The 72,089-nt window shown below is 35.1% G+C and overlaps 5 protein-coding genes across 6 annotated transcripts in view; 1 reads left to right on the plus strand and 4 right to left on the minus strand.

Annotated features, from left to right (window-relative positions):
• Nucleotides 1-10,714: 10,714 nt before the first annotated feature.
• Nucleotides 10,715-20,798, plus strand: LOC136219376 (uncharacterized). The gene is made up of 14 exons (XM_066006768.1): nucleotides 10,715-10,848; nucleotides 10,922-10,998; nucleotides 11,086-11,197; nucleotides 11,743-11,825; nucleotides 12,498-12,563; nucleotides 13,198-13,298; nucleotides 14,628-14,746; nucleotides 15,747-15,787; nucleotides 16,375-16,463; nucleotides 17,053-17,212; nucleotides 17,367-17,483; nucleotides 18,663-18,707; nucleotides 19,745-19,873; nucleotides 20,212-20,798. The coding sequence occupies exons 1-14, from the start codon at nucleotides 10,791-10,793 to the stop codon at nucleotides 20,344-20,346; spliced, it is 1,332 nt and encodes a 443-aa protein (XP_065862840.1). The 5' UTR covers nucleotides 10,715-10,790; the 3' UTR covers nucleotides 20,347-20,798.
• Nucleotides 20,799-21,635: 837 nt separating this feature from the next.
• LOC136220930 (probable pectinesterase 29) lies at nucleotides 21,636-23,522 on the minus strand. Its single transcript, XM_066008770.1, has 5 exons — nucleotides 23,330-23,522; nucleotides 23,041-23,200; nucleotides 22,525-22,731; nucleotides 22,050-22,276; nucleotides 21,636-21,959 (listed from the first exon to the last, which is right to left on the minus strand). The coding sequence occupies exons 1-5, from the start codon at nucleotides 23,512-23,514 to the stop codon at nucleotides 21,800-21,802; spliced, it is 939 nt and encodes a 312-aa protein (XP_065864842.1). The 5' UTR covers nucleotides 23,515-23,522; the 3' UTR covers nucleotides 21,636-21,799.
• Nucleotides 23,523-29,544: 6,022 nt separating this feature from the next.
• On the minus strand, nucleotides 29,545-31,534 carry LOC136219377 (large ribosomal subunit protein uL13w). The gene is made up of 4 exons (XM_066006769.1): nucleotides 31,145-31,534; nucleotides 30,546-30,662; nucleotides 30,357-30,444; nucleotides 29,545-29,833 (listed from the first exon to the last, which is right to left on the minus strand). Exons 1-4 carry the CDS (start codon nucleotides 31,414-31,416, stop codon nucleotides 29,690-29,692), a joined length of 621 nt encoding a protein of 206 aa, XP_065862841.1. The 5' UTR covers nucleotides 31,417-31,534; the 3' UTR covers nucleotides 29,545-29,689.
• A 16,028-nt stretch (nucleotides 31,535-47,562) lies between these two features.
• On the minus strand, nucleotides 47,563-49,538 carry LOC136220932 (transcription factor FAMA). Of its 2 annotated transcripts, XM_066008772.1 has the most exons (4): nucleotides 49,325-49,538; nucleotides 48,617-49,219; nucleotides 48,090-48,536; nucleotides 47,563-47,834 (listed from the first exon to the last, which is right to left on the minus strand). In XM_066008772.1, the coding sequence occupies exons 1-4, from the start codon at nucleotides 49,349-49,351 to the stop codon at nucleotides 47,745-47,747; spliced, it is 1,167 nt and encodes a 388-aa protein (XP_065864844.1). In that variant the 5' UTR covers nucleotides 49,352-49,538; the 3' UTR covers nucleotides 47,563-47,744. The 2 variants fall into 2 exon arrangements, with proteins under 2 accessions (XP_065864844.1, XP_065864843.1); XM_066008771.1 differs by lacking the exon at nucleotides 49,325-49,538 and having other exon boundaries at nucleotides 48,617-49,298.
• Nucleotides 49,539-67,521: 17,983 nt separating this feature from the next.
• Nucleotides 67,522-72,089, minus strand: part of LOC136219378 (26S proteasome non-ATPase regulatory subunit 1 homolog A) — an 8,204-nt gene continuing 3,636 nt past the window's right edge. Inside the window, exons 6-13 of the mRNA XM_066006770.1 lie at nucleotides 71,443-71,918; nucleotides 71,201-71,336; nucleotides 70,842-71,090; nucleotides 70,540-70,760; nucleotides 69,577-69,835; nucleotides 69,121-69,353; nucleotides 68,486-69,005; nucleotides 67,522-68,179 (exon numbers count right to left, since the gene is read on the minus strand). Of these exons, the coding sequence (XP_065862842.1) occupies nucleotides 67,853-68,179; nucleotides 68,486-69,005; nucleotides 69,121-69,353; nucleotides 69,577-69,835; nucleotides 70,540-70,760; nucleotides 70,842-71,090; nucleotides 71,201-71,336; nucleotides 71,443-71,918 (2,421 nt within the window). The 3' untranslated portion in view covers nucleotides 67,522-67,852. The remainder of the gene's footprint in view (nucleotides 68,180-68,485; nucleotides 69,006-69,120; nucleotides 69,354-69,576; nucleotides 69,836-70,539; nucleotides 70,761-70,841; nucleotides 71,091-71,200; nucleotides 71,337-71,442; nucleotides 71,919-72,089) is intronic.

Below are 72,089 nucleotides of genomic sequence, written 5' to 3' on the forward strand. Positions count from 1 at the left end.
CTTAGTATAATTTTAGTATATTTTAGTATAATTTTAGTATATTTTAGTATTTTAGTATAATTTTAGTATAATTTTATAACTTTCAGGGACAAGCAAACGCCCCAAAGCTAGTGAGGACGAGAGCTGGCTAGTTTACTACACCGGTGGATGGTGGCCCCGTTGATGGTTCCGTGATTCCTAGTTTTCTAGGACATGTTGCCTCACGGATGTTGGGAGGAGAGATTCGGTCGTTTCTAACATGCTACAACAGATCATCAACATGCCGAGATTTGTGTCAGTGGTTTTCTGGTGCGTCGCCCGAGGTAAGAATAATATAGTGTGTCAACATTTATTGTAATTTGTATTTTTAACTATAAACATAAAAAACATTCAGTAATTGTATAAATTGTATATGTGTCATTTTACAGCTGAGAGAGATGATCGAGAAGACTGGTTTGTCTCACCTTCCACATGCCATGTTTAAGAACCTCGACACTCCGCTGTTGACTGCGTTCGTGGAGCGGTGGCAGCCCGATACGAACTCCTTCCACATGCCGTTCAAGGAGATGACTATTGATAACTTGTGGAAAAATCCTTGATCGGAGCCCTTCCCTGTGAGGCGCCGTTGGAATCGGCCGGGGACACTCCGATGCCAAAGTCAGTATAGAGGAACAAGAGAGCAAACTGAATTGACAAAGGTTGTGAGAATGTGTACCTTGATAGCCTAGGGATGTAGGCTATATATAGCTAGGAAGTCGTAACCTTCAGCAACTAGAAGGTCTCCATTAATGCTCAATTAATGGCGGTTACTGGTTACCTTTAAGCTGGCGGTTACTGGTTACCTTTAACCTGGCGGTTAGCTAATTGATAGCTCATTAATGGTCTTTATGGCCGAGTCGGCGGCTAGCCGTTACTGTGATGAATCAGGTGAAAGAGGAGATTCGCCTCATAGGTTCGCCAGCGGATCTCACTGAGCTGAACCGTGGAGATCCGCCATCCGGTTCTTCTTGCGGCATTCTCAAGGTGAATATCCCTTTTGGTCCTTGGGATAATATTCTTTGATCCGTCAAGGCGTATGTACGCTCTCCTTGAGAGCTATGGCGGGTCTCCGCCACTCGCTCTTATCGGGCGTATCTCGTTATGGCGTATCTCGCCATGGTCCACGTGGCGTGGCATAATGCTAGAGACTCCTTCCTTTTCCTCATTATTTGCATATTCGCCCCTGCATTAATTATCATTAATTCCACATTAATCATGCATAAATATCTCTTTTAGAAGGAATAATGGTTTGCCATTATTTCTATTTATTTTCCCTTATTCCTTATTCAAGAATAATTTGGGTTGTTATCAGAAGCCCCCCCTAAAGGTATAAAAAGCTCTTTAGGGCTGTTTAAATGGTGTTTTATTTTTCTATCTTGGAGGAAAGTGGACCCGCCCTAGATGGGGGATCATATATGGAAATGATGCGCCTTTTGGGGCTTCCTTATGCGGGATCTTATGAACAAGATCCGCCCTATGTGGGATCATATATGGATATGATGCACTTTTAGGGGTTTTTGCTTCCTTGTGGATAGGTGGCCAACCGTATCCATTGTTAGCCTCTAGGGGCTTCTTGAGAGTTATATTTCCTTTAGAAAGGAATAACCTGCCCTTTATGGGACCATTTGTTCATTTTGTGGAGGCGAGACTTTGTTATTTCTATGATGAAGATGAGGATTCATTACTTTGATGAAAACGAGACTTCATTGTTTGGATAAAGATGAGGCTTCATTGATTGGATGAAGACGAGGCTTCATTGATTGGATGAAGACGAGGCTTCATTGATTGGATGAAGACGAGGCTTCATTGTTTGGAGATGAAGACGAGGCTTCATTACTTGGAGATGAAGACGAGGCTTCATTATTTGGAGATGAAGATGAGGCTTCATTGATTGGATGAAGACGAGGCTTCATTGTTTGGAGATGAAGACGAGGCTTCATTACTTGGAGATGAAGACGAGGCTTCATTACTTGGAGATAAAGACGAGGCTTCATTATTTGGAGATGAAGACGAGGCTTCATTGATTGGATGAAGACGAGGCTTCATTGTTTGGAGATGAAGACGAGGCTTTATTACTTGGAGATGAAGACGAGGCTTCATTATTTGGAGATGAAGACGAGGCTTCATTATTTGGAGATGAAGACGAGGCTTCATTATTTGGAGATGAAGACGAGGCTTCATTACTTGGAGATGAAGACGAGGCTTCATTAGTTGGATGAACCATTTGCTTTCCAGAACTATTTTTACTAATGCATTATATCTTTTAGCAAGTAATTTTCTAGAATCTGGTTTAAGATTTCTCTGATTGTTTAGGGTAGGTGGCCAGCCGTACCCCAATGTATGAACCTTTGTGAAGGTTTAGAAGCTGTTCTATTCCTTCTAGAGGAAGTAAAGCTGCCTAGGGGATCAACTTGCTACCTATCTTTGAGGTGAAGCGATCCGCCCGTAGGACTTGTGAACCCTTCTTTGGGAAGGGAGTGAGAGAGTGTAAAGTCCTTGCGTCCAAGGAATGTTTTAACTCTTTCTCGAATGGTGATCATCTAAAGATGGATCCGCCCATGAGAATGTTCTCCTATCTTTGAGGAGAAAGTTGAGGGTGTAATGATCTCATGTTTGAGACGATTTTAACCCGCTTTTAATGGTGGTCAATCCTTTTCCTGTCTTTGAGGAGAGAGTTGAGCTCATTTGAAAGCTCCTGAGGGTCTGTGCTTCTTATCTTTGTGGAAAGGGGATCCGCCCGTGATGGGATCAATTGTCCTATCTTTGAGGTAATTGATCCACCTGTGGAACTTTTCATTCGCCAGCCACTGGGCGTATATCAGCACTAAAAGCTAGGCAAATGAATATAAGAAGTATGGCGAGAAAGAATAAATTATAAAATATAGGATACTATAACAGTTTAATGGACATATAAGAATATGTAAAAATACTGATTTTTAGGCCCATGGTTCCGTCTTTTCTGAGCAACTAGAACCGCATCCTCAATGATGTTTAACTTATGAGTAATCACATCTGGGCTTACTCCTGTGGGGATCTCATTCTCCTATGTAAATACGCTTTCAAACTCAATGAGAACTTTTTTTAACATCCTCTTTGATCTCAAGTTTTAATCCTTTGGCGATCCGCACCCGCTTTCCATCAGCAATAAGGAGCGTTTTTGTGTCGCCCAAAGCTGTAGTGACAAGTTAATATTTCTCACCTTCGTCCTCTTTGGATTGTGGGCGGATTGATAGTGACGCCGAGTATAAGTCCCTTTAGCCACCTTTTGGTTCCCGCTAATCATTACTCCTCCTTTGCTGGTGGGAATGTACATTGTCAGACGACGGATGGAAATTAGGGCTGCAACCTCTGGCCCTTGGTCTGGATAGTGTGACCCGTCACTCCAATGATGTCAACAATGGTTGTTTCTATTTGGATCGGATCAACCTTTAGTTTGGCGAATGCACCTTTGGTGATGACATTGCGAGAACTGCCCGTGTCTTTACTCGCTTTATTTTATCTCCCATCCTTGAATCTCCATTGTTACTACCAATGCATCTGCATGTGGAGAGATTACTGGACCTGTTTCTGCAAAAGGAGCAATGGAGGGATGTTTTATCCAGAGCGGATATTTTTGCTTTTTCCACGGGTGGCTGATACACTGGTCCATCTGCTAAGACATTAATGACACTTTTGAATTTATTTTTGGGATCTGTCTTCTGCTTGTCATCTTGTTATTTGTTATTCTGGACAAAGCTATCTAGTTTGCCAGCTCCTAGCAAGCTTCGGTGTGGTGGCCAACCTGTAGTACGCTTTGGCGTTTCTTCCAACGGTTACATGCTCCCCTCCTTTGGGTTCGGGATATGTAATGTCCCGCTTATATTGATTCTTTTCTTTTATATTGTGGCAAGTTGGAAGCTTTAATCATTTTTTCTGCCTCGTACCCCATGATTCGCGCTGTGAATGGCGAATTCCTGTTAACTGGATGGCGTATCTTTCTGCATTGTTCTCTTGTCTATCCAGAGCGGCATGCACTCGCCTTTCAATCTCATCATTTGTATGTTCAATGTTGAATCATGATGGTGAAGCCGACTCTTGATCTTGATCTCGATCATGTTGAGGTTATGCTTGGAGCTATGGTTTAACGCGGATGGATGTTGTCACAACTGTGGGAGCTATTTTATCTAGCTTCGAATATCTTGTCTCCGCATCCTTCAACATTTTGCTAACATAATAGATGGAGAACTGCTGACCTTCTTCTTCTTGAATAACCACGGTGCACATAGCTTTATCCATTACAGATTGATACAAATGCAGGTCTCCCCTTCAGATTGGTCTGCTCATCAAGGGTGGTTCTGCTAGGAATTGTTTTATACCTTGATATGCTTGTTGACAATCTTTCTAGTACGATGATCCACTCGTTCAACCTCTCGATCTTTCTCACCCATAGTAGGGCTTTCATTTAGGCGCTCTTTTCACCTTTTTCCTCGCAGGGCTTTTTACTTTATCTGGATTTGCTCTAACTCCTTTTTTGCTAATGACATAGTCAAGGAATTTTTTTGAAGCGACTCTGAATATACACTTCTCTGGATTGAGCTTTATTTTTCATGCTAGTGTTTGGTACTGGTTGCATTATTAGCAATTCCCTTGTACCTGTGGGTTAGCACTGAAAGAACTCCAGAAGTGGGGCATACCCTGTCCATTATTAAAAGATTGTGGTAAGGCATAAAAGCTATATTCACTTACCTTGGGGATCAGTGGCTTGATCCACAGAACATACTTCATAGCAAAAGACTGTTTGCATTGACCTTGTTGGCAAATATCATGTATAATGCAATGCCTCTTTATGGAATTTTTAGTTCATCTTGGAATCAACTTAATAATTCCTTCACGTTGGTCCCTGACTCTAGAATGAACTTAGTCAAAAGATAAAACCGAGTAAATATTATATGTCAAACAAATGCATAATAGAATTTTAATTGTGCTTGTTTTAATAATAATATCACGTATAACGGTCATAACCATAAAGATTGCTACTGCACATGAATATCATAATGAATTCTTAATAAGTAACCATAATGAGAATGGTTTAAGAATAATGTCCTTTTGTATTTCAATGCGCATTAATATCCGAGATAGCATATTTATTTTAAACGTCATAAAAGTTATGACATTCTATATTGGGTAAGATATCTTACATAGTTGCTATTTACTTGCAATTAATATTGTGCATTCATACATTAATGGCATTCAGAGATCATTAAAGCCTCATTTGAATGAGGTGTAATTAAAGAAAGGTAAGTGATAATATAGTTATATATAAAATTACTCTTATATCATTTCATTTGTACGAATAAAATAAAAGAGAAAGGGTAATTTTGGAAGAAAAATACATGTACCATGATTCTCCTCCAATTTAGAGTGTAAGGAAAATTACTCAAAATCCACTCTCACCTACCTTCACATACAATCCTCAAATCTTTAAGGAATTCTCATGTATATCCTAAGAATTTTGCATAAATTAATATTCTGATTCGAAACCGACACTTGCACTATTTTGTAGTTAGCTCAGGACATGAAAGTTTTGTTTATCCAATTTGGTAATTCATCAGCCCATAATGGCCTTAATAGTTAGGGACAATTACAAGATAATTACAAATAGACTCAATATTTTCAAGTCTCTTGTGTTGGTAACAGAAATTCTAACAATGTCAAATAAACAGTTTTTATATGAATAGACACATCCTTGTAAAAAATGGAATGAAATAATTGTTTGACAAAACAATATGAAAAAATATGAATTTTTGATATTAAAAGTGCTATATAGGAGAAAAGCCATATATAGATGGTGAATTGTACAAGGAAAAACCAAATATGATTTTTTTGTAATTTCTTCTAATAGTTATATGCATGTTCATCCAAAAGACCGACCAGATCTAAATCATTTGTAATTACATGAGCCCTTTTATGATATTTTAATATCAAATGACAAAATCACATTGAATGGATGATTTTTTTTTTGTAAATCCCAAGATTACGGGTCTTATACATTCGTTTGTACTAATTCAATGATAATATCATATTACACTTGTCATGCATAAAAATATGAGGGCATAGTAAGCATGCAAGATTTAATGAAAGATTTGTGTCCATGACTTCATCTTTCATAGTTTATTAGATTTATCATAATAACATGTAACGATATTCATAACACTTTATAAGAGTGATGGATCTCAATTTTCTTTAATTAAAAATGGAATAAGAAAGGGTAGGAAACTTATCTTATTTATCATAAAACTCCAGATTTAATGTAGAAAACTCTTTCCCACCAATATATGGAGAAGCCTATCTTTGGATAGATTTGATGTATTGATTGAGCCAAAGTTTGAGATTGAGATTTCTATTCCATTGACTCCATTATTTTGTTCTTTGTGAAACTCTATACAATCAAGATTTTGTGATCTTCTGTTTGTTAGAGATCCACGCTCACCGCACCAATTGATAACTTGTGGAAAAATCCTTGATCGGAGCCCTTCCCTGTGAGGCGCCGTTGGAATCGGCCGGGGACACTCCGATGCCAAAGTCAGTATAGAGGAACAAGAGAGCAAACTAAATTGACAAAGGTTGTGAGAATGTGTACCTTGATAGCCTAGGGATGTAGGCTATATATAGCTAGGAAGTCGTAACCTTCAGCAACTAGAAGGTCTCCATTAATGCTCCATTAATGGCGGTTACTGGTTACCTTTAAGCTGGCGGTTACTGGTTACCTTTAACCCGGCGGTTAGCTAATTGATAGCTCATTAATGGTCTTTATGGCCGAGTCGGCGGCTAGCCGTTACTGTGATGAATCAGGTGAAAGAGGAGATTCGCCTCATAGGTTCGCCAGCGGATCTCACTGAGCTGAACCGTGGAGATCCGCCATCCGGTTCTTCTTGCGGCGTTCTCAAGGTGAATATCCCTTTTGGTCCTTGGGATAATATTCTTTGATCCGTCAAGGCGTATGTACGCTCTCCTTGAGAGCTATGGCGGGTCTCCGCCACTCGCTCTTATCGGGCGTATCTCGTTATGGCGTATCTCGCCATGGTCCACGTGGCGTGGCATAATGCTAGAGACTCCTTCCTTTTCCTCATTATTTGCATATTCGCCCCTGCATTAATTATCATTAATTCCACATTAATCATGCATAAATATCTCTTTTAGAAGGAATAATGGTTTGCCATTATTTCTATTTATTTTCCCTTATTCCTTATTCAAGAATAATTTGGGTTGTTATCAACTATCCAGCTACATGATGTGTGGCAGATTCTTCGGATCCCGATCGACGGTCTGATGGTGTCCGAGTCTCCCCCTACTGACGGGCTTCATGCCATGTGCATGATGATGTTTGGGGTGAGTCAGGCTGAGCTTCTGTTGTCGGACCGATATTTATGGGGTGGTGGAGGTGTATTTGTTGGGGCTGTACACAGGCTTCTCACCGAGGGTAGGGATGACGCTACTCGGGCCACAGCGTGGATGTGGCTTATGCTTGGATCCACTCTGTTTGTTCACAAGAGTGGAGATAGGATTAGGCCGACCCATCTTGCTGAGGTTTACAGCGGTGTCAGCGGGGCAGTTGGACTATCATGGGGGTCTGCTACACTTGCCATGTTGTACCGGCAGCTGGGGATAGCGAGCAGAGGAGACTATTCAGGTATATACGGATGTTTGACCCTACTGCAAGCATAGATATACGAGTATTTTCCGGTGTTCCGGCCGCATAAAGGAGCTCACTTGATCCTAGCTGACCATGCCCGTGCACTGAGATGGAAGGTCGGGGTACCAGGCAAGATGACCACCCGACTAGATACCATACGCGGGCAGCTGGACCGTATGACGGCGGCAGAGGTATTTTATAAAATTTTAGAATTAATTTAAGTATTATTTATAGTATATTATTATTTTTTATTGAGTATTATTTTTTTTGAGGTCACGTGGTTGCCTTATGGTCCTGTCCCCGATGATGATCGGCTTCGAGTGTCCTACGCCGGTTGGATACGGTGTAGAGACATCGTCGAGCCGTATATGCCCGATCGAGCGCTGCGACAGGTCGGATATACTCAGCCTATCCCAGCTGAGCGTATTAGACCTGATAAAGCAGTACGACCATGAAGATCTATAGAGTATAAGCTCACGCATTCCTTAGTCACAGTTGAGGATACTTGGCGGAGATTTCCATCGGTTCGGGGCATTGATCGGAGGAGATGCCGACCAGTTGGATACGATCCCACTGCCTGTGATCCTGCTTATATGGACTGGTATAGGCGATATTCGTATCCTCATCTCCTTCATGCACCAGAGGCTGGACCGGTACAGCATGCTCGCGCCAACAGCGAATTTGTAAGTTTATTATTATTTAATATTATTATTTAGTATTAGTTTATATGTGTTTAATTTTTAATATTTATTTATTAATTTTTTTTTGCAGTGGGTTAGCTGGTTGTGGCGTGTCACCCAACTATCGGCTACCCACCGATCTGACGAGGATGTTCCACGCATTAAGATGGAGATGGATGAGTTTATGGATGCGTGGCGTCGGGCGAGCTGAATTTTTATTGTAGAAATTCATACATTTTAACACTTTTGATATTATATTTACTCTTTTACGTTTATAAATGTTTATGTTTATTAATGTTTATTTTAATTTTTATTTTTTTAAATTTTATTTGTTAAAGGGTAATACGAGTTAAAATGCCATAATGTTTATTAATTAACTTATATTATTTTTTACTGATTTTAGGACTAAATTGTATGGTATTTTTAGGTTTTAAGTATAATTTTGTAGTTACGGGTTTAACGGACTATTTACGAGTTTAACGGCCTATTTATGGGTTTAACGAACTATTTACGGGGTTAAAAAGCTATTTTTTTGCCAATCCGACACGCGGGCGTGTGGCTATCACGCCTCACCGCGTGGTCGGACGTGATAGACACACGCCTCACCGCGTGGTCGGACGTGACAGCCAACTGCCCGACCTTGCGGTGAGGCGTGGGGCTATCACGCCCGACCACACGGTGAGGCGTGATATCTATACGCCCGACCACGCGGTGAGGCGTGATATCCACACGCCCGTGTGTCGGATTGGCAAAAAAAAATAGAAATTCCCCTCCCCAAAACCCATAAAAGGGCATTTTCGTCCTTTTACGGGGCTAGGGGTGGGAATTTGGGGCTGGGTTTAACAACACCCATATAGATTCATCGATTGATAATTGGGAAAAGTACAAAAATAAACCTTATGGTTACACTCATTTTCGAACCACACCCATGTGGTTTAAAAGTTTGCAAAGTGGTACCATGTACTTCATTCCGTTAGCAAACATAGGCATTTTTATCTAACGGTGTTAAAAAAGCTGACTTGGCAGTCAAAGTCAAAAAGTTAGAGGGGCATTTTTGTCCTTTCATTTATTTTATATTTTCTAATTTATTATATTTTTAAAAATTTAAATGTCACCCAATAGACAGCTGACATAACATTTTCCATCTCCCTCTCACGTATTTCTCCCAAGCTTCGTCTTCTACAAGCTTCTCCAGCAATGGCCATGGCTGAAATTTTGACTGTTTCCACCGTACTCTCCACTGCCATCAAGAAGGAATAAACCCAAAATAAAATGAACCTTTCAGTGTCTCCTCCGCCTCCAATCGTAATCGACCTGAAGAAACCAGGCTCCAACATTCAGCAGGAGTCCGGTTTGTGGATTCCGGGAACGAGTGATGACCAAAGATCGTAGCAGTGGTAGCATTAGCCGGAACAGGCACATGCTTACCCTTAGCAGGATAGATTGGTTGAGAGCCATCAATTGGATTAAGCATTGAATTGAGATTTTCGAGCAATGCCAAAATCCCAGGGATTTTCGAGCATCAAGCATAAATTGTTCTCTTCTATTCGGGCCGGGAGAAGCCGGGAGGGTAGGGAAAACTTCCCCATAGTTAGCGATTTCAGGTTGGGAGCAGCAAAGAGTCTTGAAAAGCGTCAACATCTTAGTTGCTGCAGAGTTTCTAGGAGTAGTACCACATTGTAAGAACTTAACAAATCCATCTGATTCCCGATCACCTGGTTTTTCAAATGAAGAATCTTTACTCTCTAAGATTCTGGTGGTGAATCTTTGGCTACTGCTTCGTGATTTAGTATAGTTGATTTTGATCTGGTGTTTGTGGTGAATCTTTGGCTTGTGTTAATGGTGGAACTAATTGAATCTTTTTCCGATCCGCTTCTGCTGCGAACAACAAAAATGGAGTTTGGTCGAGGATGAAGATGAAAGAATTAGAAAATGAGTTGGAGAGGGGAAAGATACAGGTGTCTATTATCTATTGGATAAGATTTAAAATTTTAAAAATATAATAAATTAGAAAATATAAAATAAATGAAAGGATAAAAATGCCCCTCTAACCTTTTGACTTTGACTGCCAAGTCAGCTTTTTTAACACCGTTAGATAAAAATGCCTATGTTTGCTAACGGAATGAAGTACATGGTACCACTTTGTAAACTTTTAAACCACATGAGTGTGGTTTAAAAATGAGTGTAACCACAAGGTTTATTTTTATACTTTTCCCTTGATAATTTATGGTTTATTCATTGTTGGCAGGAGAGGGTATTTTGTCATTGAGGCCCATATTGTAGCCCATAAGGCCCATTTATAGACCTGGAAACAGTGAAAGGAGTGCTATGGAAATGGAATGGAATTGGAGGGAGGGTTTAAGCATCCTACAGCAAAATGGCAAAACCCTGAACCAGAAATTTTTACTTGCTAGATTACAATGTTTTCTCGCTCTTTGAATTCTAAAAAGCTTCACTTGTTCTTTCATAGGAGCAAAGGTATCTTTCTTTTCTCTCTTCCTTTTCACATATATCAATACCTAACTGCCATTTGTTCTTATATCCTCTGCAGTGATCTCATATGATTCCAAAGTTCCTCCATTTCAAGCCTGTTACTCCACGGACATTGTCGGCGATGAACCAATTCTTGTGAGTGTTCAATTTTGGCTTCCTGTGATTCATTTCTTGTTGCCTTTCTTCAGTGTATGTGTAATATTATCATCCTCAATTCTACAGGTTAGAGATTTTATTCATTCCGTATTGTATCATCCCAAACATGGCTACTTCTCTCAACGATCGGGGTCTGTTGGAATTCTGGAAAATAGTATTAAGTTTAATAAGCTTGAAGGTGCTTATTTTCTTTTATATACCATTCTTTGCTTTTATAGTATTCTGAGTTCATATATGTGTATAATACTATAAACTGCGATGTGCTTCAGAATTATTTTTGTGTGGTTGGCTTTAGCAAATATCTAGTAATTTTTTGGGAGGAAGAAAAACAAAGATGGATTTGAAATTTCGCAACAACTTATTGAAACCTAAAGAAACTGGTTGATGATCCTTAAGGGTTTGTTAAGTGATATCCAAGTTGTAATGGTGTTTTGGTTTTTTGCTGCTTCATGAACTAGACATGGATCTAAATGGCATTTCCATTAGTAGCCTGTTGATTTAAGAATTGATGGCGTCATTTGTTTTACACTAATTGCTTAAGTTAAGGGTGATGGTTTGTATTTCCTTTAGTACTTATCTGAACTCATGCTTTAATGAGCTAAATTTACAAGCTACACCAATTAACCATATCATCCAATTACTCGCAAGATTTTATGATTTTCAAAATGCTATATCTTTTGAGAGATCTCGAACTCATGCATATTGCTTCTTTTACATGGTTAGGCAGAAAAGCTTATATCAAACACTTGGATAAAATCTATAAGCAGAGTGACACATCATGGTTTACTCCTGTGGAGCTCTTTAAGGTGACATATTCTCTCTTCTTCTTTTCCCAGAGATGAGAAATTTCTCTTTATGTGATCAAGTACTTAGAAATTTAACTTTCAAGTTTCTCATTTTATATTTTAGTTGAAAGAAGCAGATACTCATGCTAGTATGTGGATTGAAATTGCTGCAAAATCTTTTGCACTTAAAATTTTTTAATGCCCCAATTTATGATATTCTTCCAAATGTTGCTTAACTTGCCATTTTTACTCTTAGGGGAGTAGTTGAAATACAATTTCATTGTTCTAGTTTTACTTGCTGTTATTTTTCTAGATTGTTTTTGTGGCTTAAAGTTGTTATACATGCTTTTGTAATATTCCTAGTATTCATCTTTTTTTTGTTTGTTTTTGGACAGCTCTTGTTTGTAATTATGTATGTAATTACTTTAAATAAGCTGTTGAACAAAATATGTTCCTAAACTAGTTTCCAGGTTAGATGTAGTTTATGATAAGGGCTATGAAGTAGAACTGGATACATCTATAGTGTAGTGAGTGTACTGGATAATTAATAATGTATCTCCCATTTGTGCCTTATTGGTATTCAAGTTAACAATAGAAACATCCAGATCATTTATCAACATTTATAAAGTGAAGGATAAAGTAGTCCTTATTCATTTTGGTCCTTTGATATTGTGAACGGTTTCTTTGTTGTAGCCTTGGTATGCCCATGGTATTGCTGAAGCCATAATGCGTACTGCTAACCTCTCAGTCCCACTAAAGGTAACTTCTGTTCTATCTTCCTCAATCAACCATTTAAGGCATCAAGTGTAATTTATTTATATTGTGTTGTATTTGGTTTGCACTCAGTTTTTAGTTTTTCAATTTTTTTACTTGTTATTCTTCAGTTCCTTAAGAAAGCTTATTTATCACAGTGGTGCCTAAGGCATCAATATATGGTCTCTGTCTGTGTGTGCATGTGTGTGAGTGCAATTGATTGTTGATTAGGAAGTGGACAGTCGATTATGTGGACATGACATGTGCTAAATTTGTGAACGGTATTTCGTTGTTTGTTCTTTCTATGAAATTAATAGGAGTTTCTGAAAAATGTTTTATGAGTATGTCATTGACACATCTTCTATGCTATAGACTTAAATGCCGATGACCTTGCAAGGTCTTACTGTATCCTTTACTTTCAGGTCACAAGAGATTATGTTTGGCATTACTTACTTTGATCTTTCTCTCTCTCTGCTTAAAGCATCACATAGAATTTATGACCAATTCTAAAATTTATAAATTGAATATAAAAATTATCTTGCAAGCAAATTTTTGTTGTGGTGCTTATATCTGTGCATTTATGTTCACTTGGTGAAATATGAGACTGAATTTATTCTGCTGTTGTATATTGCAAACTCAGATATATGAAATTGGTGGTGGATCTGGAACTTGTGCAAAGGGCATAATGGATTACATAATGTTGAATGCACCTACAAGAGTGTACAACAGTATGACTTACACGTATGTGCATTTACAATCCCTTAATCTATTGAAAATAAACTGGACCTTGATTTTATAGGTGTTAAGCTTATACACATGTATGTGACACCCGTCTAATTTAGGTTCATTCACAGAAGTACATTGAAAACTTGTAACAAGTCTTAGACAAAAAGTGTATTTTGGATTTCCCACAACTAATTTTCTACAGCATCCTTGTGGGGTATTCTATTTTTTAGACATGATTTTGGAACCATAGTCCCACTTTCTTTCTTTTGCTTGTTCAATGTGCTTTTCTAAGTTTGAAGCAGCATGTTTGAAGTGAAAGATTTTTTATTTTTTTTCTGTTCCTTTCAAGTAATCACTGAACTAGTGACAAGAACTATAATGAGTACATCACTTTCTTGCTCTTAAATTATCTTTTTTCTAACTTATGCCTGAGTATTGGCTGATGCCTCGAGGTCGAAATCCCTTAATTGGATAAGGTTTTGTGATTTTTGCTATGCTCTTTGGAGTACATGAAATATTTTACTCCAACAGATGAGCTGAACTGTTAATCCTACTACAATTGTTAGAGGGGTTGAAGTTACATCACCTGACCCATCTAATGCATATTAATTTCCTTTTTCAATTATGTTTGATACTTCTTGTCAGATATTAATATGAATTGGACCTTAACTATAAGCTTAAGCTTTTGGTTGAACCGGTTCCATGACATGGTATCAGAGCCTCCTTGACCAAGTGATCAAGGGTTCATTCTTGGCAACCCCATTTGTTGATTTAATTTGACACATGGTAAGATGGGTCTGAGTTATACACGCTTCAAGTCTGGTGGTCATTCGCGTGCGGGGGTGTGTTAGATATTAATATGAATTGGGCCTCAACTATCAGCTTAAGCTTTTAGTTCAAGTAGTTCCATGACATGATATCAGAAACTTTAAGACCAAGTGATCAAGGGTTGGATTCCTGGCAACACCATTTGTTGATTTAATTTCAACACGTGGTAAGATGGTCCTTTGAATTGTCATGATGCTCTATCCAAGAAGGCTTGCTTGTTTTCCCATTTGGATTTGTCTAGAAATATTATTTTTCGTGGAAAAGTTGAGGTGTGAATTTATTTTATTACGGTATTGCTTACCTATTTCAGCCTTATTTCCTTTCCCCCATATTTATATTTGTTAGAAAACATTGGATAAGTGATGTCAAACAAGAAACTTGACAGCCATAACCATGGTCTATGATATAGGTTTTTTCTGAGAAAATTCATTCTAATATTTATGTTTCTGGTACAGTATGTTATATATATTTAGACTTGTATGTTTCAGTCCTTAACTTGTTTGGCATTTGGTGCAGCTCAGTTGAAATCAGTCCATCACTTGGTGAAATACAAAAAGAAACTGTTAGCCAAGTTCGTAGTCACTTGTCAAAGTTTAGAGTAGAATGTCGTGATGCTACTGATAGAAGTGGATGGGGTATGATTTCTGAAGTTCTGTACTTGTTCTATTTCTCCTCATCCTTTCTGACCATGTTTAATTAGGCACTCAAAAGTGACACCTAGTATACTTGAAATGCACATTTTGGTTAGAATGTTATTAACAACTGAAGAAACATCCAATGGTCATTAAAATGGTTAAAGTCATCGATGACTCTCAAGTATCCGTTTTTTTCTTAGTATTTTAAGTGCAGCATGGATACACCCTTCGTCCTTTACTTTTTGGAGGAATGTCTTTAAGAGAGACAATGCAACAAAGCATGCCAAAAATAACATAAAGCAGAAATCTAAGCTGTATGCACAGTATGAGAAGCCCCCTTTTTTAACATTGCTTGTTCAAATACAGCCTATGGTGCAAGAAATGAGCTTATGGATAATCCTGCTTCTCAACTACATGTATAAGAGCATCTCTAGTGGGAGTCATTTGGTTGTTACTAAATGGCTTAAGTAACAACCATCCACTAGAGAGGTTATTACTTTGATGTTGCTAAATTAAGTTTGTTACCAACAGAGATAACAAACAGTGTTTTCACTCCCTAAAATCCAAAATTGAACAGGTTGAAGGCCACGCCAGGCGCTAGAGTGCTGGATCTGGCGTGTGGGATTCACGCGCCAGATCTGGCATGTGATGTGCTAGGCGTGTCCTTCAAAAAGAGCTGCTTTTTAATGGTAAAGATTCCATTACACCCTGGTTAATTACATATTAGGTCCCTCTTCTTAATTAATAATTTTTTTTAATCTTATAATATTTTAAAAAACCACAACCCCTCTAATAGGATGTTACTTAAGTTTGTTACTAAGAGCATTTAAGTCACAATGGTTGTCACTAACCATTGTGGATGCTCTAATTCTTGACATTCATTTATTTCCAATTTCCTGTGAATATGGCTAGACAAATATCCAATTGTGCATCTGGTTTCTTTCTTGTTTATCAATTCTGAATTTCAAAACTTGGACTTAAAGCTTTTTTGCTTTCCTAGGGGATGTGGAGCAACAGCCATGTTGGGTAATTATGCTTGAGGTATGTTTTTTTGGGTGCAAATGTTACGATTGGAAAAATAACACAAAATTTTGCTGAACTTTTGGAGATTGGCATTCTGCTATTGATTTATGGGTACTTGATATTGTCGTGTTAAGGATCAATTTTTACTGTATTTGGTGCATACTAAAGCATGAGATGAGATAGTTTAAGAAGAATTGAATCAATATCTTAGCATATTATGAGTTATGACCTATAATGTTTTAGATATCATTTCTAAACTCTCTTATTGTTGGCTGGATTGGGGGTGGGTGGTGGGTGGGAGGTGTTCATGTTTTGAACTAAAGCAAGCAATGCCAAAAACAGTTATACAGATTTTTTTTTCTTTTTTTTTTTTTTTTTTTTAACCTTTCAACTTGTATGTGATGTAATAGATATAGCTTATAGCTGTGGCAATAATAATTACGTATTTTCCTATTTTTTGAATGGAACCAATGTGATACATTTCAACTAGTCACTTTCTACCACTTTTGAAATCAGCTTTTGTGCTCCTTTTATACATGCTGATAGCAAATGTGAATGCCATCTCTGCTGCCCATGAATTCATATTCGTATATTTATTTTTTCAGGTTCTTGATAACCTTCCACATGACCTTGTCTACTCTGAAAATCAAGTTCTTCCATGGAAAGAAGTGTGGGTTGAGAAGCATAATGACAGGTAAGAAGCAATGCAAAATTAACATCTATACTGTTTCTATACCTTTTTTACATATCATATTGAATTTTATTTCCTTGTTCCCCGAATCATTTCGGGACTAAGGCTTTGTTGTTGTTGTTGTTGTTGTAGCTAATTAGCATGTTGAGTAACCCCACAATCATCAGCATAACTACTGACATGATTTTGTATGCATAAACTAATTTTTAACAACTTTTCATTCATATGCATTTACTTCTTTTTGTGATGTACTTCTCATGTCTTGTATCCTCTAGAAATTCTTAATGAGATTAACTATAGATCTTAGGATCTGATCTACTTTGGATAGTAAGCATCTTATCGCTTTCTGATGGTTGATTACCACTTTAGCGGCATCATCTATTGACAGATTATTGGCTGAGTTTCTTTAAGTGAGCAGTTTAGATCTTAATATTCATCTTATGTGTATAACCCACTGGTCTCAAGAATCAATTTATTCTAATAACTACAATGTTAAAAAGTGTTTAGAATTTTAAGGTTTCACATAACGTTAGCAAGCCCTCTAGTTTAGTAACTGCCGTTAACAAAGTTTTGATCATACAAAGTTTTGCAGGGAACTCTCCGAGTTGTACAAGCCACTGCAAGATCCAACAATTAAGCGCTGTATTGAGATCATGGAATTCGGTAGTGATCAATCTATTTCAAAAGTCAAGAGCATTTGGTCTAAGGTCTTTCCAAAGCCTCGAAGATGTTGGTTACCAACAGGTTGCTTGGTAAGGAATAATTATTTTAACAAAAACTTATTGGGAGAGAGGCCACCTAAAGAGTGCATGATCAACCTTGAACCGATTAATCGGACAATTATAGAAAAAAAAGTCATTTTAACAAGAACTTTCTTCTCGCTCTAATTCTTACTTGGACATGCAGAAATTACTAGAGGTGTTGCATGAGGCGTTACCAAAGATGTCTTTAATTGCCTCAGACTTCAGTTACCTGCCTGATGTCAGCATATCTGGTGAAGGGGCTCCTTTAGTTTCCACCAAGGTAATCTCATTAATTTGTTATTATTTTGCTATTTTGAAGCTTTGCCATATCTATCTTGCATGTTGTTATAATTTTATATTCAGAACTCCATGTAAGTTTGTGCATTGTGCTTCCTTTTACAACTTCTCATTTTATATTTTCTGTTGTGACATTATTGTGGGTAATGCAGAAGGCCATAATTTTATGTTGGTTTTGGGGTTGGACGTATTTCTTATGGGTTGATGTGACCTATAGCAGTTTTATATAGATTGTATGTTGTTGAGTTGAGTCTGAACAATCTTCAGGATGCACTTTTCTACTATTTGAATGGTAGGAGAGCAACTTAAAATGGAAATGTCAAATACCATTTTGAGTGAGATTCTTCGAAGTTGGGAAAAAGAAATACGTGCTTATGCACAAAATTGTTTTTACCCCTTTATACCCCACATCAGGTAAATATCAAGTTATTTTCCATGAACCAGTTCATTTGAACCCAGTGAGCTTCATTTTTGTTCAAGATGAATAAAAAAAAAAAAAAAAAAAAGGGCGGCCCGGTCGCATTACGCGTCCCCGCTGAGCGAGGGTCCGGGGAGGGGTCCCACCACAAGGGTGTATTGGGGGCAAGCCTTCCCTTGCCAAATTAATTGGCAAGAGGCCGCTCCTAAGACTCGAACCCATGACCTCTGGTCACACGGCAACAACGTTTTACCGTTGCGCCAAGGCTCGCCCTCTTTGTTCAAGATGAATATGCAAATAAATTTCTTTCTGAGAATACTTTTTAATTCTTTTGCAAATGACTGTTTCCTGAAAGTTTTAAACTACCCACTTCTAATTGAATATCAAAGAGAAGAGAGAGAGAGAGAGAGAGAGCCTAGCATTACATAATTAAGAATAGATTATTTGGGTGAAAGTTGCTCATATTTGGAGCGCTAAACTGCCAACATTTGCATGCTTCTGTTATGACCCAATCCCATTTAGCTCAGCTCTATCTCAATGAGGATTGGGAACAAGAGTGTCAACAGAGATAAGAAGATCGGAAGAGAAGGAAATTCGAGAGGGTTTGGATAATAGAGTAGGGAGAAGGAACGAAGAACCTTTTTTTTTTCTTTTTTACTTGAGATGATTTAATAACCTTCAGTTTCTTGGGAAGTGATCAAACATGGGAAAAATAATTAACCTCATTCACTTTTTGATCCGCAGAAAGATGGTCGCAGCTCTGATTACAAAAGCTATCTGGATGCAAAGGTTTTCCCCTCTCTTTCTTTGTCAAACACAGACACAAACATGCACGCATTATTACTTGAACTTTTCTTATATGAAATGTCTTGATGACATCAAGCATGTTTACAGAATTTCCAAATATACTTGATAGAAACTCAACAAATAATTGCCATGCCTGTTATTTTGCATGACTTGACAATCCAAAAGCCCTGTAATATGACTCCTGGTTCTCTTATGCTTGAAGGTGCAGCTCACAAATCTATTGGATTTGATAATTGCCTAAACTCCACCTGATCCTTTTTTTTTACAGACTGCTGGTAGCTAAGTGCTACATAGCCACCAGTTTATTGCTTGTGAACATGACACTTAATGTTGATAACTCGTGATATTTTATTTTCTTTCTTGGTGAAATAGTTTATTTGTTATCCAAAGTACGTATATTTCTAGGCTTTCGTTGGAACTTATTTGGGAATTATGTTTGTGTATGCCCTATTGTTTTTTATCTCTAAATTTGTCTATTGAAGGAAGATCTCCATTGGCATTTTAGGATGTGATATTTCATTCTCCATAATCTTGATAAAATCTCAAAGATACCCCATTGCTGTGAGGTCCAAATTAAGTGATTTGATGGCAGTAAGTACCATATTAGCTAAAAGTCGGATCTAGAATAAGAAAATTGTGGCCTTTAACTTTTTTATCTCATTGTAGCATCAGATAATTTGTCCAACATTTATCTTGAATTGTTGCAATTTGTTGTAGCCTTAATCATTAATGAACATATTTTGCCTATGTGTTTGCTCAAGCTGTGTTTAGATTAAATGACGTAGATTTCAGGGAATTTAAGCAAGTAGAAAAACAACTCAAAATTAGAAAGGGAGGATATAAATAAATAATAAAATGAAATAATCATGTAATTTCATAAATTTATTATTTTGACTATATAATATTGTATTAGTCAGCTTAACCTTTTCTTCAGGTCATTTCCTGTACTTGCAAATTGCAATGGTTTTCTTCTAGGCTTTATTTTTGAAGTTCTTTCAAGAAGCTTGTCATGAATGTAGGGTGATGCTGATATCTTTTTCCCGACGGACTTTTTGCTTTTGGAACGTATGGACCATTACTGTTCTGGGTGGAAGAAGCTGCGCGGAGATGAGTTATCCAAGCAAGGGAAGAAGAGACGAACAATTGTTGTAAGTTCTTTCCCACACCACAGTTGTGGTCTTTTTCTTTTTCTTTTTTTTTTTTTTTTTTTTTTTTATTGGTTTCAGGATAAATTAATTTATCCCCAATAAAAGAGTATATATAATTCAACTGAAAATTAATTTAGTAATTCCACTAAGAATAAGAAAGTGTATCAACTAACTGGTGTGCTTGATGAGGTATCTCCATGAGAACACTGGTAAGAATGGAGGGAGAACTAAGAACTTTTAACTCTCTTGTTGTTGCTTCTCGGATAAAACAGAATGTGTCTTACTCTCGGAACATGTTTGTGACTTGTCTTTATCACTAATTTCTACATATAATGTAGCTGGACACATCATCCTTCATGGAAGAGTTTGGTTTGCCCACCAAGACAAGAACCAAGGACGGATACAACCCACTTCTAGATGACTTCAAGAACACTAAAATTTATCTGAGTGTTCCCACGCACAACCTAAAGTAGGCATTCTTGAGGGGAACAAACAAAGGAGTAAAAAGTCTGCAAATTGATTTCCGGGGAAAAATCGTGGACTGATTTGGTTGCAGATTAACTTTGTCTGTATGATTGGATCAATCATCCAAAGCTGTCAAAATTCTCAACAAGATGTGGCTTGTCTAGTCTTGTACAGGATTTATTAAAAGACAATGCAGCTGAATGTTTGTGCTTAGTTGGATTTCATATTTCTCCAAGGAGGAGAAGTGGCAGCTTATAGGAGCAGAATGAATATCAGTTGTTTTTTTTTTTTTTTTTTTAAATTCATTCTTGCAAAGGAATAAGATTTTGCAGCAGATACATCTCTAGAAATTTTGGTTTTTATTGTTACCAATACCTAGGATAAAGTTACACAAACAGTGTAGTTTGCACTCTATTTCATAATTAACTTCATTTTCCTTTAATAAAATTATTTAACTTCACACTTGATTTTAATAAGCTTTATTTCAGCCCTTTTGCATACAAAAATTCACCATTGATGTGGCATTGGAGAAAGTCGAATAGGATGATTAAATGATTAGTTAACCAGTTTATTAAAAAAAATATTTAAAAAAAAAGTACAGTTGATTAATCATTAGTAACACTTTTAATAGACAAATTGTTTTTTTTATCTATAATTGTTAACTTTAAATTTAATATATATTATTTAAATATTAAAATTCAAATTCAATTAAAAAGTACTTAATAAATAAATTTATAGTTTTAAATATGTTTTACTTAAAAATTAAATATAAATATCCATATAAATTTAAAGTTTTAAATATGTTTTATATATGGATTATTAAAATTCTACTTATATAAGTATATAATCGATTAATTTTTCGAATTTCAGTTTATATTGGTTTTTGAAATGAATAATAATACATTAGTCTATTATACCCCAAAAAAAAAAAAAAAAATACATTAGTCTATTTAGTTAACTTATTTTTCTGTTTAGTTTTGATTTTAGAAATTGGTTTGTGGGTTTTAAAATAAGTTTTGTGCGACCCCACAGTTCAATATGTGTCAATTAAGTGCTATTTTGGACAATGATGCAATTTTTTATTTTATTTTATATTTTCAGTTTTTCTTGTGATTTTAGGATGTATCATGTTTTGTTCTAACGAGTTAGGTCTTACATAATAACCTCATGTTTCAAGTTTGAACCTTAGAGTAGGTAGGAGATAAAAAAATATACCATTAAAAGAAGATGTGTCACGTTTCTTTCACATCAATCATAAAAGATAGACATGTTCGACATAACATTTAGTTAGTATATAGTCAATCATCGTTCGTGCCATGTCAAAAGTTGCAACGATTTTTGTATAAATTGGTTAGAATAACTAGATTGAAATCAAATTTGAAATTACCATAACAATTATAAAACAAGGTATAGCATAGATGAGTGAAAATGAGTGAAAGTGGAAGGTTGAAATGTAGGAGGCTAAAAGGGTTGTTCTCCAATCCAATTATCAGTGTTGATAAAAGACATACTAATCAACTGCTTCAATTTCCAAGGACTCAGCTTCTTCTCCCATCTAACCCTGTTTGCAAGTGAAGCTCCTGCTCCATAATTCCCATACTCTGCAAATGTTAACTTGTTCCTGTTTTTACACACATTAACATTAACTTTAACATTACCAAACTGTTATGTTGAATGAAATCTATCATATTTTTTGTAAAGAAGAACTCACTCATTCCCAACAAAATGCCAAGCATCCCATCCTTGAGGTCTTACAACATCTGAAATATTAGATCCATAGAATAACACTCTTGAATAAGGTCTCCATGGCCTTCCTAAGTAGGCTGAACCAAACCCAAAAATGTTGCATCTTTTAAACACAAATCCACTTTCCTCATTTGGGTCTTCTCTTCCTTGTGCTGTGATGTACCCATTTCCAACTACTTGTATTGCACATTCCTATCAACAATCAATTCAACTCATTAATCTACAAGTAAAACGATGTTGTTTTTACCTAGACTTTTTGAGCTACTTGTACTTATCTATATACCGAAACCATGCCCTAACGAAAAATTTGGACTTTATCCCTAAATTTCAATATCAATTTAGTTTTTTTAACTTACGATAAATTAGTCCAAAATGACATGGAAGTTGATACACAAATTTAGTTTGGATTAACAAAAAAGAGGTTATAATAGTGAAATTACCTCATAAATAGATTGACCATCACCAAAGATGAAATCAACAGCACCCTGAATGGTGCATTTCCTGAAATAATGTCTGCCTTGTTGATCCCAGAGAGTGTCTTGGAATCCAGCAAACCCACATCGATAAAATGATGTTTTATCACCCATTATCATTGCTGCTACTGCTCTTACTATTGGATTGCTCTTCTTTGGTAAGTTGTACGAGTTCTATAGGTTCTCATTAAATTAATAATTCATCAAATACTTATCAAATAGATAAAAGAAAAAATCAGGCTTAGTAACTCCAACTTCCCCCTGAACTTGTCACCTTTTAGGGCATGCAACGTTTTATTTGGTGAATTGAGGGGCTAATCAATGACATGTAGACATACAGAAGCACGAAGTGTTACATTTATTTGAGTTGAGGGGACTGATAGATTGACCACTAAATAGAAAGAGCTAAGTGACAAAATGAAACAAGTTCAGAGGCCGGTGAAGATAACCTAAGATAAGAATTAATTAGTGTTTGTTACTTACCACAAATCTGATTCGTTTAACAATAATGTTATCTGCTAAAGAAGTGAAAGTAGGACTTTGTGCTATTGTAAAATGGTCATCCCAAACTATCTGACTTCTCTTTTTTCCTTCTCCTTTTAGCATTATGTATGGCTTGTCAGCTGGAATTCTCACCTTCTCCCTTAAAGATACCGAACGGAAACATGAAACGCTATAAAATCAAAGTTTCCGTGCAACATAATAGAAAATGCTATAAAATCAAAGTTTCCGTGCAACATAATAGAAAATAGAGAAAGAGAAATAGATATACCTATAAATGCCAGCCTTGACATAGATACAAACCCATTGGTTATTATTTGATGGAACTGAATCAATTGCAGATTGTACAGTTGAAAAATTGGCATAGCCAGAATGATCTACAAGGATTGATTTATAAGAATAAGTTGAAAATACAAATTGTAGTGCTAAGAAGCATAGTAGATAGTGAAGATACATTTTTTATTTGGATTGTGCATTGCCACAACTCAATTGTGACATTGAAGTAATAGGGAGAATTCAAATTAATGTTTAGCTGATAAGGAAATAATGCACTGAAATCATGGATTTTTTTGTGGGAATTTGATTCTTTATTTTTAGTAATTGAATTGATGGAATTAATGGACTTGTGAAGTCAAATAGTGTGCTTTGCAAATTTTGGAAACATATCTTACAATTTATCTAAGGAAATTTTTTGATTTGTTTCCCATTCTTAAGGAAACTGGATTTGGTGTTTCAAAAAAAAAAAAAAAGGAAACTGGATTTGGTATATTCATTATTAGCCAAATTAATATCAACATATATGATAAAATCCAAATTTACCACTATCAATTTTATTCCTAATATTGCCAACAATATTAATTTTACTAATACCTAACATATTATTTAAAAAGACTCTTAATTTAATAATTATTTAACTGTCATATCGAATTTTTCAAATAAATTTGTGGTTAAAGCCGGCAAAAAAAAAAAACTTTTTCCGTAATGATTAGGGGAAATGGTAGAAATAGGAGACCAAAAATAAATTTAAATTAAATTCCATTGATTTATTACGAAGGTACTTCAACATGTCTAATCTTGTGAGGGTCTAAAAATATTACTAATTGCAATGTAAATCTAGGAAGGAAAATCATTAAATATTAAAAAAGAAAATATTTTATAAATTAAAATTTATAAAACTGTATAGATGTAAGATTATACTTGTTTCCTCTTATAAAAAAGCTTGATAATATAATATGCTCATTCATATAAAGACTTGATAATACCACTAATTTATATTAACTTCAGGGCCGGCCCTGGGCATAGGCCCGGGGTGCGGCCGCCCAAGGCTCAAGGCTAAAAGGGGCCCAAAAATTTTAATTTTAATGAATATATACCATTTATTTTAGTTATAATATCTGTTAGGTCTAAAAATTGACCAAAAAATATGATATTTTAGACCTAAAATGGATCTAAATTTCTATTTTTAGACTTTTAAGTACATTTTTTTTATTAAGGGCCCATCATCTCTTATTTCGTCTGGGGCCCCAAAAATATCAGGACCGGCCCTGATTAACTTAACAGTATGTTTTTTTTTTTTAATTTTATCTAAGGATGACAACAGTAGAGTAGGATACCCACTATTGGTTTGTTCCAATTTTTGAGTTGATTTCTATGGATGCTTGTTGATCTGTAGTGGGAGTGAGCTCTCTAGGTACATTCTGATACCATGATGAGTTGATTTCTATGGATGCTTGTTGATTTCTATTAGGGTGAACCCTCTAGATACACTCTCATACTAAAGTTAGAATAATAATAATAAGGGAAAATTATAAAATTAGGTCAAATGGGAGACCCATTTACATATTTAACCCATTTACTCAACCTATTACATATCTAGACTCATTTTGTGTGACTTTCCAAAAATACCCCCAATATTTACGCGCGGCTCGCCCCATCCCGTCTGACTTCGCATATTCCATACTATGCGAAGTCTGCGAAGTAAATGTTTGGGTTTGCTTGATGAATTTAGTTCGCATATGCGAAGCTTGGATGTGTTTTGAAGCTAATTCGCGAAGTAGTATATAACAAAAAAGGGCAAACAACAACGGATTATAACATTCAAATCATAACATTATCAAAATTTACAAAAAGATTGCCACAATAACAACATTCAAATCATAACATTATCAAAATTTACAACAAGATTGCCACAATAACTAATCTGGTACCAATTTTGAAACGAAGATTACTCATCCGCTTTAAAATTGGCACCGGATTAAGTTAGGTCCACTTTGAAGATTGGCACCATAGGATGGACGTGTCCCATGGTGCACCCCGAGATTGACACAATCTCTCCTAACGAATCATTTCAGGAGTGAATGTGTCAATCTTGGGGAAGTTCATCCCTATACAGGAAGGAAAATCATCTTCCCTGCAGCCCAGTACGCCGCCTTCCAGAAAGGGATGTTACGTATTCAACCATCTACAGAAAAAATTAACCGTGTTAGTTATGAAAAAGGACGATTTTGGATTCGCGAAATGAAAATTAGCGAAGCATGCGAATGTAAATGTGCATGGGAAGAGGTGATTTTACTTCGCATAACGATTCTTTCGCGAAGTCTGCGAGGTCTGAAATGTGACTATCTACGTCGCATATCGATGCTTTCGCGAAGTCTGCGAGGTCTGAAACGTAAGGATCTATTCGCAGACTTCGCGAACTAATAGATTCGCGAGGTAGATCCATACGTTTCAGACTCTTTCTCTTCGCAGAACGTCGCGAATTCATCGATTCGCGAAGTAGATCATCAAGTTTCAGGCTCGTTCTCTTCGCAGATCTCCGCGAATTCATCGACTACGCGAAGTGAATTCATGGAAAACGCAGGAAAAACTGCAGATACTTACATTTTTCACTCCTAACAGTATGATAAACTGGGAAGAACGACGGAAATAACGTAGAATAATTATTTCTGGAATGGTAACAAGAAGAAAGAAACCAATTAACGAACAGGAAGATGAAGAACCATGGCTTCGTTTTCTAGGGTGAGGAAGTTGCAGAATCAAGAGATGAAAAGAGAACTTCATTGTGATTTGGAAACATGGTGCAGATTTCATGCAATTTAAAGGCAAATAGGAAGATCAAAAGTCTTCAAATCATTAATGGAGGAGCCAAACCGTTTTCGCGCACCAAGGAGAACAGGGGAGAGAACCCGATAGAGTGAGGGGAAGTGGGAAGGGTAGGGGTATTACGGGAAAGTCACACAAAATGAGTCTAGATATGTAATAGGTTGAGTAAATGGGTTAAATATGTAAATGGGCCTCCCATTTGACCTAGTTTTGTAATTTTCCCTAATAATAATAAAAAGGTAAAATATCACATAGTGAAGACGGAGAAAGTAAACATTAGCCGTTTATAGATTACTATAATTGTCAAATATTGTTTTATATTAGGATTAGACATTGTGGTGGTTTTCGCCATTTGTTGTCTAACTTAAACTCTCTTTTTAGCATGAATTTTTTTCAAGCAAAATACTATCCATCGGGGGATTTTCTTAATGCTCCGTTGGGTAACTCCCGTGTTTTATTTGGAGAAGTATTTAGAGTTCCCATCTATTGCTAAAGGCTGACCTGAGATGGAAGATTGGAGATGGTGTATCCATTAATGTATGAAATGATCCCTAGTTACGGGATGTCCACAATTTAAAAGTAATAACACGGATTGTTGATACATTGTAGGATCTTACAGTGGTTGATCTTTATATTCCCAATAGCTCTGACTGGGCTATGGCGGGGTATTAATGAGAGGGCTGGTAGTGCTGCAAATTTTACAGATCTTTTGTTTGGTTATTCGACCGGAATTCATAAGTTTGCATCATCAACATTTCTGATGTTGTAACGACCCGGTCCGGAGAGGGTGGCGCCGGGGTAGAAGGCCTGAACAAGGAGCGGTCCTAAGGGATGGCGATGGGGGCAGGAATGAACTGAATCCCACATCGAAAATGGAGAGGGAGTGATTGAGGCTTATTAGTAAGATGTGAATCCAATACATGCAGACGCGTTTTAAAGCCGTGAGGCCCAATGTGTTGGAATTGGGCCAAAGCGGACAATATCTACATGGTATTGGACCAGGGGTGTTACAATTGGTATCAGAGCCGACTCTCCACGTACGATGTGTGGTTCGGGGACGAACCAGGCGGAAGCTGGTGGGCCTGTAACGACCCGGTCCGGAGAGGGTGGCGTCAGGGTAGAAGGCCTGAGCAAGGAGCGGCCCTAAAGGATGGCGATGGGGGCAGGAATGAACTGAATCCCACATCGGAAATGGAGAGGGAGTGATTGGGGCTTATTAGTAAGATGTGAATCCAATACATGCAGACGCGTTTTAAAGCCGTGAGGCCCAATGTGTTGGAATTGGGCCAAAGCGGACAATATCTACATGGTATTGGACCAGGGGTGTTACAGATGTTATTGTGGAGTCTGTGGCGTCAAAGAAATGCCCAGCTGTGGAATAACTTGGCTGTCACACCGATGTAGACAGTATCCACGGCTCAGGAGACTTTGAACGACTGGAAAAAGGCGCACAGGGCAGCAATACCTGTAGATAACTTCCGCAGCTCGTGGATGAAACCTCCCCAATGTTCCTCAAATGCAACACATACGCGACTCGATTTTTAGATTTGACACAGGCTGGCATGGGAGCTTTCCTCCGTGATTCCACAGGCCGATTTATAGCAGCGAGATCAACACGAATTCTTAGTTACCCACATGTTGAGGAATGTGACGTTATGACCTTCTTCAAGCTATGCAATGGCTAATTACTATGGGTTATAAACAGGCAATCTTTGAATCTGATGCAAAACTAGTTGATGCCGTCCATTCCTCTAGGATGATATTTCAGAATTTGGCATGATTATCTCCAAGGGTCGGATCTTACTTCTTCAGAATGACACTTTTTCGCAAAGTGACAAGCGAATAAGGCGGCGCATGCAGTTGTAAAGTCATCTCGTGTTTATTTTTTTCCTATGATTTTTTATATTATCCTGAGTTTTTTAATTCCGATGTTAAACGTTGATTTCCCTTTAGAGGCTTCCTAATTCCATTTTCCTTAAAAAAAAAAAAATCATAGCCAAATAAAGTTCAACTATTTGTCACATTTTAAATAACAAAAACTATTTAATTTTCTTAGAAAATATAATTTGAACGCTAAATTTATTTTATGAAACAAACTGTTAATCTTGATTTTCTCTCATCATATTTTTCAAACTCTATAAATTCTATTTAATGATAATTCACTTCATAATTGTCTTGTCCTTTTACAAGTTTGGTTTGTGTCCTCTTATAAGTTTTTTTTTTTTTAATTCTTGTAAAAAGTTCTTTTTTGTCCATCTTTTGCATCATCACATACTCTTGAATCACTGTATTAGATCACAGTGATAATCATCTTGATCTTCGCTAGTTTTTTGTTGAAATGATTGCCAGAATGGTTCAGAGTAAGAGTGCTCGCTGGCTTGTTAGTGTTAGAGGTAGTGACGATAGTTTCCCGATGGTGGTGGATAACTTTGGTCGACCGAGACAGTCAAAGTAACTGATAATTATACTAACAGTAACTGCTTATTAAAAGCATAGCTGATAATTATGATGACAGTAACTACTCACTTAAAAGTGTAATAAGTGGAGGAGTAAATATGTAAGTTACTACTAGTACCGAGGAGTCAATTAAGGAAGGGAATCAAAGGTAATTTTGCAAATAGAATGAGTAATTGCCTCTAACCCAAAACGACCAAGACTGAAGGTGTATGAAGATTACAATAACATTTTGGTTATTCCTCCATCAGACAATGAATAGACAGAGCGTTGGTAGGGGGTTTAAGGACATAATGAGGAATATTTGGTAAAAAGTGGATACAATCTTAACCTAAATCAGAGTTTGCAACAGCCAACTAATTTTGGGAGAGGCTTTAGGAGTTAAAAGTGTCGAACAAGATACGGAATCTCTTCTAACAGGCTTGTATCCACACATTTAGTAGTATTGTTGCTCTAGTTTTGTGGCAACAATACCTCTCTTATCCTGTGGACCCTTTAGCTTACATTATCAAGATGTATGCTTTTAGTTTTGGTTTAATTGTAACTGATCATACGGATCTTAGAAATTCCAAGTACAAAACCACCTGATAAAATTCCAAGAGAATGCAAGCAGTACAAAACCACCTGATAAAATTCCATTAGAATGCAAGCAGTGCAAAACCACCTAATGCAAGTACTCTACTCCAAAACCAAAACAGTTATACATAGGGCTCGAGGTATTAAATTTAGTCATCCAATCAGTACATTCTTGTTTAAAATGACAATTTCAAAATTTTCTCAGAACACCTAAAGAAGTAATATTTCCTTCAAGCCGCTGTCAAAACTTTGGGCACTCAGACATCCAAATTGTAATTCATTACTTCATAAAGATTTTTAGGAAACCAAAACAGAGATTTTTGAAAATTCTCAGAATTATCAATAATACCAAAATTGTACTACAAAAAAGAAAACTATATTAAATAAAGATTACTACGAACAAAAAGAAATCCAAGCAAATAAAACTTTAAAAACAGAAAACAGAATTTCAGGGCAACAACAGCAGTCTCAAATTTTCATTGAAAAACAACTTCCCAAATCAATATGTGATAGGAGCAAGAATTTCTAGCTGGGGACCAAGCTTCTCCTCTGCACTCTTCAAAGCTTTAACTCTAAGTTTTGTTAACTGCTTCTTTCTCTCATACACCACCTGAGATCTCTCCTTTCTCTTCTTCTCAAGTTCCTGCACGCAAATACCATAAAACTTTCAGCACACATTGCATATCCAATTAAGTAAAAGCAAAAAGAAAACAGAATCCCTAATATATCTTTGGATCTAGAACCTATCATCAGTTAACAATTATATCAGACCACAACAGCGATAAAGAAAATAAATGTTCCGAGTTGTTGATATCAGAAACTATGATAAAAGATGGATAATCCAAAGTTGCAAGTAGAAGTATAATAGAAATAGCATCATACGGGATCAACGCAGTAGCCCTACAGAAGTTAAGATTATTTAGTGCACAGTAAACCTCAAAAGGTTAAGATCATTTAGTGCACAGTAAACCTCAAAAGGTTAAGATCATTTAGTGCACAGCAAACCTCAAAAGGTTAAGATCAATTAGTGCACCGTGATTATTGATACATCAGCAACAAGAGAAAAGATTAGAAAACTGAACACAATCTAAGCAACAACTGACAATGCTCAAGGAACAAAATAGCAACACGTAAAACCTGAAAAGACTTTGTTAACAACACCATACCTTGATGGTTTCATAGTGGTTCCATCCAACCTCAGATGAAAGTCTGCCTAACAAACAGTACTTGTGACCAGCCTGAAGCCTCAACACCCTAATTTCAACCAAAATCAAACAACAAATTATAATCAATAACCAGAAGATAATCAATAACCAAGAATAAAAAGACAATTGTGCTGAATTCAAAAGACCTACTTGAGAGCATCAGGGATAACCATCCTCTTCATCTTGTCATATGGAGGTGGAACACCCTCGTAAACTTTCAAACGAGCAAGGGCGGCCTCTCCACGCTTAGTCTTGTGAGGAATCATCCTTCAAAACACAACACATACATTTAGAATACCAACAAGGACTTGTATATATCTGAACCAGCAAATCAATAGCAAGACTTCAAACTAAATGTGCATACTTTAGTTTTTGCAATAACTCATCTTCTACTACAAAATGATGCACCAAACTAGGGTTATCCCTCTATATGTTTTCCAGCTGAAATTCACATCTACTTTATTTCTAAACTCAAAGGCACAAACAATAACTATTTTTGGGATAATTCTACGGCGATAACAAACAGGCAAGCAAAGCTTGTAGATTTGAATAAAAACTATTAATCTAGAACAGTAAGATAAACTTTATCGGCTAAATTCTGAATCTCGAAAGGTCTCTGCTCTATTATTCAAACTTGTATAATATTACCCAAATCAAGAAATTGAATCTCCCATACAATGCAATTTGTAATCGAATATAAATCAAACAGTAGTGAAAAATAAATTATAAGAGGGATGAAATAATCAAACCCGCGGATGGTTCTCCAAAGGATCTTGGAAGGGGCACGGAAGTGGATGGGGCCATGAGAAGGCTTAGTGTTCATACGCTTACGCAAGAACCTCAAGTACTTCATCTTCTGCCTCACCAATCCCCCTGAGGCGCATATCTCCTCGCACCGTACAACCACAACCTTTTGGCCGTTCAAAAGCTCCTTAGCTATGATCGATGCAAGCCTACCAAGCATGTGGTGCCTTGCATCCACCACAACTCTCTTAGCGCAGATTCCTGAACCCGAGACCATTTTCGCTTTCTCTCTCTGTATCTCTCACTCCCTCTCTCTCTCACACAAGCTCAGCAGCTGATATGCCGCTGAAAATGGAACGAATAAAAAGAGAAAGGGGTGGCTCTAGGGTTTTGCGGAAATGGATTTGCGAGGGTTTATATGGGTAACGGGGTTTTGGACTTCAAGCCCAGCCTCTCACGAATTAAGTATCTTAATTTGGGCTTTTAGGGTTTTAATTGTGGTTTGGCCCATTGTTTATGGGCTTTTCAATTTTGTACTAATGAAACCACTTTTAACAAACAAAAAAAGCAAACAAAAATAAATTATTTTTTGGTCTAGACTACAACTATTTTTATTGAGATAATTTTGGTAGATTTCTTATTAGTTAAGGTTTATCATCACTTCGTGCACATTAATGAATTTAGTGAGAATTGAATCTGACATATTTACCACAAACTTAGCTCATGTTGTCAATTGTGTTACAACTAGGTAGATAACAAAAATAAATCATAAAGATAGTAAAAATATAGGAAATATCTATTCAATAATATATGTACATATAAAATATTAATTTAATATTATATAATCAAGATAGATATATAGGCTTAATACTTTTGGAAACCTTCGACTTGTCCTTTTTTTTCTTTCACTTTGTCTATTTTAGATCTAGACTGTGGGGAACTCGATCTTTAAATGCTTAAAATGTAAATAATAAATTCGACCTATATGAATTTTGCTTTTTTTTTTATAAGCAAGCAAAAATGACATTATTTTCGCGAGCATATGTGTAAAAAAGATGGATATCCATTTTTTTTACTAAGGGTATAATCAGCATGAGTGGTTTCGATGATCGAACATGCAACGACACCCCGTGCTCCCGTATCTCTGCCTCTAAAACTAGGTACGAATCATGTTTTATAAGTTCTGTTACATGAGCCCAAAATTACTTCATGTACTATTATTTATTTGAGCCAAAAATTGCTTGAAATTTTAACATTGAGGATAAAAGTTTATTTATTTTATTTTTAAAATGAGACAAGTTTGGACCTTATCCTGTAATTTTATCAATTATAGAAAAAATAGGTTTAAAATATTATTTGGTCCTTAATCTAGCAAAAATGTTTGTATTTTCCCTCTAATCTATTATTTATGATATTGGCCCCCACGTATAGCAATCAAATGGATTTAGTCTATGACGTATAACAATAAATTATATTTAGTTAAATTTAGACGAAAAATACGTAAAGAGACTCGTTAAATCACACTTGAGATGATCGCATATCGAATGGAGAAGAACTGATGTTCAAGACAAGTGATTTTTTACTGTGAAATATTATAACGAAATAAAGCAACTAACGAGATTGGTAATTGCAATAATTATGTTGCAATTAGTAATCATCAAATGTAAAACATATGAATGGGGGGTGATCAATGTCATGTAGGCATATAAAAGAGCACGCAGTGTTACATTTAGTGAGTTGGGAGGGCTAATATGTTATCCCTTAAGTTAAGGGATATAGTGATAAAAATGATAAATTGAGGGGGCTATAAAGATATTAAGCGTATATATATATTCTATGTCCGTAAAACTTCTAACCTAATTACTTTTAATTTCAAAATTATGAGAAATTGAATTTCAATATTCCAGAACGATATATAGAACTACTTGTTTAATGATGTCATCCTAGAAAAATAAATAATATATAAATATAAATATAAATATAAATATATATATATATATATATATATATATATATATATATATATATTCCATTATGAAATAGAAAATTATTGCTAAGTAAGCTTAAAATTACGATGAATGAGAAAAACATTATACATGAATTAAAAAAAAAAAAATGAATTAAGCCCCAAGAAAAAACATGTGCAAAGAACTTGTTACTCTACAAAATAATCCAAAAAGAATCTAAGTTGATATCCACAATTAATTATCATCATTTTTACATACATTAATTGATAGGATAATTAAAGAATAGCTAAAAATTCAATTGGATTGCTGTTTTGAAAGATATTTTTATTTTTATTACTAATTTTTTTAATAAAGTTAAATTTACCATAATTTTTTTTTAGAAATGCACTAATATAAGAAATAGTGAAATTTACCATATATAAAAAAGTTATGAAATTTTATCCTCAACTTTTTTTAATGTGGATTCATTTTAGATCTAGATAGTGGTGAACTCGATATTTAAATGCTTAAAATAATAATAAATTCAACCTATATGATATTGGGCTTAATTTTTTTTTTTTCTTAACTTTTAGGCAAGCAAAAACGACATTGTTTTGGCGAGCATATATGTAAAAGAAGATGGATATCCATTTGTTTATTAAGGGTGTAATCAACACAGGTGGTTCCGGTGATCGAAGGTGCACCGACACCCTGTGCTCCCATATCTCTAGCTCCAGGACCAGTGGCGGAATCAGGACTCTGAATGATCCGGGGCTCAAACATATCAATAAAAAAAAAATTCAAAGTCCAGGCCGTTAGGGCTGGGCAAAATTTTTTTAGCCTTCAACGCATTAAAACTCTAAAAATGTTACTACCTCCGTTTCATATTATTTTTTTTTTGTTTCATATTACATGTCATTTTATATGATCAGTACACGTTAAGTCATCTTTTTTTCTGCTATAAAATGCGGGTTTACGGAAATTAATTAGAATAATAGACTTATTATATAATAAATAAATATTGGAATCAATAAATAAGGGATAACTAATTGAATATTAAATATGTTTTTTTTTTAATGATAAAGACATATTAAAAATGAATTCGAAAGTGTTATGAAAATAAAAATAAAGAGTCCATTTAAAAATAAAAACTTTTTAAAAGAAAATGAGGTTTAAGGGAATTGAACACAAGACATTTCAAATAAAAGCAAGCATCCTTAATCATTCCATCTACCTTTAAGCATTGATATAATACTACATAGAGTCAATATAATTCGCTCCAAAATATTACGAGACACCATTACTAAAAATTCTTTTTTTCTCAATTCTCGGGCGGCCGGCCGGGGCTGGAGCCCCACCCAACCCCCCGGGTTCCGCCCCTGTCTAGGACTAAGTAAGAATCATGTTTTTATAAATTATTTTACTTTATCCTAAAATTACTTCTTGTACTTTTATTTCGGCTCGAAATTGTAAACATTAAGGACAAAATTTTATCATTTTTTCTAAAAAAAAATGGAGACAAATTTGGAACTTATCCTATAATTTTATCAATTAAAGAAAAAATAGGCTTAAAGTATTGTTTAGTCCTTGATATGGTAAAAATGTTTATGTTTGCAGTTAGGCGAATTCTGCAAGTGCACGGTTCCGCTTGTAGTAATAAAAAGATATCGTTCCCACAGACAACGATGATTAACTGCTATAACAGATTTAATTTATAAATTCGTTTTCTCTTGGTTATAGAGAAATAAATAGTTTGATTTAAAAATAGTTTTGTTTAGAAAGAATGAAAGTAATACTAAAATTATATTTCTTAAGTTTCTAGTCTGTGCATAGTCTGGGATACATACAAATTTTAATAAGTTTAAACTCAAAAACACTTTCCAAACTTACTGCAGTTGTATCAGATAGAAGTATTTAATCCAATCTCTCGATCCAGGATTAAATAACTTGAATGCTTTTATATAGATAACTCCAATTTCTCGACCTATCATAGTGAATTGGAATTAAGAATTAAAAACGAAACAATTAGATCATGTGATACAATTATCCTTTTATGAACTGAATCTCTTCTAACTTCATAAAATGATAATTATTCCTATGTCTTGCTTATATAAATTTCCCAAGAATATTCATAAAAGCAGTAATGGAATCAGATGATCGACATAGAATAATTTGCTTTGGATTGAATTATAATTTTGATAAACAAATGTTTGACAGAGTTGATGATTTATCAAAAGTAAAGAATACATAAAATAAAGATTGTAACAGATGAGAGTATAAGGGCTGTGAATCATTTTACTGTCTTTGTAAGGTTTGTCAGGCCTCTGGGTGTCTTCTTCTTTGTATCTTGTGTCTTGTATCTCGAGGAAGTGTATCTCTCGATCTTGCTTCTTTCAATGTTGGAAGTAGAAGCTTAGAAACTGTAGAATCTTCCTGCTATAGTATACTTCTGTAACTATATCTGTATTATTCTCTTTCTTTTCTCTCTATATCTATATATTTTGTCTATGACAGGAGTATCCTTTTATAGTGGATGAAGAATCATGTCTCTTCAAGATGATAACTCTTCAAGTGTTGTTATGGAGAGTCATAGCCTTTGGTGAAGAAGGATGATGATTCATGATGAAAGAGATGTGATTAAACTGAAGAATCGTGTCTTTTTGCAGTCTAGATGTCAGTCACGAACGAGACAGGGGTGTCACATTCGTGACTTTGCTTTGCCATGCAAAGTTGACGAATCTGTCTATCACGATCGCGACAAATGGTTTTCCGCTCTTTATTGAAATTCAGGCATGGTCACGAACGGGACTGGATGGTCACGATCGGGACAAATACTTTTGCCCTAATTCAGCACTTTTCTTCTGTTTTTGATCTGTTCCTTGCTGATATTCCTTCCTAATGAGCTTTTAAGAGTTTCAAACCTATCTCTGGAGAAATCATGAACAAACAAGTGAAATCTTTCTAAAACCTAACCTAATCTAAGCTAAATGCATTAATATAAATATGAATATGCATGCAAAAATACGTAAATAATGGACTTATCATTTGCCCTTTGGCCTATTATTTGTGATATTGACCCTACGTATAGTAATCTATCAAATTTAGTCTATGACGCATAACAATAAATCATAGTTACTATTGAACTATATTTTTAATTTTTCAAAATCATCATTTTTGGAGTTTTCTCTCTCTAAACATTATCTTTCTCTTTTATAAAAAAACAATACCTAAATGACCTCAAACCTAAAAAGTTGAAGAATTAAAGTTGCTTAAAATATCATTTAACTTATGAAAATTTTCATTTTGAGATCGTTAGCGACCAAATTCTGACAAAGTGAACTCAAATGCAAAATTTTGCAAACCACATAATTGTGTTTGCAAAAAAAATTACCACAGGTACCGGTCTGCAAGTCGACAAAATCAAATGGTAGTTATTTGTAATTAACCCAAATTCAATTGGATTACTCTTTTGTAAGATATATTTGCTTTCATTATTAGTTTTTGAGATAAAGTTAAATTTGCCATATTTTTTTTCCAGAAGTGCACTAATATAAGAAATAGTGAAATTTACTATATATAAAAAAAATTATGAAACTTTATCCTAAATATTTTTAATGTCAAGTCATTTTAGATCTAGATAGTGATGAACTCGATCTTTAGAACAACTCTAATGGGTGTTGCAAGCTTGTTGCTTGCAACACCCAACCATTAGAGTGCAAGTGACATCATTGTTCCTAATTTATGAAAGTTACATACAGTAGCAATTTTGAAATCTTGAACTTTGTAACCTTTGTCTGTCACCATGAGTTTTTTAATATTTTTTATTCTTTAATTTCAGTATTTGTGAGTGTACGAAGGAATAAGGCCAAAGCCTCCACTACCATGCTTTTACTAGCTAATTACTAATTTAATCATTCTTTATTTATTTTTAAATTTGTTTTGGCCCCAAAAAATACTAAAGTTACATAGCCTCTACTGGCTTGTTACTTTTGGGCCTGATTTATGTCTAGGTAGCACCACTTTCATTAGACATGCTCTTAAATGCTTAAAATATAAATAATAAATTCAATATATATGGATTGCGCTTTTTTGTATTGTTTTTAGGCAAGCAAAAATGACATTGTGTTGCGAGCATATGTCTAAAAAAGATGGATATCTAATTGTCTACTAGGGGTGTAATTAGCACGGGTGGTTCTAATGACCGAAGATGCACTCACACCCCGTGGTCCCGTATCTCTGCCTCTAAGACTATGTAAGAATCATGTTTTTATAAGTTCTATTACTTGATCACAAAATTACTTCGTGTACTATTATCTGAGCCCAAAATTGCTCCAAACTGTAAATGTTAAGGATAAAAGTTTATCATTTTTTTTATGTTAATGTTGGAGATTATATATTATAATAGGACTGTGTCTATTTAGGAATATATTATTCTGTGTATATTTTCTTATTCTAGAATCATTGGATAGGGAGGAGCCTTTGTATTTAGATGTTTCCTGGTTGGGGTAGGTCTAGAAAATGTCTGATCCTATATATGTTGCAATTGTGAATGATAGAATGGAAAGAGATTACAGAGAAAACTATCATTGTATTAGAGCCGAGGCTGAAACTATAGGAAGATAAAATTTTATTGTGCGAGAAATCAAAACCAACAAATTACAAGATTTTTTCGCATACTTTTTAGAGACATGGCTGATAAATACTTTTTGGAAACAGTGGCAACAAGATAGATGTTTTTTCCCTAGATCGAATGATAACCCAAGGAATGTAATAACACCAGTCTAATTAAGAGGAGAAAACTACGACGAGTGGGCAAAAACGATCTAGACCTCATCGATTGCGAAGAAAAAATTCGGCTTTGTGGAAGGGATGGTCCTAAGCCAACATAATTTGAAAAATTGGAGGATTAGTGTGAAGTTCAATCTATGTTAGTGGCATGGCTACTTAATACAATCTGGCTGAATATTCGCTCTACTGCCTCCTATTACTGTAAGGTGCAACTCTTGTGGAAGCATCTCAAAAATAATTTTTGTGTGGTGAATGGTACGAAAATATGTCAATTGAAAACATCCTTGGGGGCTTGCAGGCAATGAAAGAATAAGGATGTGGCTATGTACTTTGGCATATTCTAAAAAATATGGGATGATTTAGTGACTTCCGTTAAAGTTCCGGTGTGTAAGTGCAGTGGATGCAAGTGTGATATGGGGACTCAAATTGCAGCTTTGCAAGAAGAAGATATGCAACATCATGTTTTGATTAGATTGGATTCTACATTATATGGTACGGTTCGATCAAATTTTCTTTCACAAACACCACTTCCTGGAATTGATAAGGCCTATTATGAGCGACCCCGGAACCTGATTACCCTACTTCAAGGATGGTTTCGAAAAATAGGATTCCTTTTTACTTGACACCGTCACTTAATGTTTTTAAGGACGACGCTTAATGTGTCCCTTCCGGTGTATGCATTTAAGTTATTTGCTAACCTATTTATCATGTTTTTTGGATTAATTAAATTATTTAAGAGTCGCCACCCGAGTTTTAATGTTTGGGGACATATAAAATATTAGATGGCACATGGGCTCATAACATGTCACCTCTTCAGAGTTAGGTTTATGACTTTAACTTTTAAAGGGTCTGATTAATGAACGCATAAACTTGTCTTTTATTAAAATACCATTTATATTCTAAATCAAATTTCATTTAAATATTGATTTACGATCGAAAGCAATAAATAAATACTGAAATGATAAAAAAAATAGATTACATCACGATACAAATGGCGCAAGAGCCCTATCATATAAGTTCGAGTCCTATAAAATAAATCTATTAAACTTGCAAGATAATAAACGTTAGTTGTGGGACATTGGGATCTGTCTTTTGATTTTAACTACGACGCCGGACTCAATCATATAGGACTTAGACAAGCCTAAAGATGTAACATGTAGCATTTAATTTAATCCACATCCTAGTTTATCATTCTAACCAGTTTAATATCTTTAAAAAGACTAAAATACCCTTTTTACCCTATATTCGGTTTTATTCCATCTAAATAATATACTAAAAACATGTGAATATACAATAAAACATAAATTTACCGAAATAAATAGATCCTAAAACTACCCGACCCAAGCCAGAATTCTATCTATCATCGATCTGACACGAGGTGCCCGATCGGTGATGGGGTCGCTGATCGGGGACTACATCTTCCATCGGTGACCAATTACAGGCAGTAGATTTCCATCTTAGGCAAAAAAAATCGAAATAAGCAAAACATGTAAAATAAAACAAACATATTGCACTTTAAGGAATAAAGACTTTTTAACTCTTCAGAAGTTACCTTTTGAGCGCTTTTCAAGTTTGTTGTGCATGGTAGGCCGATGAGCACGAGATAGGAACGGGGATCAGCAACCCGAACCTAAAGATTAGTGGCTCCGAAAGATCCAAAAAGAGGACTCGAGATAAGTTTAAAACTAAATTGCAATAATATTAAAAGGTTTGAACTCGATATGGTGATTCTTAGAAGTTTGGTGACTTTAACAATCCAATTATAGTGAAATGGAACGTGGGAGACCTAATTTCACCTATATAAACTAATAAAATAGTGTTTGGTAGGGTTTTATGCTCTCAAATATGATTGAATTGGTGGAAAACCTATGTTTTCACCCACTTTCATTCACTTCCACTTAGTTTCAAACGAGTTTTCACTAAGTTTCACTCACTTTCTTTTGATTTTCACTCAAAACTTCTTTTCCTTAACCACTCTATCACCTTTTCTGTTTCTCCTCAGTTTTTAGCTTTTTATGCCCTTCAAGTATAGTTTTGGGAATAAAAATTGCCTTAATTTGAATAAAAAAAACTACATGAAAACCGTCCATGCTCGTCAATCAATGACGATGGTCCCCGATTAGGGACCCAATACCCAATCGGTTACTGACATGGCATGTACAAAATTTAAATCCAGGAAATAATACCAACTTTAAAGGTTTTGATGAAAAACAAGCTTAAAGGAAGAAGACTCGTGCTCCCGTACAACGGGATGTGAAGCCCACCTACATAAAACCACAAGCAAGTAATATAAACTCATCACTAGGGTCAGAAAAAGTCTATGCTCACATTAAATATGGATGTGCTAATATTGTAGCCTTCAAGGTTCAATCTGATGCTCGAGGGAAATAAAAAACTTATGATAATTCCTCCAAATTTTGTAATCACTATAATCGGGAAGGACACGATGAGAGTGAGTGTTTTTAATCCTTGGATTTCCAAAATGGTGGGGTGATCATCTATGGGGCAGGATAGGTCCTGGTCGGGGTGGAGGAGTTGGTGGTCATGGAGGCATATATGGTGGCAAGATGCTAGTCGTGACAAAGGTGTTGGAAGTGGGTCGGTTTGGGCCAACAGTACCACTACTCCTGCAGTATTATGCAAACACAGTGGAAACAACTCTTAGACCTAATTAATATTTCAAAATCCTCGAATCACTTACATGTTAAGAATGATGAGTTTGATCGTATTATAGATACAGTTGCAACACACTATATGACAAGAAATTTTGGGTGTTTGACTAATGTGAAGAAAATTGCAAAGTGTCCAATTGGTTTGCCTAATGGTAACTTTATAGAGGATAATCAAGAAAGGGAAGGTGACTTTACCTAGGGATTGCAATTACATAATGTTCTTTTATGCCTAAACCGAATTCAGTTTAATTTCTGTAAATCAATTGATAAAAGAATCATAAATTGTAGCACAATTAACAATTGATTTGTGTGTTATACATGACCATAGGTCGAGGAAAGTGATTGGAATCGATGAACAACAAAATGGACTCTATTTGTTTCGTGGGTTACCTCAAGTGAAGGCATTGGCTATCAATGGAGACAATTCAATTGATTTATGGCACAAGCGACCATGAAAACCATCAGAAGAAATAGTGAAGTTGGTACCTGAAATGAGTGGTTTGAATATACATTTTAATAAAGCTTGTGATGTATGTTTTCAAGCAAAGCAACCTAGAAGTAGTTTTCGAGTTAGTGAGAATAAATTAAGTGACATTTTAGAATTGATTCATTGTGATCTATGGTGTCCTTATATAACTTGCCACTTGTGTGGAGCATCATATTTTTTTACTACAATAGATGATTGTTCTAGAGCCCCATGGGTTTACGTATTATCGAGTAAAACAAAAATGAAGGCTAGTTTTTGAATTTTATGGCTATGATTGATCATTAATTTGGAAAGAAAATAAAAATTATTTGTAGTGATAATGGGAGTGAATTTAATTGTCTGCTTGATTATTTTCATGAGAATGGCATTATTTTTTAAACCTCGTGTGTCAGAACTCCTCAATAAAATGAGAGAGTTGAAAGAAAGCATCACTATATTTTAAATGTGGCACGAGCATTGCAATTTGAGGGCAATTTACTGAAGTATTTTTGGGGTGAGTGTGTATTAGTTGCATGTCATTTAATTAATCGAAATTTATCTTTCTTGTTGATTAAAAAGACTCTGTATGAGGTGTTCTTTGGTAAGAAACCATCATATGATTTCTTATGGTTGTTTGGTTGTCTTTGCTATGCTCATAATTAAAGGTTTAGAGGAGATAAATTTGAAAGTATGAGTATGAAGTGTGTATTTGTTGGCTATCAGTTTGGGAAGAAGGGGTGGCGATTGTATGATTTAGAGATGAAAGAGTTTTTTTTTCTCTTGGGATGTGAAAGTCTTTGAGACTGAGTTTCCATAAGCCAATGACACACAACCTATAATGTTTAGTGATAGTCATAATCCTACTCATGTTTAGGTGTATGATGTTGATTTGGCAAATATGCATAGCCAGCTAGAGGTGCTGGATTTAGGCGTAGGAATTGATGAGGCTGATGTTGTTGAGGTTAGAGTGGAGAATGAGGGACTAACCGACAAGTGGGAGAGCAATCACCAGCTGTTGTCGAGGTGGTGGAGGAGTTGCCTGTACTTACAGAGCAGCAAGGAGAGGAACAAGCCATGTCAAATGGTGAATCGATAGAGACAACTACTCTTATGGTTCGTGGGATGTGACTAAAAGTCTCGTCCTCCAAGCTTCATGATTTTGTGATCCATACTATATGAAAAAAGAGTGCCTCCATGAGTTCATCAACTTCATCGTCTTCTATAGGTACACTGATAGGGGTCAAAACCCCTATCTTTTGGTATGTTTTTAGGATAGTTTTATTTTAATTTCAACAAGTAAATAGTAGTTTTTCGTACTTTAGTTCACTTTTATTTTATTTAGTTTTAACTTCCATTTTAACACTTTTATTACTTTTCGTGTCTTTTTAATCATTTTTAGTCAAATAATGCTAAGATAACACATACCTAACTCTTTCACCTAATATTTTTGGCTAAATTGATTCACCAAATATTATGTAAAATAGTCTAGCACTTAAAATCTAAAGTTTGGTGGATCAATTCAGCCATTGGACTAATGTTTGTTGGAGTTTAATGCGTTTTTACAGGTCAAATACGGAAAATACAACGTTGGCACACGTCAAAGTCACGTTTCAGAGCCTCTAGATGTCAACTTGGTGAGTTGGGCAAGCCAGCTCAACAAACTGGTTGTCAAGGGAAGCCTTTGCTTCCCCTGATGGCCAGCTCCAGATCGGTGAGCTGGACCCCTAGAATTAGTCTAAAAAGACTGATTCTCATGCTTGGGATTCAAGGATTTCATATTTCAGTTTTCCAATTTTTTAATGTAACATTAACTTTAGCTGTGAAGCCTATTTTTAGCCTATATATATAGTCTTCCCCTTTCAATTGTATCGATATCTTTTGCCTGTGTAATTTAGTTTCCCCTACCCTCGAGAATCCGTCTTTCTTCCTTCTGCAATGGAAGCTCACGGATCCAAGCTCTACCTCCATCTCCAAGGATTCCAAGGTTCCGTGCTTCAGTCCCCCAAAAGACGACTGCTTAATCGACAGGTTCCTAAAAATGGGATTTCTTCTCTCTTTAGTTTACTTGTTAGCTCTAGATCTTTCCTATGAATTCTAGGTTGATTGTATCTGTGACATTGAATCTTTTATCTTTAATATAATTTCTTGATATTTGATTTCTCAATTGGTTTATTACTTTATTTGTTTATGTTTTGCCTAATTAGGTTAGATCATTCAAAAGTCCAAATATTAGCTTGGATCATATTGCGAGTCGAATTCGATTCTCTGTAATCGAAGAACCTATGAAATTGACGATTTCATAGTTGGTAAGACCCAAATTTCTGAACGTTAGAGCTAGTTCAGCATGTAATAAAGGAATTACGAGCTAGGGACCTTAGAAGGGTAAGTATGTTTAATCGCCTTAGGCTTAACCAACTCGGATTAGGTTATTGATTAATTGTTAAATTAGGTTGAAATTCATATTATCGCACCATTCCATACTCTGCTTAATTAAATTGTATGGCTTACGATTACTTGGGATAGATTAACTAATTACAAACCCCCGAATCTATCTTTCCAACATCTAGATAACATTAGAAGCCTTTGGTAATTACAGTATAAATCACATGGATTCGATACCTGGACTTTTCCAGATTATTACTTGATAACGACGAGGTACACTTATCCCTTAGTGAGACATTGAGCGACAGCTCGGGGCGCATCATACACCCTATCCTATAACACATTTTGTCAATTGTGATAATTTTTCTAAAAAATGGACATAAATTTGGATCTTATCCTATAATTTTACCAATCATAGAAAAAAAAACTTAAAGTATTATTTGGTCCTTGATCTAGCAAAAAAAAAAAAATGTTTGTGTTTGCCCTATCTCTTATTATTTTTGATATTGACCCCAACATATACATAACAATCAATCAAATTTAGTCTTTGAAGCATAGCAATACTTACACTCGGTTCAATTTAGACGAAAAGTGTCGCATATGTAAAGATACTCGTTAAATCGCACGTAAAATGATTGCATACCGAATGGAGCAACTACCCGAGATTGGTCAAATATTGTAATAGTTATGTAATCATATATACAACAATAATATTCTTTCCCTAATCCTATAGTAATGAAACAACATTAATAAGATTTTCTTGTCCAAACTTCTCTCTCTCTATATACAAAACGGACATATGTATGCTCCACACCCTTAATTGCAAATGTAAGGTACATAGCCTTTAATCAATGAGTGAACTCTTGAGCATTGACTTAGTTAGAGACCAAAAGCCCCACATTATTTATACTTATATAAACACACATGCAACATATTATCCACCATCTATTCTATTGAGACAAATTTAGTGACCAAATCATGAAAAAAATGTAAGAAAATAGGGTAAAAAATTGAAATCCAAATCCCAAAAGTGACTCAAAAGAAAGAAAGGACCCTATGTGTAGCCTAATACAACCAAATATTTGATTACTGACAAGTCAACAAGTTGACTTTTTTGAGACTTATTGTATTTCCAAACAAAATAAAAATAAAATAGTATTTGCAGAAACTGTCTCCACATCTCTTCCTCTCCAGCTATCTTACCTTCTTCTTCCCTACGTTGCAGATGATTGAGATAGAGACTGGATATGGGGCACAAAAAAGTCAATCACTATATGTCTTTTTAATTGTATACTATAGTCAACTATAATATGACAATCTACATAATTAACTTTCAAACATACAACATTTAATATCTCATAGTATTTTATATTATATATTACTTCGAGAAATATTATAGCTATGGTTCAGTTTCAAGTTTATTGAACTTCACATCTACAGGCAACTAATTATTCATACAACTTTTAATTTCAGCAAAATAAAAAATAGACTAAATAAATCAGGAGTCCTGGAATTAGAATTAGCGTGTGAATGGCCTATTTATCCTCTAAACTTACTTAAAATGACATATTGATCCACCAAATTTGTTTAAAATAATATCCTTACTTGCTAAACTAATTGATTAAAGTGATACAGGTTTCAACTTGTCAAATTTCATTTTACAATGCCACTTACAAATAGAGAATTAATTATATTAAGCAGAGTTCAAAGAGTAATGAAAGTATATATTCATAATTCAAGAGATGAATTCGGTTTTATTTACCAAATTCGGGGATCTAACAAGTTCAGCCTAGGAAATATTAAAAGATAAATATATACGAAGAAAATGGTTATGTATAACTCAATCATGAGAATATACATAAACGGTATCAATTGACGAATTCAGAATTTATTGGTAGAGGGTATTTATGGTATTCTGTCGTGATTTATGTGTGTAAAATTGATAATGTTTTTTTGTGTTTTTACATTAAAAAAAATTAAAAACCTGTACGAATTTTAGCGTTTTTCAATGCTCAGTGGGTGCTCAAGCCTCCCTCTGGATATGTCCCTACTGTCAAGGAACCATCTAAACTAAAAGCTAATTAAACTGATAATTAAGATTTAATAATAGATTTATTATAATTTCTAACACACATGTACCTCATATATGGACTTAAAACATGTATAACACAGACTAATCTTGCTATGTGGTGAAATTGCTTTTCATAAATGAAAATTGTCATGATCGATTCCTCAACCATTTTATCTAAATAAGGTTGTAAAAACCGTTAGACACTAATCAAGCGAATGAGGCTTTCGATGACTAATCGGGAATTAATTGGAGATTAATTGAATTTGTATTTTGTTATTTCTTAATAAATCAAATTATTATATAAATACAATTAAAAATTAAAATATCTAGTATTATATTATCTAAAAATAATTATATAAAATAATTTAATATAGAAAAATATGTATATTTGGAACCTCAAACAAGTAAAAAAAAAGGTAAAAAGCATTCTGAGGCCCTTGATCTTTCATTTTTTGGTATATTAAGCTCATGATCTTTTATTTTCTGTCACATTAAGTTATTGCTTTTTAAATTGGTTAGTTGTGAAGATCTAATACAGTTAAAAAAATATTATTAATTTCATTTATGTTTGAAATTATATTTTTTACAGCTCGAAATAAGGTTTTTATAATTTTTCTATAGCCACATACACATATTAAAAATAGTTTTGAACTGTTAAAAATAAAAATTTCTAACGTATGTGAAATGAAAAACACTATGTTAATCGAGTTTTATATTCAAAACTAACTTTTACGGTCATCAGGGGCTTAATGTGACAGAAAATAAAAGATCAATGGCTTAATATGTCCAAATAAAAGATGAAAGGCTTAATGCACCAAAATGAAAAACCAGGGATCTCAAGATGCTTTTTGCCTAAAAAATAACGTATATAACTAATATAATTAATCAAAAAACTATGAAACAATATCCTTAAAATCTTACACCATATCATGAAAACAAGTGAACATAATTATACAAAAATATCTGAAAATAATAAATGCAATCCGCCAATAATCATGTGATAATATTTTGATCACCGCTCAGGTGTTGTGCAGGGGACCTAAGCGCCACCCAAGCGGCAAAAAGACGCTCAAGAGGGAAAAATGCTCAAGAAGCCTAATCGGGAAAAATTGGAATAAATTCTCAATTTCAAACATCTAAATCATTTATGTGGCTGTTTTCTTAAACACGGGATCTAAGAGACTTGGATACCATGTTAAGAAACAATTTGAATGGTTAATAGTTTAGGTCCAATAATAACTTTTATTATAATCTCCCACACTGTATTTAACCACTCGGATTAACTTGCCAAAAAATATATAAATTAATTATAATTAAGAAATATTTACACAAAATATATATCACATTAAGTTTATCATATCATATATCATAGAACATTATTCTTCAATTGATAATATATATACCAAAAAAAAAACAAATTAAAAGTTATCTCTCGGTTTCAAAAAAAAAAAGAAACTGTCCAACATCCTTTGTTTCTTCTCATCTCTATTTCCTTTTTTTTAAAGACTTATCATCTATCAAATATATAACTTTTTCTTTATTTTGTAAATCTACTTTAAAGAGGAAGAGGGAAGTTTGTCTTCCTTCTTCCCCCTCCCACCGGATTAGATTTTCTGTATTTTTTTTATTGTTTTGTGTTTTTTCTGTCTGTGTTCATATACTTCATTTGATCTCCTTATTCATCTGAATTGTATCAGTTCTCTATCATTCTTTCGTTTATACCTTTTTCGAATTTAACACGAGCGGAAACGGTTTATCTTGTTCGCAGATCAATTGATCTACATAGTTGCAATAAAAGAAAGGATTCATATCCGAATGTTCATATCAGTTTAAATGATGATTGGATTGCAGATGCTTTTCTACGGATTTAGATTTATGAGAAGTATATATTTTCTTTGTTCTTTTGTATTTTTAATACCTTTTATGGTTATTTTTGCTCTTTGTAGTTGTTTTTGTAGATTTAAACGTTTCTATAAAAAAAACAAAAAAAAAAAATTTAAAAAAGTAATTAAACAACATCAAGAAACGAACTCTATCTATCTAGAAAATATATTGTATACACATAAAATCAAAAGGATAAGAAAATGGAAGAGAAACGGAAAAGGCTGTAAGACTGTAAATTAATGGTTCCACTGAAACGTTTGTTCAAACAACAAACTGAAATAAGGAATCCAATCAAAATTAAAATAAAATAAAAGTAAATTGATGAAGAAAAATCCATATCGGGATCAATGAAAACCACAGCAAAAACAGCTCATCTTTTGTCCATTTTAGACTGAATCACATGCCACTGTTAGCATGAATGAAACTGAAAATCTGTTGAACCGAGCTTGCTATATCTTCTGCTGATATTCCACTTTCACTCCCAATCTGCTCATGCGTAATAAAATATATTAATGTACAGTAAAACCTCTGTATACGAATAATTTCTGTTTTGTTATAAAAAAAACTCGGTCCCAACTTGGTAATAACCTCTGTTATCAAACTCTATTTAGTAATAACCTCCTAATTGTTATACAAATAATCCGGTCTCAAGTGTATTTACATATAGAGATTTTACGGTAAATGAAATTGATTGAAATCAACTGAAAAACACAAAAGTATTCTATTTTTCTATCTACATACCTTAACGTTGAAAGAATAAAGAACAGTTTGTTCAATAGTTGTAATGTTGGTATGGAGGATATTAAGCTGCAAGTCTTCTAGACCGGCGATGGTTTTAATCAGCTGTCCGGGCCTTCTCCGGGAGAGAATTTTGATGATGGCGTCAAACCCTAAAAGCTTAACCTCAACATCAGCTAAACATGATTTGTTCTCAGCAGTTTCTTCTCGGAGTCCGGTTTCGTATTCGATCAGTTTCATTTCATCAGTAGGTAATTGAGAGACGAAGAACGGTGGCTGATTCTGCTGAATTGCAAGAGGCAGCTGCGGAGGAGACGACTCTCCTCCTCCGATCTGTCTCGAAGCTTCTCCGTATAACCGTCTCCGTTTTTGTGATTCTAAACATTGGAGAAGTTGCTCTAATTCCCTCACGAACTCGATTGCTCCACCTATTATCGAAGCTTGATCGCCCTGGGAAAGTTAAAAAGTGGATACAGAATAAGGTAAAGTAAGATAAAATAAGGATAAGATAAAAGGAAAAAGATATATACCCTTTGAACATAAGAGCCGGGCATAAGTGACCGGAGAACACGAAGATGTTCATTCATTTGTTTCCTCCGGTTACGTTCAACGGCTATATGAGTCATCCTTTGGCTCTCAACTTCTTCACTTGTCTTGACACTTCTCGGTCTTTTCCTCTTATTCTTCACCTCCGGCAAAGCGTTGTTGTTGTTGTTACTCTTGTTTTGAAGATGAAATTGATCTTGAACTCCGGCGAACTGAAGTTGCACCGATGTATCCGAAACCCTAGCTTCCTCTTCAAAATCTCTGATTCCTTTCTCATCTTCTCCCAATTGAGGAATCATCAGAGACTCATCATGTTCATCTCTCTTATCATTCAACACCGGAAACTTCAAGAAGTAAACCGGATCAATACCACCGGTCTGATTCAACCCCAATTTAGGCCCAAAATCAGCAAACTGCATAACATCTGCAAAGCTCAATTGTTGCTGTTGATGAGGATGGTTCATCATATAATCAGTGATTCCATTGTTGTTGTTGTTGTCCTCGCCGGAAGATTCTCCGATTTGGGGCTTTAGGGGGTGGTGGTCAAGAGACAAAGTGTGCTCATAGTCTAGACCAGTAAAAGCTGCCTGCAACAAAGTATGTTCATAATCAGACCCATATAACATTTTGTTGTATTGATATGAACAATTACAAAAAATGAGTTGTATATATATATATATACACAAAGATACCGAGTAGTTGTCTTCTTCTTTATCCATGGTGATAAAAAAAAAAAACCCTAAGCAAAGGACAAGAGCTGTAGTGAAATTACAGAATGGTCCCCCTGAATGGGGAGAGAGAAGAAGAGGAAGAAGAGGACAAGATTGGAATGAGAATAATATGGGGTACCACCATGGAAGAAGAAGAAGAAGAAGTATATAATAAGATAAGAAGTGCCTGAGGGAAGAGGAGCCTAGGATGGATGGGATTAAATTTAATGTAGACCTCATATTATCATATGCTTTTTATTTAATGTGTGTCACAGGCAATAAGGCTCTACACCTTGCTTTTTACCACCTTTTTTTTCATGAATCTAATTAAGATTTCAAGTCTGTTTATAATTCTCTCTTTCAAACTTTTGAAAAAATCAAATTTCTTATTTTTAGTTAATTTAATTGTACGTGGCTGGCTGCTTGATTATTTGCATGTGATGACCTTTGCCATGTGATTCTTCTTATTGTGAAAGTTGCTTTTTTTTTTAATGAGATAATGTTGCTATTGGAATTTGGAAAAGAAAATATCCATTGTAATTCATAATGTGTTAAAATTATGTTTTTTATAATTTAAAAATTAATTTTTTACATTTTTAATGCCATGTTAAATATATCCATGTTAAATATATCAAAAGCTTCTTAGTAGCATCTGGTTCTACATATTTTGTGATGTATAATATGGATCCACACATATTATAAAAAATTCTACTATTTGTTTTATTAAATGGAGTTACAATAGGCATACAAATTCCCCCAGGTGATATGAAGAACTAATTGCTTAATATAAAAACTCGTAGAAATCTAGACTTAAAAAAATAAGCAATTTATAAGTTAGGCCTAATGCATTCCGAGCCCTCCAAAGTTGTCCAAAAACTGTAACTAATTCATAAACTTCAAAATGTTACAACTAACCTCTAAAGTTGCTTATTTTGAACCAATAACCCCTAAATCTAAAAAACATTCAACATGATATTACATCGGAAGTAAAAGATGTACAAATATCGGTTGCTACAACTAATCTACTAATATATTAACAAAAGCGCAAAAAAAAATCTCAAAATCATAAATATTAACCTAATTGAGTAAGAATTGCAATGAACGTGTATATGTACCTTGACTCTGACGTTGCATTCTATGTATAGTGTGTCAGGGGAAATTTGGTAATCGGTGTAAGGAGTGTGCTCTAGCTTCCTTTGAGGACAGATGTAGACTCTTGAATTTAGGCCAGTTTGTAATATGTTCAAACTGTAATCCTGAATTCTAAACACGTACTTACAGTCTTTCTCTATAGCACATTTGAAAGGCATCTTACTAGTCCATGTGTCCTAGTGGCTATTTACTATAATACGGTCTGATATATATAGGTTTTCCTTGCATCGTTCAACCTTCCTTGCTTTAGATGAAGACATGTGTACTTATAATATATTCATGTGATATCAAGTGCATTTTTCCTGTTATAGGTAAATTTGACTTTATCCTATATGAATATATATATGTATCTTATAGAATATTAGTCCAATTGTTTTTTTAGCTATTTTTTAACTATCGTGTCAACCAACATGTAAAAATGATAACAATCGATTGTCGATAAATAGTAATATAGAAAGCATATAAAGACTATATCTAGTATCTTAAATTCAGATATCAATTCACATAATTAACTCAAAAGAACTGATATTAATTATTATTTTTTCATTAAAAGGTAGGGGACAAGAAAAGGAGGTCTGGGACATCCCAACAAGGTTGACACTCCCAGACAACCACCCCCGAACCCAAATCAATAAAAGGAATAAAAAATACAAATAATGTCAAAGAGTGAAATGGTAAAACTAAGCGAACCGATATAAGTCGCGACCGTTACAATTTTCCCAAATATAACTAGAACAGAATTGAGGATGTGAGTCCCACCAGTGAGGCTCTGAACTGATCCTGCCAAAGTTGGCCAGTGCATCAACAACCTGATTACCTTCCCAAAAAACGTGTGACACAACGAAATACATTTCACGAGGCGTGACACTCCAAAAGCTCCTGATGTTGCTCCTAGGGGGGCCGATAAGTCAGCATGACAAAGTACAGATACCATATAGATCGAGTAACTTTCAAACCAAAGATGGTGCCAGCCCTTATTGTAGGCCAATCGAATTGCATAAAGTGCAGCAGAGACCGCAACATGCACCAGGGAGCAAGAAGCCGGAAAAGCAAAAAAAACTCACTGAGTGTCCAGCAGAATCTTGAAACACGCCTCCACAACCGGCATTGACAATGGTAACTGAGGCATCCGAATTAATTTTGATCTGCTCCACAAGCTGCAGCTGTTGCCTCGTCGGTCCCTGGCGCCAATACTAATTTATTTATTTTCTTCTTTATTGACTAACAAATTCTTTGCACGTGCTTCTTTACTAATTTGTTTTTATTTCATTTCGTATAAATTTTTATCCTCGTGTTTGTTCTTTGTAATTTTAAGCTTATTGTTTTTCTTTTCATAATAAAAAAAATATTTATTAGATATTTATTTTTCTAAGATTATATCACTAAGTGAGTAGTTCTATGCATCCTTTTGGAATATTCAAATTCGATTTTTCATAATTTTGAAATTAAAAATATTTAGGTTACAAAATGTAAGATTGCGTGAAGGTTAACGTGTACAATTAATAATAATAAAAATATACAGGATTGCAATTGCTATGCTAACATCAATGAGGTGCGTAGCTCCCTTGCAGATATTCAGCAGACTATTCAAACTGTTGGATGGTCATTGAACCTTCAGGAACGTGAAATGGCCGCTCATGAGAAGTTGGATCTTCACTTGCTTTAGCAGGAAACATATTTGAAAGAAAAAAGCCGGGTGCGGTGGCTTGCTAAAGGAGATCGTAATACAAGCTACATTCACCGTGTCTCTGCGATGCGTAAATCGCATATGGGAATTTCTGCTTTAACAATTGATGGGATTTCTTACACTGACTCAAGTATCATTTCTGATCATATTATCTCTTACTATACTAACCTCTTCGCTAGCATGGGTGGCAATCTGGTGGATCTGTCTGTTTCTGATATGGTTCCTCGGCTTATGACAGATTTTGAGAACATTTCTCTAACCGCCTTCCCTGATGAGGATTGCATCAGATGGGTTATTCTACTTCTTCTGTAATGCCTCTGCACTTGTTATATGTGGTGTGTTAGATATGGACTCTAGCAAGTGTACTAGGGTAGATGTAGTGTTGGTAAGACCAAGTGTCGTATTCCACAGGGATTGAACTTAGTTGGATGAACAGTTACCTTAAGTGTTAGAATTTGAAATATTGAGTGGGTTGATTTGATTAAACTAGCATAAACAGGCAAACTAAAAGCAATAACAAGCGTAACGAAATCAAGATGAACAAGCACAAACCTAGCACTACGCCTACGAACAATTATATTTAAGCGATTATCTTTTAATGAAGTACGACCATATTCCTGATTTGGGTCTCTTCCTCATTTATCACTAAGGTCCGGTGTCCCATTTCCAAAGATTCTAAGTAAGTAAAATCAACCAAGTGTCCTTGCATTAACGTACAAATAAGCATTAAGAACCAGGAAGCGTTCATAAGTGAAACCCCAATATATGGTTGTTTTCGTGTCTGTCCACTACGATATATGCCAAATAACTATTTCTATTACGTCGGAGCACCGTCGTGCCATCTTCGGTAACTAGAATATAGATTGGATCCTAATATATTCTTTAAAACATGCTAATGACAAACATTCATGGATGGAAATACTTCATTAATCAACAAAAGTTACTTACAGTCGCCGTTTAATGGCTGGCTAGGCCTGCAAAAGGAATTACTCACTCATTGACATGAGCGAATAGCTTGTTCTTCCCAAAATCATTCCTCCGACAATAAGCATAAAAACAAAAAATAAAACTGATGGTGGCGAAAAATGAGGCGCCCCTTACATTAAGACAGATACTCTATTTATATCCTCTAAAAACAAACCTTAAACACAAGGGTAAAGAGTACTAAAAGTAAATACAAAAGGACAAATGAACAATCTTCCTACACTTGGCGCAAGATGGAAGCTGTCTTGCTTTCCACATTTTGCTCTCTTTCTCTCTCCTGTAGCTTGCTCGACCCGCGCGTCTATTCGTTTCTTTCCAAATGACCCATTAATGCTGTTGTTTATGCTGTTCTGTTCTACTGAAAGCCTGTTCGTGAAGATTCCTTCTTGAACTGTTATTTCTATCTGTTTCTTCCATTTCTGGTTGAAAACTATAACTTTGAAGCTCTTTTCCATGAATGTTCAGCCTCTAAAACTTGCTCATTTCACTCGTATCAATATGCAGATGATATTTTAGTTTTTTTTGCAGGGCAAGCATCTCGAACATCCATGCTCTCAGGGGTATTTTTTATTTATATGGCTCTCTATCTGGACAATTGGTGAATTGGCAAAAGTCTGAGATTTTCTTCGGGGACTCGGTCTTACTCAGACGTCGGGGCAGATTGGTGGGTCTAATTGGAATCAAAATTGGATCTCTCTCTTATAATTACTTAGGCATTCCTCTTTTTCAAGGGATCCCTAGAGCTAAATACCTTGCAGCAGCTGCGGATAGAATTATTCTCTCTTTCTCGCGCTGGGCGGGGACGTCTCTCTCTATGGCTGGTAGGCTGACACTTGTTAATTCTGTTATCATTAGCTCTCCGATCCACACCTTTATGGTTTACAAATGGCCTGTGAGTTTGCTTAATAGACTCAATAGACACATAAGGAATTTCATTTGGATGAGTTCAGTTTTGTCCAAAATGCTGGTTAATGTTCCCTAGAAGGTTTGTTTGAAGTCCTTAAAGGAAAAAGGGTTGGGTATTAAACACCTCTCGACCCTTAACTTGGCTATGAGTGGTAAATTGGCGTGGGGTTTTCTTTCCTCTATCTCCTTATGCTTTAATTTGTTGAGAATGCGATTTCTAAACAGGGCTGGTTTGCCAAGGATTCGGTTGCAACGATCGTCCGTTTTGGTGGTCTGTCAAGGCCGCCTATCTCAAGTTACGGGAGAATTTTTTTTGGTCATTTGGATCATCTTCTGAGTTGTCATTTTGGAATTCGGAATGGATTTTTCTGCCCCTGGCTGAACAGCTTGGGATTTCTATGTCTGACCGTTTGAAGCTCAATGATAGAATCTCAGATTTGTACGAAAATGGCAACTGGCAGGATTTTCCGATGCTGGCTAGTCCGTTGCACCAGCGCATCCGAAATATGCATGGAAATGGCTCTGAACATGATTTATGTTTTTGGAGACCTGCGAGCAATGGCCTCTTCATGGTAAAGTTATTCTATCACTGGCTACGTGCTCCTCTGGCTTTGCCTTTGGTTTTTCAGTCAATTTGGAAACCTTTTATTCAGACGTCACACTCCATGGTCTGCTGGCGTGCATACTGGGATTCTTTACCAACTCATGTCACGCTCCATGCTAGAGGTCTGCCTCTAATTTCTCGCTGTCCGATCTGTTTAATGGCTTATGAGACGAGTAACCATTTGCTTGTTCATTGCCCCTTTGCTTCTCAAATCTGGTTCAGCATATCGGCTTTATTTGGTAGAAGACTTGTACTTGATTCTTCTCTACAGACCCTCTTGCAACACGCCTTCTCACACAAGTTCAGCTCACAAGTCCTTCCCTCTGGCAGGTCGCACTTGTCAACGCTATTTGGACGATCTGGTCTGTAAGAAATGCTGCTATTTTTTAGAGGAAGCCTCCAAACATTCATGAGGCATTACGTTTTCTTTGGTCTGCTATTCGTAGCTCTGATAGAATCATCAAAGGATCGTTATGGAATTCTGTTGTGGGGTTATCAATTCTTCATAATCTCGGGTTAAACGCTCGTCGTTATAGGGCCCCTCGAATCATTAAAGTTAGATGGCAGCCCCCCCCCCCCCCCGCGTCTGATTGGATTAAAGCAAACACTGATTCCTCTGTGATATCGGGTAGAGCTGGTTGCGGTGTGGTTTTTCGAAATAGCTAGGGGCGTCCTCTTGGGTCATTTGCCTTCTCCCTTGATTGTGCTTTGATACACATGGCAGAATTGCAAGCTGCTATTTTTGCAGTTTCAATTGCGAGGTCACATGGATGGACTCGTCTCTGGATTGAAAGTGACTCGACTTACGTTATTCGAATTTTCCATACCCGTGTGCAGATTATTCCCTGGACAATGCAAGTGGATTAGTTAAATTGTTTAGATTCAATGATGCATATACAGGTGGTGTTTTCCGTGTGTTCCGTGAAGGAAATCAAGTGGCGGACACTCTTGCTAATTTCGGACGTCTGGCCTTGGATTTACAATTGTGGAACACCCTTCCGGACTTCTGCTCCCTTTTATCTAGAGATAATGCCCTTGGTAGGGATATGTTTATATTTTCTTAAAGCATTCGTTGTATTGGATTCATATTTTTTCTTCTCTTCATTTATATATCTTGGATCTTTGCCTTTTCGGGGGTGCCAACCTGGTTGGAATTTCCGTTAGGCTAGGTCCGTATTTCAATAAATAAATATATATATATATATATATATATATATATATATATAAGCTTGCATGAACTATCAGCTTGTTATAAAGGAATTGATATTGACCATTTGTCAAGCGTTTTATAAAAACATTCGCCATTTGATCAACCAAAGACATATTACACACAATAAGTGAATTGGACCGCACTTTATCTCAAACAAAATAAAAATCAATTTTCAAGTGCTTAGTTTGGTTATGAAACACCAGATTGGCCAATAAGTATACTACACTAAGATTATCACATCATAGAACCAGATAATGAGACTATCATGCAAAAAACATAGTACACGACTCAATTCATAAGTTGTAGATGTAATAACTTGGTATTCCGCCTTAGTTGAGGATTGAGAGACCATCCGTTGCTTTTTCGATGATCATGGAAGCAAACACGAACAAACTAATACTGCATATATGTCAACACTTGGATTTTCAATTATCCTTACAACCCCTCCAATGTGTGATTTAATTAGTCTTTTACATATGCGCCAATTTTTGTCTAAATTGAACCAAATATAATTTATTACTATACGTTAGAGAGTAAATTTGATTATACGTGAGGGTCAATATCACAAATAATATGTAAAAGGGAAAGCACAAACATTTTTGCTATATCAAGGACCAAATAATGCATTAAGCCTGTTTTTCTATAATTGATAAAATTACATGATAAGATCAATTTGTCTCCAATTTTTAACGTGAAAAAAAGTAACTTCTATACTTACCATTTATAATTTGGAGCAATTTTAGGCCAAGATAACAGTACACGAAGTAATTTTGTATCCAAACGACATAACTTATAAAAACATGATTCTTACCTAGTCCTAGAGGCGAAGATACATGAGCATAGACCTGGCAATTTTCGTGCCCGTGTCTTGTCAGGTTTCAGGTTCGTGTCAAAACCTGAAACACGAACGCGACACGAAAATTTTTCGTGTCACAAAATCAGAACACGAGCATGACCTGCTCTTGACACGGTAAACATGACACGACACGAATTTTTTACACAACCAATTAAATTGACACGACCTGACCTGCTAACACGACCTAACATGCTCAACACGACCCGACCTGTCATTCCAAATAAAGAAAAAAAACAGAGTAATAACTTTTCAAAGCTTTTGCAGTCGAAGAAAAGCAACAAGACTAAGTTCGACGGTGGAGCGAGATCGGAAGGGTATATTTGTAATTAAATTTCATGTCAGTTTCGTGTTTTCGGGTTGACACGAACACGACACGAAAATTAACGTGTCATTTCGTGTCGTGTCATAAAACTCTAACACTAATACTAAAAAAGCGTGCCGTGTTCGTGTCGTGTCATCGGATCGTGTGTCGCTTTGCCGGGTCTACATGAGCATAGGGTGTCGGTGGACCTTCGGTAATCAGAACCATCCCAGCTGATTAAACCCCCTAGTAAAAAAATTGGGGTAAACTACACCAATGGTACCTGAACTTTATATAGTTTACACTTTGGTACCTAGATTACATTTTGTCCCAAAAATATACCTGAAGTAACGATGACCGGACAATTTAGTATATTTTTACCGGTTATGACCGGTCAACGCGAGTTTCATGAGTTAATTACATTAATGGTACCCGAACTTTACCATAATTCACACTTCGGTACCTGGATTTTATTTTATCCTAAAAACATAACACAAGTAAAGGTGACTGAAAGGTTTAGTTCATTTGAACGGTTAGTGACTAGGTAACATGAACTAAACATTGGGACTCACCATACACTCAATTAACATAAAAAAATTATAATATTGTCATTTATTAGCTAAATGGCAGTATTATAATTTTATGTTAATTGAGTGTATGATTGGTCTCAATTTTTAATTTAAAATGGTCAAACTCGGGTTGATCAATCACTGATCGGTCAAATATACTAAAATATTGAGTCATCTTTACTTGAAGTGTATTTTTTGGACAAAATGAAATCTAGGTACCAAAATGTGAATTCGGATAAAGTTTAGGTACCATCAGTGTAATTTACTTGTCAAAATCGCATTGATCGGCCATTAACCGGTAAAATATACTTAATTGTCCGGTCATCGTTACTTCGGGTATATTTTTGAGATAAAATATAATCTAAGTACCAAAGTTTGAATTAGGGTAAAGTTCAGGTACCATTGATGTAATTTACTCAAAAAAAATTGCATATCCATCTTTTTTTAACCCATATGCTGACCAAAACAATCTCATTTTGGCTGCGTATAAGCACAAAAAAAAGGACAATCCATATAGGTTGGATTTAAAAATTGACTCCGCCACTGCCTAGATCTAAAATGACTTCGTTAAAAACATCGATCATAAAATTACACTATTTTTTAAATATATAGTAAACTTCACTATTCCTTATATTAGCGCATTTCATCAAAACTGGTATGGTAAATTCAACTTTATCCCAAAAATTAATAACGAAAACAAATGTATCTTATAAAAGAATAATCCAATTAAATTTGGCAAAAAGCATCATGAGGCCCCTGATCTTTCATTGTTTGGTGTATTAAGCCCTTGATCTTTTATTTAGACACATTAAGCCCCTGATCTTTCATCATTTGGTGCATTAAGCCATCGATCTTTCATTTAGACACATTGAGCCCTTGATCTTTCATATATGGGTGTATTAGGCCCTTCCGTAAATCAATTAATATATAGGTTTATTAAGGGCATGTTTGGTTAGGTTTATATAACTGCAGCGTTTCGCATTTTCTCTGGACACTGCAACATTTTGGAGCTTTTCACGAAAAGCTCTTTTCATGAACAGTTGTTTGTAGTTACTTGTTATTGATAAAATTACCCTTCTTATTTCCACAAAATGTGCTTCAATTTTAACATTATTTTTATTTTTAGAGCATAATTATCGAAAAACAAGGTTTTATTGTGTTCAATAAATTTTTTATTTTTTATTTAAATTATTTTTATTAATTTGTATAATATATTTTTTATTTTAGAATTTGTTATTTTTAGAACATCATTTGTTGTCACACCAAACATGTCCTTAATAAACCTATATATTAATTGATTTATGGAAGGATCTAATACACCCATATATGAAAGATCAAGAGCTCAATGTGTCTAAATGAAAGATCGAGGGCTTAATGCACCAAATGGTGAAAGATCAGGGGCTCAATGTGTCTAAATAAAAGATCGAGGGCTTAATGCACCAAATAATGAAAGATCAGGGACCTCATGATGCTTTTTGCCATTAAATTTCTAGTTACACTTTGATCATCATATCAACCAATGCATATAAAAGTGGTGACAATTAATTATGGATAAATATCAATATATAGAAAGAATATAAAGGTTACTGTTACAACTTTCAATACCAATTCACATTATTAATACCAACTTAAATTTTTTTGGATTATTTGCAAACTAATAAGTTCTTTCCACATACTTTTTTCTTCATTTAGTATAAGTTTTTGTCCCATTCTTATTCTTTGTAATTTTAATTTTACTTACCCACAGTTTTCATTTCATATTTCATAGTTAAAAGAAAGAAATATTATATATTTATTTTTTAGGATGATATCATCAAAATATATATATATAGGGCCGTCGGCCCTAGGCGCATTGTGCACTTTTTTTTTTCATATCCAAATCTAATACTATTTTAGAAATAATAAATATTATATAGTAAAACCAATATATTATTAACTACAATTCAAGTCATAATAATAACATAAAACTAAGAAATTATTATTCTTCTTATTTTTTTATATGTAAAATCAAGTTTTCTTTTATATATTTAAAATCAAGTTTCTTCTCACCAGTCATGCGAGAAGCAAGCAGACGACAAAGTATTAATTTTGGACGGCTGAACTCGAACCTAATCATAAGATTCTATGGAAAGAAAAAGAAGAATTTATCTTCGAGATTAAAAATTGGTTGACTCGCGTATTTATTATGAATTACATGCTTAAATCACTATTTGGACATCGATTGATCCAAAGAATCTTATCATTTGGCGCTTGATCTATCCAAAATTTTATCATTTGGCCACTGAACTATCACAATTGGTGAAATTCCAATCCAATTTGGATGGAAACTTAATAGAATTATTGACATATGATGATATTTTGATAATTAGACTTGATAAATTTTAGTTTAGAGATTTGTTTTCTTGTTTTAATCTCATTAATTATTTGGGTAAATCAACTTTAAAACGTACGACATGTCAAGCTCATATGTCAAAATATCACCACATATTATAAGAAAATAATTTTATCAAGACTTCATCATAATTAAGTAGAATTTCATCAATTTGAATAGTTTATGGTCCAAATGTGACCAAATAATAAATTAGTGATCAAATATTAAAATTTTAAATAAATCAGAGTCTAAATAACATTTTATACCAAATTACAAATTGTAATTCATAAGTGAATTTCATCTTGTAATTTTTAAAAATAAAATAAAAAAATCAAAAATAACTATAATAACAAAATAATAATTTATACATTTGTGTTGTCAAAGAAAAAAGAAAAAATAAGAGAAAATGTGAACAAAAAATGCTAATTCAGGGAATTGAACACCCACCCTTATAAACATCTCTACTATGTCTTTACCATTCAAGCTAGCACTATTTCTTCTTATATATTTAATTCTATATACCTTTTAACCGTAAATTTTTTAATAATTATCAAATTTTAAAAAATTTCCGATCGGAGGCCCCCGTAAGTCGGAGGCCCTAGGCCGCCGCCTAGATGGCCTCCTCCTGGAGCCGGCCCTGTATATATATATATGCAGGGGCGGAACCAAGAGGGGGTTAGGGGGGCTCGAGCCCCGGCAGGCGGCCGGAAAATTGAGAAAAAAAAATTTAGTAATGGTGTCTGGTAATATTTTGGAAAGAATTATATTGACTCTATATAGTATTATTTTAATGTTTAAAGGTAGATGAGATGATTAATGATGCTTACTTTTATTTGAGAGGTTTATGTTCAACTCCTTTCAACCTCATTTTCTTTTAAAAAGTTTTTATTTATTTTTATTTTATTTTTCAATAATTATAAAAACATGTTACCATTATTAATTAATTTAAATGGTCTTTATTTTTATTTTGATAACACTTTTGAATTCATTTTTAATATGTCTTTACCATTAAAAAAAGTAGACATATTTAATATTCAGTTTTATTATGTCTTTACCATTAAAAAAGTAAACATGTTTAATTTTCTATTAGTTTAATGCTAGTTTCTAAAAAAAATATAACATTTTTACAGTTTTAATGTGTTGGAGGCTAAAAAAATTTTGCCCAGCTCTAACGGGCTGGACTTTGAAAATATACCGCCAACCGCACAGTTAATTTCGATTTTTTTTTTACGTTTTGAAATTTTTTTTTAATGATATGTTTGAGCCTCGGAGAGGGCGAGCCTTGGCGCAACGGTAAAACGTTGTTGCCGTGTGACCTGAGGTCACGGGTTCGAGTCTTAGGAGCGGCCTCTTGCCAATTAAATTGGCAAGGGAAGGCTTGCCCCCAATACACCCTTGTGGTGGGACCCCTCCCCGGACCCTCGCTCAGCGGGGACGCGTAATGCGACCGGGCCGCCCTTTATATTTGAGCCTCGGGTCATCAAGGGTCCTGGTTCCGCCACTGTATATATGTGTGTGTTCTTACTTGGTGATATCATCCTAAGACTCGAATACATATATAAAAAAAATTTAATATAACACATACAAAATATAGTCTTAAATAAAGGTAGAATCCTAATTAGAACTAACTCGAACACCAGATTGGTCGTTAAGTATAACGCACTAAGATTGTCACATCATACAACCGGAGGACAAGATAGTTGAAACCCAATTTCACACAGCAAAATATGTACAGAAGTTGTAGATGCAAGAACTTGGTGTTGTACCTCGGTTGAGGATTGAGAGAGCATTCCTTGATTTTTCGATGAACATGAAAGCAAATAAGAACGAACAAATATTGCATATATATCCACTCATGGATTTTCAATCATCCATACAAGCCCTCCAATCAATTAAAGCAAAATAGTTTAGTTGAGAGCTTGGAGTTTTAGAGAGTAAAATATTATTCTTTAAATATCCCCGAAAATAGTACAAAATATGTTTAACAACACATCAATGAATGTCTATTGGTGCATGCCCTATGTTGTGAAGACTACCAACAATGTGAAGGAAATATCTAGAACTTGTTTTCAATAAGACATGTGTGTCTTTTTCAAGATTTCTTTATAATACTTAGACTAATTAAAAAATCCAACTCTTAAGAAATATTTTATACTCCCTAAATTCGGATTTCAAAATTATTCTCAAGCAACATCACCAAGTTGCACCAACAACTTGGGATCGTTTTCAACTAATAATGTTGATGAATTTTTCGCAAGTGTATGATTTTTTTCTTGCAGTAATAAAGATATCGATCCCACAAGGAATAATGTTATTACTCACTATAACTTTTATCTGTTTCTTTTGTTTACAGTGAATCTGAATTTGTTGATTTAAGTTATCCGATTCTAGTAATCTAAACTAATCTAAAGTAAACTAGGAACAACTTTGATGAATAGATGAATTTTAATGGAAATGAAATGGAATGGATGTGCTTAACGTATGGTTTCATAAATATTTTTCTAACTTTACAGGCTAAGTTAATTATAGTTTCCAATATACTCTCTCGACATAAATCAGAGTCCTTTATAATTCATATGAAGCATTAATTCCTAGTTCACTTAGAGAATTAATTTCACTGTCATATAAAATTACAAGTATACAAGTTAACATACGGTAATCATTCCATAAACCTGATCTCTCTAGCGAATACTGAATGATCGATTCTTTATAATCTTAGGCCTTGTTTGATAAGCCACATAATGACTTAAATTAAAATATTAAGCACTTATTTAATTTAAGTGCGTTTGATAACAATTATTTCTCCACAACTTAAATTAATAAATTAAGTTAAAAAGCACTTATTTTGGTAAGTCAAAATATTTAACTTAGCATTTACATTATCAACTAATATTTTTATAATAATTATATCACTCAATATTTTCAGCACTTATAATATTCAGCACTTATTTTTTCAGCACTTAATTTTCAGTTTTATCTAGGGATGTAAATGGGGCGGGGATTACCCGTCCCGTTTTATTATGGGGCGGGGACGGGGATTAATATGTGCCCCGTTAGCGGGGATGGGAAAGGGTATCCCCGCCCCGCGGGGATCCCCGAACCCGCCCCGTATTATGTCCCACGGGAATTTCCGACGGATTATCCGTTTAATCCCCGGCAAAATGTTTAGTCAGTTAATTAATTATTAATCAAATTCATGGTTGTTTATAAAAAAAAAAAAAAAATCAAATTCATGCTTAAAAATAGTTCCAGAATATATTTCTGGACAACAGTCAATTAAACTCACTTCATAATATTATTATATTATGAAATGTTGGATGTTTCACCTACTTATTCTTAACTTGTAATTTTTTTATAGGACTAATCAAAATTAATTAGTATATAAAAATATACGCATAGAAAAACTTGAATCTATGGTTAATCCGATCCAAATGCTTTATCTCTATTTCACTCAATATCTATTTGTTCATCATATTCTCATTTTTTTTTCTCTATTCTTTTCATTTATTTCTTTTTTCATATATTCTTTTAACCTTTAAATGGGTAAACGGGGATACCCGTGGGGTCGGAGATTCCCCGTGGGGCGGGGACAGGGATGAATTTTGTCCCCGTTTGTTTCGTGGGGCGGGTATGGGGATTCCCCGTTTAGTCGGGGAACGGGGATGGGAATTCCAATCCCCGCCCCGCCCCGCCCCGTTTACATCCCTAGTTTTATCAAACAACACCTAGTTATGATCAATCTCTCAATCTGTTTCCTAACTTAATAATATCAATATATGAAAAGATTGAAAACATTCATATAAGGAAACTCTGTAATGGAATTTACTGTAGTAAATGAAGAACGCTTAAATATTGATTTGATTGTAAAAATTTAATTCATAAACATTAACATAACATTAAATATAAATGTATATAGAGATTCAACAAAGAAAGAATGAAGTTAATTGATGAGTTACTCACTATAACTTTTATCTGTTTCTTTTGTTTACAGTGAATCTGAATTTGTTGATTTAAGTTATCCGATTCTAGTAATCTAAACTAATCTAAAGTAAACTAGGAACAACTTTGATGAATAGATGAATTTTAATGGAAATGAAATGGAATGGATGTGCTTAACGTATGGTTTCATAAATATTTTTCTAACTTTACAGGCTAAGTTAATTATAGTTTCCAATATACTCTCTCGACATAAATCAGAGTCCTTTATAATTCATATGAAGCATTAATTCCTAGTTCACTTAGAGAATTAATTTCACTGTCATATAAAATTACAAGTATACAAGTTAACATACGGTAATCATTCCATAAACCTGATCTCTCTAGCGAATACTGAATGATCGATTCTTTATAATCTTAGGCCTTGTTTGATAAGCCACATAATGACTTAAATTAAAATATTAAGCACTTATTTAATTTAAGTGCGTTTGATAACAATTATTTCTCCACAACTTAAATTAATAAATTAAGTTAAAAAGCACTTATTTTGGTAAGTCAAAATATTTAACTTAGCATTTACATTATCAACTAATATTTTTATAATAATTATATCACTCAATATTTTCAGCACTTATAATATTCAGCACTTATTTTTTCAGCACTTAATTTTCAGTTTTATCTAGGGATGTAAATGGGGCGGGGATTACCCGTCCCGTTTTATTATGGGGCGGGGACGGGGATTAATATGTGCCCCGTTAGCGGGGATGGGAAAGGGTATCCCCGCCCCGCGGGGATCCCCGAACCCGCCCCGTATTATGTCCCACGGGAATTTCCGACGGATTATCCGTTTAATCCCCGGCAAAATGTTTAGTCAGTTAATTAATTATTAATCAAATTCATGGTTGTTTATAAAAAAAAAAAAAAAAATCAAATTCATGCTTAAAAATAGTTCCAGAATATATTTCTGGACAACAGTCAATTAAACTCACTTCATAATATTATTATATTATGAAATGTTGGATGTTTCACCTACTTATTCTTAACTTGTAATTTTTTTATAGGACTAATCAAAATTAATTAGTATATAAAAATATACGCATAGAAAAACTTGAATCTATGGTTAATCCGATCCAAATGCTTTATCTCTATTTCACTCAATATCTATTTGTTCATCATATTCTCATTTTTTTTTCTCTATTCTTTTCATTTATTTCTTTTTTCATATATTCTTTTAACCTTTAAATGGGTAAACGGGGATACCCGTGGGGTCGGAGATTCCCCGTGGGGCGGGGACAGGGATGAATTTTGTCCCCGTTTGTTTCGTGGGGCGGGTATGGGGATTCCCCGTTTAGTCGGGGAACGGGGATGGGAATTCCAATCCCCGCCCCGCCCCGCCCCGTTTACATCCCTAGTTTTATCAAACAACACCTAGTTATGATCAATCTCTCAATCTGTTTCCTAACTTAATAATATCAATATATGAAAAGATTGAAAACATTCATATAAGGAAACTCTGTAATGGAATTTACTGTAGTAAATGAAGAACGCTTAAATATTGATTTGATTGTAAAAATTTAATTCATAAACATTAACATAACATTAAATATAAATGTATATAGAGATTCAACAAAGAAAGAATGAAGTTAAAAGGGAAGGATGATCTCTCTATCCTTTACATGTAGTCTTCTTCTTCTTCCTTGATCTCTGTTTCTAAAATTCAATTGTAATTGATGAGTTACTCTCTAATTCTTCTGTAACGAATCTTAAAATCTGGGAAGGAAATTTTTTGGTGCAGCATTGTGAATTTATGTAAAATTTGGAAATTGCGAACTCGCGCAATCTGGAATTTCAGTTTTCTTCATAAGTTCGGTTGTTTTGCTTTCTTACGAGCAAGTTTATCCTAAATCCTTCTTAAGTACCTAAAAAGTAAAATAAAACACGTAATGAAGATATAATATTTGAATCTATTAATGAACATTTGAATTACTTAATAAAATAAGATATTAAGGTACTTAAAATATGAACTTTTTAGGTTGATATCAAATAACAAGTAATCAATATGAATGAGGCAATAAATCTTCAGTTGAAATCTAATTTCATGCAACAACATATGTACACAACTCAATTCAGAAGTTGTGGATTCAATACCTTGGTATTCTACCTCAGTTGAGGATTGTGAGACCATTCATCGCTTTTTCAATGACCATGAAACAAGCAGGAGCCAACAAATACTGCATATATATCCACTCATATATTTTCAATCATCCTTACAACCCCTCCAAGAAATAATGTAATAGAGATCTTAGAGTTTTAAAGAGTAAAATAGTATACTTTAAAGATGTCCAAAGATATGTTGCATACTCAATTGTAAAACTTTATTAATTGCAAAGAAACGGTATGGTCATTTAGATATTAGAGGTTGTCAACAATGTCCCTATGTTTCAATTGCTTGGCAGAACTAGTAGATTTGTAAACTAGTTTGCAATAAGATGTATGTGCCTTTTTCAAGATTTCTCTATAATATTTCGACCGGTGAAGGATGTGAGCATTAAGAAATCAAAAACTTCAATACCCGAAAAATATTTTATACACAGCTTCATTAAAAATATTTTGATTGACATTGAAAACTATAAAATAAGTTTTATACTTATAATTAATGGTAATTTTATATTTATATATACAAAACAAAAAACTAAATAGTTGTACAACGAAAATTCACTGCAACAAATTCAAAATTTTGATGATATTTTTCTTTGGTTTAATACATGCCATACTTATCGAAATTATCCAATTAACCCCCCTAAACTTTTGAAATATCTCCCTATTTTCTTAAACTTGCTTAAAAATTACCCTTGAAAAAAATTAAAACATATATTACTTTACCCTTTGTTTGGGAGGAGGTTAATGGGAGTAAATGAGAGTAATGGAAGATTAAATATTAAGTTAACATTGTTTGGAAGTTATTTTTTAAGAGTAAATTGAGGTTAATGGGGTTAAAAGTTTACTTCCTCTAACCTCCAAATTGGGGGTTAATGGAAGTAATGTAAAATTTTTTAAAATTTCTTGATTCTGCAGAGTAAATTTAATTTTCCTTCCCCTTCATATTTAAACTCTCAAACGAAGTTAAACATTTAACCACATTTACATCCTATAAACTCTCAAACAAGGTTAATTTTTAACTTTCATTTCCATCACTTTCCTTCTCTTTCCATTACCTCCTTTAACTCTCACCTCCAAACTTCCAAACAAAGGCTTAAGTAAATATAAAAAACCAATTGATGAATAGATCATTTTAAACAATTAAAACGTATATTACTTTAAATTTAAAAAACCAATTGATAAATAGATCCTTTTAAACGAGTTTAAAAAATAAATAAATAATTATAAACAAATTCAGAAAACTAATGAAACATTTTCAAAATTTAATTCAAAACACCAATCTGGCCTTTTTCTTTTTCTTCATATTATTTTACATGCATGATGCAGGCAAATTTGCGTACATGTAAAACCTATAGAACCCAACGATGTTAATTGGTGAACATTTGAGCAGATGCATGGAACTAGGTTGATTTGCTAAAAATAAAGAGAGAGAAGAAAAAGATATGAACTTGAACTACCTTATCAAATGAAGTATTAAAATCCTAATCTCAAAGTCTTCAAACAGTTGAGGGACTGATTGCCCATATGCATCCTCAAACAAATAACAATGAGCTCAACATATCTATCGTCTTTTGATGGCATCTCCTGAGATTAAAACATAAAATTAACAACAGACAATAGATATTCCAATTAACCAAGCGTTGGCCAAACCCCAGTGTGATTCGACAAGTGGTGATGATGCTATCGCTCAAAACGCATTCGACTTTCTCCTCCCATGAAAAGCTCCAAGCACACCAGTCTGAGTGAATACATTCGGAAAATCACTATACCAGAATTACGAGGTGTACTCGAAAGGCTGAGGAGGTTGGGGCTCCTCATCAACAGCCATTGCCGATGCAGAACCCTGTTGTCCGGTGGCAGAGCCACCAGCAGGTGATGCTGCTGTGGATGAAGGTGCATCTGTAAGAGAAAGAACCTCTGGTTCAGACGGTCGCAAGTCCCTGAGGAGGACAAAACCTGATGGTGCTAACTTCACTGGAACATATCTGCTTTCTTCCATAAACTTGATAAATTTCTCCTGGGCAGGAACCACTCTTGCTGGGTTTGTCAAAATATCAAAACAAGCTTCAGGCTCTGACTTCTTCTCTGGCTGGCTATCAACCTATCAAGAGATAAAATCGACAATAAGCAAACCAAAAGCTTCACCTTCCTCTCATAATCTATGTTGCACAGACACTGAAATAGATACTGGGAAACGTTATTTCTTAAACATAACCATCATATTATAGCCTTCAAATGGAAACGGAAACGGAAACGAATACTGAAACGGATATGGACACAAAATGCAAGCTTGCAACATAGCTCATACTTAATTTAGTTCTTACAGCTTCTCAGAAAATGAAAACAAGATGATACTAAAAACCAAAGTCCTATCGGAACAGTAATGTGAAAGGAAGTTCGTATTTACCTGCATGGAATCCCCATCTTTCTCACTGGATGATTTCTCTTTTGCAGTACTTGCTGCTGCAGATGAAGACTCGGCCCCTGCTATCTTTTCAGCATTAGCCTTCTGTTCTGCTTCTTTCTTGGCCCTAGCTTTGGCCTTTGCTGATGTTGACAGAACTGCAGTTGGAAGTTTCACAGCAGACGTAGTGGTGGGTACAGTTGTTGGTTTTGGGTACTCAAACAAAGAGGGCTTTGAATTGGATAAGAACTCAAATTTTGGAACTTTCAAGTCATAGTTCAACCCAATAAAAGCTGTGGGTGAGAACGCTAAGCTTACAAAATAAATGAGAGGATACCAATACCAAAACTGGCTAAAAACAGCTAGTCCAACTACTGCAGTGACTTTGTCATGTTTGGTCTTAGAAAGCAATCTAATTGTCACATTCCTTCCACCAGCATCAAGTATTCCAGTTGCAAGAATGGCACCCATCTTGCTCATGGTATCTTCATGTTTATCAAGAATTATCTTTTCCAGTTGTCGTCTAAATATAGGAGCATGCAAAAGCAGCATTACTTCTTTTTTTCCAAAGATGCAGGTGAATAAAAATGCATTGGTATCTTTCAAGTCTAACAAAAGAAAAAAAACATAAACAATACCTGAAAGTTCCAACACGAGAATCACTAGCCTCATTCATCTGCACCATGACCATAGCCATGGCAATAAGTGCACCTTGGCGAACAAAATCGACAACATCTGATGTCAATGGTTCCAGCAATGATATAGCCTCACTCAAGCCAGTGCCTGCACAGGAAATGCCCACTGCAAGAGCTGCTCCATACCGTACATGCGGGTTGTAGGACTCAGATAGCAAGGAGACAATTCGAGGAGTCTGCAGTGGCATGGTACAGTGAGATTTAATAAATACAGGTACCAACATTGTTAAGCCGATATAGAAAAAAAAGGGTAACAAGGATAATATCCAAACCGTAGAGAATGTAAAAAAAAAAGGCTTTGAATGATTCTATTTAAGCAAACGTTATGAGGACAAGAATACAAATTGCCAATGCCAAAACAGGGACCAAAAAGAGAGAATAGAAGGGGCAAGAACCAACCTGTTCTGGATCAGAATAAAGGACAAATCCAAGTGCAAGAACAGCAGTCCTCCTGACATCATCACTCACATCTGATACAGCAAAGTGAAGGAGCTGGCGGATGGCCTTGTTGTTTGCAGTTCCACTGTAAGCCAATGCTAATGCATACATGCCACCATAACGAAGAATAGGATCCTGATCACGAGTCATCTGCTCAATTAGTGTGTCTGCTTCTTCTTCTCTTCCATAAACTGTGAGGGCTATCCCCAGTGCCAATCCCCTGTAGAACACACCACATTACAACTGTCAAACATTAATATGAATTGAACCTTTAACTATCAGCTTAAGCTTATAGTTCAATTGGTTCAGTGACATGGTATCAGAGCCTCTTAGACCAAGTGATTAAGGGTTGAATCCTGGCAACCCCATTTGTTGATTTAATTTGAACACATGGTAATAAGATGGACCTGTCTTTTACACACTCCAAGCCCAATGAGCATTCGTGTGCGGAGGTGTATCGGACATATTAATATGAATTGGGCCTTAAGCTTTATGTTCAATTGGTTCATGACATGGTATCAAAGCCTCTTTGACCAAGTGATCTAAGGGTTTGATTCCTGACAACCCCATCTGTTGATTTAATTTCAACACACGGTAAGAAAGCCTTGTGTTGTTGAAAGCTCAGTGGTATAAGATATTAATATGAATCGGGCTCCTAACTATCAGTTTAAGCTTTTAGTTCAATTGGTTCCGTGACAACAACAAAGCATACGAACAGTGTTGAAAACTCAGCCCCATACACTGGATATGCGGCTCAAATTTACCTAATAATCTTCGCGTGCGGGGGGTTTCAGATATTAATATGAATCGGGCTTTTAACTATCAGCTTAAGCTTTTAGTTCAATTGGTTCTGTGACAACAACAAAGCGAACAAACAATGTTGACGACTCAGCCCCATACACTGGATATGTGGCTCAAATTTACCTAATAATCTTCTCATGCTGTGTCTCATGAGCATAAGTAAGCATCTCCTGCGCTTTCTCACTTGCAGTTCCAACCATTAGCAAACCCATACTGATGCCAGCAGCTTCACCAGCAACAGCACTATCAGTGTACAAAGTACTTTTGATATCATCATAGATATCTTCATCAGCAGTTCCTAAAGCAGCCAAACCAAGACCTAAACATGCACCATGTTGAATAACCTGCAAAAGACATTCGATATGAATGTTAGAAATATCCCAACCGTAATTTAAATTGAAAGCTTACTGAATAATTAAGCACACCTCTACATTAGTGCTACGTAGGCTATCGCGGAGGAATTGTTTGATGCCCTCGCCATGGTTTGCATGAATAAGCCCCAGAGCATAAAGAGCTCCTCCTTCAGAGTATGGACTTCCTCCACCACCAGATCCACCCTGAGGCAAATAAGGTCTCATTAAAGATCGGCCCTGCTGTAGATGCCCTCTGTGGATAACACCAAGCCCAGCAGTGGCACTAAATTTGGCCCAATTTGTTGCCCTGCTCAACCAGTCCTGGCAACCAATAAGAGCCAAAATAAGTAAATGTAACATGAGGAATACAAATATCAAGGATTAATGTACAACATAATTTAGGAGAGGACAAGTCAAGATCCATTACTCACCAGATTCTCCCTGAGGAATGTATCCACAGTAGTTCCAGCATGCATGATTGCATTAGCATAAATAGTAGCACTGTGGCAAACACTATTTCTCATCTCAACAGACTGTTTGATTGTCTTCAGAATAAGAAGATCAGATCTGTAAGCAATTAACAGAAATTAGTCATAACTGGCAAGTAGTTTGAAAGCATATGGAAGAGCTTCTGAATTTAAACAGCAAATTGACATAGAAACATATTGCTCACTTGTTATGACTGTATAGAAACTGCAAAGTCAACTGTATTGATGTCTCTCCAGACAAAATTCCCTTGATTTTTGTCAGCCTTTCAGCATATATCACCTCTTTAGGGTCTGTTTCCTGAACAATTCCAGTTGAGGCTGAAGTTCCCTCTGTCATTTGAACATCCACAGGAGCAGAAGAATTCTCATTTTGTGCAGAATCTGCATCGCTAGATTTTGGCTGCCCTGCTTCAGAAGACTGAGTCTTGGGAGCTGAAAGGCGATCCCTAACAGTTAACAGAAAAGCTTGGTGCTCATTCTCCACAAGATCAAATGCAATTTGAAATGCAAGCAAAACATCATCTTTATTTTCAGAGCGCAGAAGCTTTTCCAATATGCTTGCTACACCTTCAGGTTCATTCAAGAACATGAGACATTGGCAAATGCTCAAATAATCAGGAGAAGGAAGCTGTTGATAAACATCAACAAGAAGACGGAGAACCTATCGAAAAACCAAAACATGATTAGCTAATGTCACTATTCGCTCTCAGTGAAGCATTACAACACTCGAACCATGGCAAAAAAAAGAAACTGTCAATAAAGAAGCCACAGTATAATTGCTACAGACAAATGGCCATCACCTAAAGATAAATCATGACTGCTTCAAAAATAT

Source organism: Euphorbia lathyris, chromosome 2, assembly GCF_963576675.1.
Source record: "Euphorbia lathyris chromosome 2, ddEupLath1.1, whole genome shotgun sequence".
NCBI lineage: Eukaryota > Viridiplantae > Streptophyta > Magnoliopsida > Malpighiales > Euphorbiaceae > Euphorbia > Euphorbia lathyris.

Excerpts from the sequence above, each read along its gene's own strand:
- LOC136219377 (XM_066006769.1), bottom strand. The coding sequence starts at position 31,416 with ATGGTCTCGGGTTCAGGAATCTGCGCTAAGAGAGTTGTGGTGGATGCA. Across the intron at positions 30,663-31,144 it reads CTTTGGAGAACCATCCGCGG|GATGATTCCTCACAAGACTA; the intron begins GTTTGATTATTT and ends TGTGTTTTGAAG. Across the intron at positions 29,834-30,356 it reads ACCACTATGAAACCATCAAG|GAACTTGAGAAGAAGAGAAA; the intron begins GTATGGTGTTGT and ends ATTTGCGTGCAG.
- LOC136220932 (XM_066008771.1), bottom strand. The coding sequence starts at position 49,258 with ATGTTATATGGGTCTGATTATGAACATACTTTGTTGCAGGCAGCTTTT. Across the intron at positions 48,537-48,616 it reads CCGGCTCTTATGTTCAAAGG|GGCGATCAAGCTTCGATAAT; the intron begins GTATATATCTTT and ends TAACTTTCCCAG. Across the intron at positions 47,835-48,089 it reads TTTATTCTTTCAACGTTAAG|ATTGGGAGTGAAAGTGGAAT; the intron begins GTATGTAGATAG and ends ACGCATGAGCAG.
- LOC136220930 (XM_066008770.1), bottom strand. The coding sequence starts at position 23,514 with ATGTATCTTCACTATCTACTATGCTTCTTAGCACTACAATTTGTATTT. Across the intron at positions 23,201-23,329 it reads GTCAAGGCTGGCATTTATAG|GGAGAAGGTGAGAATTCCAG; the intron begins GTATATCTATTT and ends GGTATCTTTAAG. Across the intron at positions 21,960-22,049 it reads TGGCATTTTGTTGGGAATGA|GAACAAGTTAACATTTGCAG; the intron begins GTGAGTTCTTCT and ends GTGTAAAAACAG.
- LOC136219376 (XM_066006768.1), top strand. The coding sequence starts at position 10,791 with ATGTTTTCTCGCTCTTTGAATTCTAAAAAGCTTCACTTGTTCTTTCAT. Across the intron at positions 11,826-12,497 it reads CTCCTGTGGAGCTCTTTAAG|CCTTGGTATGCCCATGGTAT; the intron begins GTGACATATTCT and ends TCTTTGTTGTAG. Across the intron at positions 15,788-16,374 it reads GTTGGGTAATTATGCTTGAG|GTTCTTGATAACCTTCCACA; the intron begins GTATGTTTTTTT and ends TTATTTTTTCAG.